The sequence below is a fragment of the Myxine glutinosa genome, chromosome 4, assembly GCF_964187855.1.
Source record: "Myxine glutinosa chromosome 4, kmMyxGlut1.1, whole genome shotgun sequence".
Lineage (NCBI taxonomy): Eukaryota > Metazoa > Chordata > Myxini > Myxiniformes > Myxinidae > Myxine > Myxine glutinosa.
In genome coordinates, this window is record NC_136264.1 from 82,817,680 (window position 1) to 82,889,768 (window position 72,089).

Consider the following 72,089-nt stretch of genomic DNA (forward strand, 5'->3'; position numbering starts at 1 on the left):
AAATGTAATGATGCAGTACTACTGAATATATTAGGTATGAATTGAATACCACTCAGGTAAAAGCAATAACCTCTCCCTCAAGGAGCGATGTGTGGCATCGATACACCCTCCCTCCGGCAGGGGGCGCTCTCAACAGCATGTTTTACCGAATGATACAAAACTGAATGAAATAAAAATTTCTTCATTCATTTTCTGCCCATGCTCACATCCTCAGTGAATAAACACGATGTGTTCACACGAGTGTCAAACGGATGGGAAGGACTTCTTTTTGTATGCAACACAACACTGCGGAGTAGGATCATCGACTGAGGACACGACTGTGCCGCTGATGCAGTGCCCCCTGCTGGTTCGGGCAGGAATTTGTTCAGGGTGCCGGCGAAAGCTCGCCTGCTCGTCGTGAAGGACACCGGGAGGATCTTTAACGTCGACCAACTAATGCCAGATGGGGGACGCCCAGTTTAACGTCCATCCGAGGGACAGAACACACAATCATGAATCACCTTACCAGTGAAACACCGGGATGGGATTCAAACCCAGGTGCAACTCAAACCCAAGTTATCTCTTGCATCAAGTTATCAAGGTATGCAAGTTATCAAGAGTTATCTCTTGCCCAACATCTCACTGATTTAAGAATAAAGCAGGTAGGAAATTCAGAAGTTTGCAAAGTATGATTAAACAAGTTCTGTGGATGACGCATCATGGAGTGATGGTGGTGGGCCCAGAACAGCCATAACAGTGTGAAAGTAAACAACTAAAACAGCTTACATTTCATCCATATTCACAAAATCTGCCATTAAATGGATCAATACATTCATTGTAATTTTTTCTATAAATATGCCTTGCCAAGATAATCGCAGTTTTGTGATTATAAGGAATATAAAAAGTTGGAGGCTTTTGAGATTTAGATGTGGATTAGGGGTTTGGGGGGGGGGGGGGCGGCATGTTGCGCAGACACCACAACCACCACCATCCTCAATCCACATCCATTCCGAAACATCTTGATAATCATCATCACATCTCTTCCTTCTCTCTCTCCCACACACACGCTTACCCCACAGTTGGCTTATTGCACAACCATGCTGTGTAATACTGAGCCAGTTGAGAAGAGTTTTGTTCTAATAAAAGTGTTACAAAATACAGAATGCCCACCAAGTGAAAGGAAAATTGCAGCAATTCCACTGCCCATCACTCTTTTTTTGCACACACCCTGCCTTTTGGGGCCAAGTTAGCAATATTTAACAAAAGTCCAGGGGGCGGGAAACACAAAAGCTGTCTGGACATGTCTGCTTAATAATTAGATAATTCCATCATTCCATCTAATCGCAGAACCTTTTGAACGGCCATCACACTTGTATCACCATCATCGTGCCATACTACAGAGCGGTGGTGCTGCCAAAACAGTCTCTAGGGTCTAGGCAATATTTTAGCTGCACTGAGATTCGAACCCAGGCTAGATATATTTTATAAATATTGGAGTATTTATCAAACGAGTGGTTCCGTTGATCCATTAGACCAAATTTTCATTGGTCGACATGGCCTTGTAGCATACCTGCCTGCTGTAGCGCTTGAGCATTAACTTACCTTTCACCAAGCCCAGATGTGCTTGGGCTAGGGTGGGGATTGATTCGTTATTATTATTGCCAAATGACACCAACATTATTATTGTTAATATTTAGTATTAACAGTTAACAGTTAATATTTAGTAATTTAGTGTTAATTTAATATATATGCTTTGTTACAATGTTGTCACGGTTTTTGTTATTTATTTTACAAAAATTGCAAAATAAATAACAAAAACCTTATTGGTTTTCAAAAAACCTTTCATTCTTTCAAAAACAAAAACCTTATTGGAATGCCATGCCATGACCTATTAAACTGCTCTATACACCTTAACATGGCACACGTCGAGAAACATGGGAATTCGTCTGGATTCATTGCAGTTACTTAGTCAAATCAACTCAGGTCATGACGATAATTTTAGTGCATCACATTCCAAATCAGAAAGCTCCAGTAGAACTCCACAAAAACATGCCTCACACACACACACACACAAAGCTCATCCATTTATAATAGGTCCATATGCCATAGCTGGGTGGTTTTCTTGTTACCTTCCCAGCAGCAAGTCTTGGAATTTGTTCAGCGTCGAGACAACTAACCGACACTTCACAAAAGACACCATGTGATCTTTAACATTCACTAGCAACCAATTCTGGCAGAAGAGTCACCCAGCTTAACACCCATTTGAGAGAGGGCATACACATTGATACAACGGGATAACCGTTTATAGTCAGGTTGAGATTCAAACCCAGACTGGAGAGCTCAAAGGCGAGTGTGCATGCATCTAGAATATCCTGCCAACCCCAGTGCTTGTATCCAGTTCCCATAATAAATGTTTTTAAGAACAGAATTGCATAAACAAATATTTCTTTCCCATGGATTAACTATGATCGTGAAAAAGTATATCTGTTAGACTTTAGCCAATTTGGCTCAAAATGTATCTTTCCAACTAATGCTATCTTTATAAAATAGATATCATTGTCCTAGTCAAAACATATTCAACATCATTCTTGGGCAAAAAAAGGATGCTCTTAGAAATAAATTTAAAAGGATGATTGGAGCTGTATCCCTGGTGCTTATGTAATTGATGAATATTATAGCTTTTGACATTTCAGAAACAAAGAAGCCACTCTGGAACCCTGCTCTCTGCAAAATATCATCACTGTCCCACAAATGAAAATTCTCCATTAATATTGAGGAAACAAGTGTATTTAAATCTGCAAACATACGTTAAAAAAATTCATCATTTAAAGAATAAATATAATGCAAAGTACCACGATGGCCTCAGCTTCATTTCATTCACTTCCCAGTTTGGGAAAAAAATACATAGGATTATAAATACCAGCCATGCTCTTGAAATGGAAGTCAATCCATTTCAGACACTAATGAGAACCAGTTTTACCATTATATAAATGTATCAAATGTTTGGAAAATGTTGCGATTCTATTAATCATTACAGATGACCACTGACCCACAATGTGCACGATCGTACTGATGTATTTGGAATTACATTTCCAGGAGCGATTGGAGATAATTTCATGTCGCCTCTTGCAATTGTATTCAAACTGTAAATAGTGTTAAGCCAGAAATCCTCTCCACGATTTATGTAAATTACGTTTCCACTATTGGCGTCAGGAAGGGCATCCGGCCATACAGGGAACCATGATTGTCATGGGGCCCGCAAGGCTAACCCCCGCTCTAGCGGGGAAAAATGGCCTTAAAACGATCATTCATTCATTCATTATGGCACGTCATGCGTGTTCACAATATTTTGCTATTTTAACAACCTCTGTTGCAGTTTGAATACAACTTTTGATGCAATAAATCTGATACTTGTTGTCAGTCGTTGGCTCGGCTGTTGAACAGTCGCTATCCAAACATGTTTTTGTTTATTTAAAACTTTGTTCAAAATTTATTTTTTGGTATCAAGTTTTTAATGTGTATCCAATGCAGGAATGGGATAATGATAATTATGCAGCACAAAGACAACAACAACAACAAAAAAATTATAATACAGTGAGCGAAGGTTGCACAAGATGGGATGACAATAATAGCTGCAGTTGAAGAAATTTACAAGTACAGTATTACACTTAGAAGATAGGAAACTACCTTTAAGTTTTCTTTATGAATTACAGTGTGGGAAAAAAAAAATTACAATAACCCATCTTGAGCCCCAACTTGGGCAACCTTCCCCTATTACTCACCATATAACAAGAAAACAGGCCTCTCTCACTCAGCGCCTCACCTACCGATCTATCACCAATCAAGTTTAGAAAAAAAAAAATACTTGGCAAAATAAAGTTTTTGGTAAGATTACAAATGTACAGTCCTTAAAGTCGCATACATCTGCTGTCACCCAAGACTGGTTCTTCAATTGTACGAATGATCTCAAAAATAATGTACGGACTTGTAGTGATCAAAAATCATTTTAGAAGGAAGGGAGCATTTTGTAATTATGGTACATTTCACCAAAGGCAAGCCAGGAGGGAACCTTGGGCCAGCATTAATAAGAACAATGACCAGAAAAAACAAAACTGCCAAATTCAACAAATAATAAACACTGTCCTAGAAATTGTTAAATGCACCGAATCCTGACATCATTTCGGCAGCTTGGGGCAAACAGTAAAGATGCGTGTGTATTGCGCACGTGTATGGTCAGCTTAAATGTACAAATCAAAATCCCAGGAAGAAAATACTGTAAAAATTAATTTACATTCGCAGACTCTTCTTGACAAAAAAAAAGAAGAAAAAAAAAAAAGATACGACTAAACTGAATTTTGCGTATATAAGTTTAAGGGTGGAGGGGCACGAAAATAACTAAAAAGAACAGAAAGTTGAAAGGTCACAACTGTGCATCAAAAAGGCAGGAAGAATTTACGAAGGCTGTATGTCTATTTTATGCAAATTTATTTCTTTGCTTTTTTTTCCATTCTTAAAAGAACATGGCACCAACACTGCCCATCTCGCTCTGCTCCTTGACAAAGATTTCAAAGTATTGGTAAATAATGGTAACAGCTAGCAGAATTCCGGTGCCCGAACCAATGGCACCCATGAAGTCTGCCATGACAGACAGTGCCCCAATGCACAGCCCACCAAAAGCTGCAGCCGTGGGAATGTACCTAAAGGAAAAGCACGGGAAGAGGCAGAAAGATAAAAGATTGAAGGTTGGTTGCCAAAATCTTGCACAGAGATACAAAAGCTGTTCATTGTTGAATGGCCAAGTGTTTGACTGTTCAGAAACAAAGCTGGGTTTGAAGAAAGAGCTCAGCACAACACTCAGTAACAAAATTCGCAAGTTGGATGGAACTCCAAACCAAGGAAACTAGTTACCTATTCAGCTCATGCACCATAGACTTCTCACGGTGACCTCGCATCACCATCTGTTGTTCCTTCAGCTGCTTAGCAACCTGACAGATACAATCCAAAGCATATCTAAAAAAAAAATTCATGGCAAATAAAAACATGATATTTCAAAACAAAAACAAACAAAGTAACAAGAAATATGTCGTGCATACTTGCGAAATCCCTAAAATAGGTTGTTGGCATATGATGACTTCAAAAAGAATTGGTGGTTGAATTCAGTGACCAGATATGCAAATCCTCTTCAAATTTCAAGTTAATTGGATGAAAATTGAGGATTTTAGAAATATGGCCTATGTTGACCTTTTGGCCTATGTTGACCTCAAAATACTGTGTGGTGGATTCACTGGCCAGATATGAAAATCCTCTTACAATTAAGTCAATCCGATGAAAATTGAGGATTTTAGAAATTTGACAAAGTTGGTGACCTTTGGACTCTGATGACCTATTGACCTTTTGACCCCAAAAACAATAGGCTTCTTGCTTATGGCAAACTCTACCATTTGGTGAAGTTTCATGAAGATCAGTTGAAAATTGTGACCTGTTGGTGACTGAGAGACAGACAGACAGACAAACAGAATAACGCACAGGGCCATCCAATATACTTGAAAAATCTTCGATTTTCGCAAGTAATGATAAATTTATTTGCTCGTTTAACTACAGCAAGCGATACCCGCACCATCTAGTGCCGGCTGAAGCAGTTTCCCGTAGTATTGGCACAAAAGTTACTCCTGCACTAATTTTGACAACAGGATGTGAAGCAAAAAAACAAACAAAAGCGCTGTACTTACATCTTTGGCAGATGATCCAGAAACCTCAATCCAGGTCTTGGAAAAGAAGGCGCAGGAGCTCAGCATGAAGGCTATGTAAACGACCACATGGAAAGGGTCATCAGCAATCGAGCCCAGAGACTCAGGGGGAGAGAGGTAGTAACAAAGCCCACCAACAGGGTAAGATCGTGCTGGGCCACCTCCCCCAACATCCTGAATCACAAGGAAGTTAAAAAAAAAAAAAAAAAATCTCAAATAGCCTATTCAGTCACTTTTCATTCCCTGGGTATAAAAGTTTCTTACTTCCAAAAATAAAATCTAGCATTTTGGTCTCGTAAATTACCATTGGGGCAGAATTTATACCAATTCAAACTTTATGATCATTGCCTAGAAAGGCAAAAGCTAACAAGCATTTTAGGCTGATAGTTACGTGACAGTTTAACAATTACAAAAAATATTATAGAGACCGACAAGGATAGACTTACTGCCCAGACGCCGAGGAAATTCACAAGGAAGTTTCCACTGAAGCGAATGGCGAGCATCTGCGAAATAATGTAAAGGTTGGACACGAGAGCCGACTGCAGTATGATGGGGATGTTGGACGTGTAGAAGAGCTTAATTGGGTAGGTGCTCTGCTGTCCACGGTAGCGTGCGGATTTGATAGGCAGGTCCACACGGAAGCCCTGTGCAACGGGTATTATGCTCGTGTTGGAAGAATGCAAATGGCAATTGGTGGCGTAGTTGGACAACAACCACCCAAGCTATGAAGAATACACAAACGTAATCATCAGCTAATGGTGGAGAACAGCAGCATAGGGTTCACCCACCTGGAAGTAAATAACAATGGCAAACACAAAGATGGTGGCTATGAGGTTCATGAGGTTGGGCAGGTTCTGCCTGTAAAAGGCTTCTCGCAGAGCACGCACTTTGTCCAACCGAGTTGCCAGCAAATGGAAGAGGGCGATTATCGCTCCTTCAAACTCCGTCCCTGTAGAATTGCATATGCCGTTACCAAACAGAACTCTCAAGCTGGCACAAATTCACATCTGGATGACTATTCATAAAAATCCGGCTGTTAAATACAAACGCTCCAGAATCATCAGGCATGAATTATTCCATCAAAAACAAGATAAAAGATCATAAAACAAAGCTTCAAGACAGCTGTTCATCACCATCACAGGACTTGCCGTTTATACAAGAAAATGCAGATCTATGCAGAAAAAGATCATTCTGTTCCTCTCGTCTGTGCTGTCTTTCCACAATCTGTCACCCCCATCCACAACCATGATATTTTATACCCCCATGAACCCTCTCCAAGCCCACCTCTTTCAGAGTTTCCAGTCTTTCCTTCCACTTCTGTGTTTGGAAGTTTGCGGCTGCATCAATCTTGTTCACCCGGTGTCTTCCCTTGGCCCTCATTCTTCCCAAAATCCATTGTTTTTTTCAATTCTCCCTCAACACTAATATGTCCCCCACTCCCCTCTTTCTACTGTTATTTTTGTTTAGCTATGTCCTGACCCGCTTGTGTAGAAGCTCCTCCACGAGCCTCGACACTGTATACAATTTTATTATTGATCAGTGGGGCAAAACGCTAACTAAATAGCTTCCTTTTAAGTCGAGAACAAATCACTTTTTTCTGATAATCAGCTTTTTAGAGACACTCTTGCTTGCCCTGTTTTCTCAGAATGAGGTTAAATTAATACGATATCTTCTGTACTTGGCGTTTTTGTCTCCTACTCATAGTGAGTGAAGAGTGTAGAGCGATGAGAATGGTTCAACAACCACAAAGTGTGGGGAAAATTTTGGGATGGTGGCAAGGAGTAGGACTACAGCATACAGCATAGTGGTGTATTCACAGCACAGACAGGTGCAGTAGAAGCGACTTTGTTCTGCATCTACATTTTCTTGTATAAAATCTGGCAAATTTGCACCAGGAACACGCTTAAGGTTTCTACCTCGACCAGTGTTGATCGTCGTTGGGCTGAAGGCTTTCCACACGATTGTCTCACAGATATTGGTAGCAATGAATAGCGAAATACCAGAGCCCAGACCATAGCCCTTTTGCAGGAGCTCGTCAAGGAGCAGGACAATAAGCCCTGCCACAAACAGCTGCAATTAGAGAACATGGAAAATATATATCAATTCGGATTTCAACTTTGCAGTGGTTCAGCAATTATAAATTACATCATTTTAATTGTGCCAGTCGCTCCGACGATTACCAGCACAGAATTTTCTTCAGTTTAAAAATTCACGGCAACTTTTAATTGCAGGTACCACAAATCCCCATGTACAAGGTGCACCTGTATACAAGAAACACGGTTGATGTCACTAACCCCAAAAAACTAAAAAATGTAGACCTCTATGTAAATCATATATACACAGTCACGTGAAAAAGTAAGTACACCCCATGTAAAGTTTTGACTTTTTCAACATACAGCTATTTAATCTTCATTTCAACAATATTGATAGATAAAGTTGATATAATATAACAAATATCATGAAACATTTACATTTTGTAGTCCATTGTATAATTTAAATAAACATAAATGCAAATTTCGCATGTGGAAAAAGTAAGTACACTTTTTGAAGCTCAACCGAAGGATCGACGCTCGAAGGATCGATAAAGGTGATATAATATAACCGCCCCGGGGATCGACGCTCACCTCCTAGTCGTAGGCGTGCCCCATCTTTCCTCGAGCGGCCGAAGTTGCTCGCTTCTTTTTTTTTTTGGACGATGCGATATACGCAGAAACGACGACGTAGAGGCAGGCATTTGCAAATCCATGCACATGTGCACATTGGCTCTAATAGGTGGTATTGCCCCCTTTGGCAGAAAGAACCTGAAGTAGGCGTTTCTTATAACTGTCTACCAGTCTCTGACATCGACTGGGATAAATTTTTGCCCACTCCTCCATGCAGAATTCTTTCAGCTGTGCAATGGTTGAGGCGTTTCTTGCATGCACAGCTCATTTCAAATCTCCCCACAATATCTCGATGGGATTTAGATCCGGGCTTTGACTTGGCCATTCCAGAACCCTCCATTTCTTTCTTTTCAGCCATTCCTTGGTGCATTTACTGGTATGTTTAGGGTCATTGTCATGTTGCAAGGTCCACCTTCGGTTGAGCTTCAACTTTCCGACACATGGCCTCACACTATCCTCAAGCACCCTCTGGTACAATGAAGAATTCATAGTGGATTATATGATGGTGAGCTGCCCAGGCCCTGATGCAGCAAAGTTGCCCCAAACCATAATATTTCCACCACCATGCTTTACAGTTGGTATCAGGTTCTTGTGGTCAAATGCTGTCTTTAGTTTTTGCCAAACATGTCTTCTGGTACTGTGGCCAAATAGCTCTACGTTTGACTCATCTGTCCAGAGCACATTGTTCCAGAAGTGCTGGTCCTTGCCGAGGTGTTCATTGGCAAACTTTAGTCTTGCCCTGATGTTCTTTCTGGACAGCAAAGGTTTCCTCCTGGCACACCTCCCATGTAGATCAAATTTGTGCAGCCTCTTTCTAATGGTAGACTCGTGCACTTTGACATCAACAGTGGCAAGAGCTACCTGTAGGTCCCGTGATGACATTCTGGGGTTCTTAGAGACTTCTTTCAGCATCTTGCGATCTGCTCTCGGGCTGAACTTGCTGGGGCGGCCTGGCCTGAACAAGTTGGCAGTTGTTTGGAATCTTCTCCACACTTGTAGATGATCTTCCGGACAGTCGAATGATTGATTTCAAATTGTTTGGAGATCTTTTTAAATCCCTTCCCAGACTCGTTGGCATCTATAACCTTCTTTCTGAAGGCTTCAGAGAGCTCTTTTGATCTTGGCATGGTGATGCCGCACACTTCAACAACAAAGAGCAAGCCAAACTAAATGTCTGAGGTTTAAATAAGACAGGTTCCTCCAAGATCCTCTCTAACGATGTTCTAATCATTTGCACCTGAGCTGGTGCACCTGATTGTAATTTCAGGTATTTGAAGTCGTGATAAATGTAGGGGTGTTCTTACTTTTTCCACATGCAAAATTTGCATTTATGTTTATTTAAATTATACAATGGACTACAAAATGTAAATGTTTCATGCTATTTGTTATATTATATCACCTTTATCTATCAATATTGTTGAAATGAAGATCAAATAGCTGTATGTTGAAATATGTTGAAAAAGTCAAAACTTTACATGGGGTGGACTTACTTTTTCAGGTGACTGTAGGTATTGTATATAGGTGGCATTAACTCAAGTTTCGATGTTTAATATACATGAGAAAATCTCGCACAAAAATTACAAAATAAATGCTATAATTTATGAACCATTAATTAATGCTTAAATTCCCAATTTTTCCTGTGTTGAAAAGTACAAATCTACAAAGGCTATTACAGAGAAAAGTACAAATCACAAATCTACAGAATCATTAATGCACATCTACAAAGGACATACGTAGACATAAAGTGCATTCCCAAACCTGTACCTGAGCATAAAGTGCACCCCCCAACATTTGCCGTCATTTTCCTGGAAATTTTTTTTTGCACCTTATACAGTAATACCCCGGCCTACGTCATTAATTGGTTCCATAAGCCGTGACGTAACTCGGTTTTTGACGTAAACCGGGCGTAATGCCTTAAAATAAAGACAAACACCGTAAAACTAGAGTAAATAACTGGAGGAGGCTGCGGCTTCGCCCTGAATCTTTGCCGCTCCCCGTCGGTAATCCCTCCGTTGTTTTCTATCGGTCGGGTCTTCTCCTCGAACAGGGTGACCGGCACGGACGTGTCAACCGTGAGCTGGCTTGTGTGCCGAGTGGCTCCGCGGCCCGCTTCACCACGGCGTGCTTTACCCAACATGTCCGAGCAGTTTCACCGGTGGTCGTGTCGTCTGTGACAAACGAACGAGCTCAGGGTTCCGTGAACCCGGCCGCCCCGGGGATCGACGCTCACCTCCTAGTAGTAGGCGTGCCCCATCTTTCCTCGAGTGGCCGAAGTTGCTCGCTTCTTTTTTTTTGGACGATGCGATATACGCAGAAACGACGACGTACAGGCAGGCATTTGCAAATCCATGCACATGTGCACATGAACGTCGATCGGTTCGTCGACGCCGGATGCCGGCGAGGTACCCGCCGAGGCACCCCGGCTCGAGGCATGACATGGTCACGGTCGTCCGAGCCGGCAGGGTCGTCATGTTTCGCCGTTGCCACGTTGCGTTGGTTGTTTTACACGGTAAAGGAATAATCACAAAAATAACAGCGAAAGGCAAAGCAAGCACGCGACCACAGCACAGGACAAAATGCATATGGCGTCGCCTTTGTTTTGAATGAGAACCAGCAGCTACGCGTACGTATACGTATATTTTTTTATATTTTAATGTGCTTTTTATTGTATTTAAAAAAACATTGTAGCTTCTTTTATTGTTAATTTTTATGTACTATTTTATTTATTTTAAATATATTTTTTTCACGTCGTCCTATTATGATGTTGGAGTGACGTAAAGTCACACATAATGATGTTCGCTGAACTGAAATTTACTCCAGAAGAGTGGCGTAAAACAGGATATTGTCGTACATGTGGATTTATGGTGCTTGAGCACTTCTGAAACTTTTAAACAAAAGTCATTGGGGTACTATACTTACTCAAATGGTTCTACCCTCTTCATTTGCAATTTCTCAGATGTCATAACATATCAAACAAAAAGGCTAAATTGAACCATAAGGCAGCAGGAAGAAGAATTTTAAAACCAACCACCAACCTCTAATGTGACGTTCCGCAACCTATGGGTCGCTACCCAATGATTGGGTCGCGAAGGATTTTCAATGGGTCGCACGATCGTTTCAGAAATCGCGAAGAAAAAAAAAAAAAAAAAAAAAAAAAAAAAAAAAAAAACTTTCTCGACGATTTACTTCTCCCAACTGAACAGAACAGAGATCAAACGAACGCTGACACAAACTTTATAGTGTGGACACTTCTACCGCGCTGTACCGATGTATCACGCGTGCATCCGGTCAGTCAGATCATACGTTTAGTTCCCGACACGCGAATGTCCATTGCTTTTCATTCGAAAGATTGAGCTGTGAGCGTAAGGTACTCGCCATGGCTAGAAAGTATCAGCCTGTGTTCCTGAACTATGGGTTCACCTTCACCTTCAATATCGATAAGCACAATGTTCATCGACCACAGTGTGTGATATGCCTTGATGTGTTGGCCAACGAGTCCCTCAGGCCCCAAAAGCTGAAACGGAACCTCGAGAAGAAACATGGAGATCATGTCAACAAGTCGCGGGAGTTTTTTTTCTCCGGAAAGAACGTGAGATGAACAACAGCAAGTCAGTAATGAGTTTGGCTGTTTTTCCGTCAAAGGGACTGACCAAAGCCAGCTAGCTGGTGGCTGAGAAGATAGCCAAAGAAAAGAAACCGTACACTATTGCGGGTAAGTTTTTTGTTTTCTTCCATAAAAGTATTTCACTGCATTGGCGGTTTGTAGGTTCATAAAGTAATACATGGAGCTGTAAGTATAGTTAAATTTAGTTTTTCATTTTGTCTTTAGAAAATTGATGTGTCGGGTTCTTGCTTACTATTACTCGTGCCATGTATACATTGGTATATCACAACTTCCTAAGTTTTATTGTTTGTTACAATACAGCCATTCTTAAACGTTGCCTCTTTTTAAAAAGTACGTACGGCAATCACATCGTACATATTAGATTTTTATAATGCATTGGAACAGCGGTTCTTAACCTGGGGGATGTGATGTATGCGCATACGCGAACAAAATACTGTGTGTGGTATGTACCTTTGTTAGGTTCCTAAAAATGGGCTCAAAAAATAGATATGTTATTTATGACCCCTTCATGACCCCCAGAAAACCCCAAACGACCCCCAGGCTGTCCGTCAATGCCTTGGAACAAAATCAAGATTAATCATAAAGTGAAAGAAATGTTCATGTGTTATTTTATTTATCTTGTATTGCAGAGCAACTCATCCTGCCATGCGCCAAGGCGATGTGCAGAGAAGTGCTTGGAGAGACGGCGGCTTCCAAAATAAGCACCAATTCCGCTTTTTGCCGACAGGATTCGCCGACGGATAGTAGACATGGGCGAAGACATCGAGCACCAGCTGTACGCAAACCTAGAGGCCAACAAGTTTGTCATCCAGTTGGACGAGTCAATGGACATCGCACAGAAGGCATTGACCCTCATCTTTGTTCGTTATCGGCATGGCGATGATTTATGGAGGATCTTCTGGCATGTGACGAGCTACAGACCAAGACCACAGCCGCAGAAATATTCACAGTCGTCAACAAACACATCGCATTGCATAGCCTCAGGTGGGAAGACTGTGTTGGCGTTTGTACCGATGGTGTGGCATCGATGACAGGTCGGCGCAGCGGTGTCATTAAGCTCATCCAAGATGTGGCACCACAGGCAAGCTGGACCCACTGCTTCCTCTACCGCGAGGCATTAGCGGCGAAAGATATGTCACCTGGACTTGCCGAAGTAATGGACATTGCAGTGAAAACAATCAACCATCTCAGGAAGAGCGCCCAAAATTCGAGGTTTGCAGAGCTGTGTAAGGAGCAAGATGCAGAACACATCACAGTGCTGTATTTTGCAGCTGTTCGCTGGCTCTACAGAGGAGATGCTTTGGCAAGATTGTATGAACTTTGCGACCAGGTCCTCACATTTTTGGAGGTGGCTAGGTCAGACCTGGCAGTCTACTACAAAAACAACAAATTCATCGCAACATTCATCGCATACATGGCCGACATCTTCAACTTGTTGAACAATCTGAACATATCGTTCCAGGGCAAAACGAACAAGCAGGCGAAATCTGTGTTCGTAATGTATGACAAGATAGCGTCGTTCAAGTCAAAGCTGAATCTATGGAAGAGAAGAGTACAGACCAATGATGAATTTGACATGTTCGAAAACCTGGATGATCTGCTCAGCAAGAGTGTTGAGGAACGTGTGGACATTAAGGATGTCATCGTCAAACATCTGGTGAACCTGCGCAAATGATTTGACGAATACTTTCCTGTTGATCCACACGTGGAGAAGAAGTGGATCCGAGACCCTTATTCAGTCAACGTTCAGCAGTGCTGCAACTTGTCCAACAGATTGAAAGAGGACTTGATCGACATCGTGGCCGACGGTACACTTGAGGCACTGTTCAGGAAGGACTCTTCAGTAAAGTTTTGGCTGACAGTGTCTCATGAGTACCCAGAGATTGTACATCTCGCGGTAAAGTTCCTGATGCCATTCACGACGACGTGGATGTGTGAGGCAGGTTTCTCAACGGTGACATATCTGAAGTCCAAGTATCGAAACAAACTGGAGACAGTGGCCCTGTGCGCCAACATGAGAATCGCATTGTCGCCACTTCAAAGCCGAATCGAAAGTCAACAAAGTCAACCATCGCACTGATGTGGATAATCCACATCTACAATCTTGCTAACGGAACATTTGAATTAGGCTTGTAAGTTTCACTTTCGGGTTTAATCAGTGAAAGTTGTTTATTTAATGTTGTTCATGATAACGGAACATTGAACCTGGATATAAGTTCAGATGCATATCGGTTTTTTTCAGTGAAAGTTATTCTTGTTTTGTTTATCAGTTCATGTTACATTTTAAGTTCATCATCTATTCACGATGAAGATTAAAATAAAGTTCAAACACCTTATCTTGGCGTGTCACTTTAATAATTAAAGTTTTATTCTATTTCACAAAAGATACACCGCCAATGAATGTTGTGAGATTCATCTTCATCATCATCTTCATTAAATCTTCATCCGGATTCATCGTAGGGGCGGATTCATCTCTTCCGAAGGTGCTAACAAGGCAGGGAGTTTACGCCTGATTGGCTGACAATAATATCAAGTGGGCGGTGTCTGTGATCGAAGTCGCTGCTCATTCTCAAGGGGGGCGTGGTCTCTCGCTCTCTCTCTCCTCATGGTCGTGGAGATCCGTACAAAATATCAAAACAAAATAAGGACAGTGTTCGGTATGATGATTGTCGTCACTTTGCTTTATTGTTCAATTACGAATTGTACTACTGTACAAAGATGATGAACCGAACCCTTACCAAGATATTAACGTCATGAGCAATCGATATTTCCATGACGGTTTGTGTGTGTGGAGGGGGGGGGGGGGGTTCGATGGGCCGCGACTGGATGCCTGGGTTTTTTTTATTGGGTCCTGGGCTAAAAAGGTTGTGGAACGCAGCTCTAATGAACCATTTGCTATTTTCATTGTTCTGGCAAATGTTACATTTTGTAATCGATAAATCAAACAAATGCACCATACTCTTGATATACCGTTTGTGCTGAAGCAGTTCCTGGGCAAGGGTTCTGCCAGATGATTTGCAGTTACCCTCCCAGTAATAAGGGTAGGAATTTGTAATTTGTTCAGGGTGCTGGCGATAACTCGCCTACTCCACAAAAGGCACCATGGGATAACTTAACATCCACCAACGACTGATGCTGGCCGAGGGTCCTTCAGCTAAATGTCCATCCAAGGGATGGCACACACAATGATGCCTCTTCCTGCCTGCGAAACACCGGGATGACGGTGTGTGTCGGAATCGAGATTCGGCCGCGGACTAGACAGCTCAGAGGTGAGTGTGTATACCTCTCAGAGGTGAGCTCAGAGGTGAGTCCAGCCAGCTATACATTTTGGAAAACAATTTCCAAAAACAAAGTTTGTACAGTACTAAGTCCAACATGTGCATGCCACCTTTCTAGCTTTATAAATAAAAATTGTTTAATCAGCTTTTAAAACTTCATTCGTTGGTTCTTCCATAATAAAGTGTCGTGTCAATAAATAATCCAGCAACAAAGAGCCAGAAATGATCAAATGAGCCGGCATATGAATACCTGAATGATGATAAGTAAACAGATGCCAGGGCCCATTTCTGCTGGCTCTCCATACATGCCAGTCATAACATACACAATGGCTTGGCCCACTGTAATAATCATTCCAAACACTGTCGAAGAAAAACAGGAATTGAGGACCATGTTGACATTCATTATAGCCAAAGTATTCAGGGATGTCATCGCGGATTGATTCAAATAAGAAACAGGAAGCACTTTTTCTTCATACGCACACAATCCCTAATAATGATAATTAAAACAAACAAAAAAGCTAGGCAAACCAACCACCGACTTCTATAATGAACCAAATTCGAAGCAAAAAAAAAAATGTTTAAGCAAGTCTATAAACTGGAAATAATCTGACATATCTAAACTAGCACAATAAAAAAACATTTACACAATGCAAGCTCGATAAACTCCTTCACAATTGATACAAGACTTATGTAAATGCGTACAGCAATTAATTTACAAAAAAAATCTTACTTATTTTATGGATAGGGCTGTGCATATAGAACATCCATCAACCATAACATGAATTAATTGCGTAAAATGAATTTAAAATGCAATTGTCTAAACCATTCTTCTTCTTTCGTATGCAGCACAAGGCTGCAGGATGGCATTATTGGCTGAGGGTACAGCTGTGCTGTTGATGCAACGCCCACTGCTGGTCAGGGCAGGAATTTGTAATTTGTACATAGTGCTGGCGATAGCGCACCTTGTCTTCGCGAAGGAGACCATAGGATCTTTAACGTCCACCAACGAATGCTGGCAGATGCGGCGTCCGGTTTAACGTCCCTCCGAAGGACGGCACACACATTAATGTCAAAAGCATTATAAACAAGAGAATATTTAAAAATGTTCCACAATCAAGTAATGCAGACACCATCATAAATGTCTTCAAAATGAATGAACTTCATTATTTTCAGGAGATAGGATATTCAAAATCACAACATCAGCACCAAGACCAAGACCAGAGACGGCCTTCTTAACGAAGTGTGCAAGTCACTCACATTTCTGTGCGCCATTGAAGAGCGCACGATCTTTTGGTGTGTCACCAACTTCAATGATCTTTGCACCAGCCAAAAGCTGCATGATCATGCCAGAGGTGACAATGGGGGAGATCCCGAGTTCCATTAACGTTCCTGAAATAATAACAGTGTCAAATCGCAAACTTAAATTCAGCACTATTCCAATTGTTTCAGTTACTAAAATGATCATCATATCATAATGCAGATCAAAATGCTCAAAGTTATCAATTTTTTTAGGGTGCTCCAGCTGAATTTTTCTTATTTTAAAAACTTATTATCAACTATTATCAACTACAGATGAAAGCGTAAAGGTTTGTTTCATATTCCATGATTTTGGAAAACATGGTGGACCACTCCTCAAGTGGTTCATTGATAGAGTTGGTCATAATACCACAGAGGGGGTAGTTAAGTACCTCATAGGCCCAAAACTGAAATCCATTCATCACTTAGTTCAGTAATTTGAGAACACAGGCAGTGCGTGTGTGGACTAACCACACATAGTTGCCAACAGACTGCACACCAATTAAACCATGCCGTAGGGTGATTGACAACCCCCCAAAGTAAATAATTGTTTAGTCCCTCAATGGGGATGGTAAGGCAACAACTTGGAGAATTAGGAAAAACTTTAATGGTTTTCTGTTAAAAAATAAAATGTCACCTTATGCTTCTTTTGTATACAGCACAAGGCTTTGGGGTAACATAATAGGCTGAGGGCACCGCATGTCCCACTGATGCAGTTCCCCCTGTATATCAGGGCAGGACTTTGTAATTTGTTTCGGGTGCCAGCAATAGCTCGCCTACTCTTCACGAAGGACAATGTGGGATCTTTAACATCCACCAGCTAATGTCGACAGATTTGACACCCAGTTTAACATTCATCCGGGGGACAGCACACACATAGATGAATCACCCTGCCTATGAAACACCAGGATAACAGTTTAAAGCTGGGTCGGAATTCAACCCAGGCTAGACAGCTTAGAGGCGAGTGTGCGTACCTCTAGGCCTAGGCCATCCTGTCAGCCCCACCTTATGCACTCCAATCAGAGACTAACAGCTGTTGGTTAACACAAAAACATCAATGAGAGTTTTGGCTTGGATGTTCTTTAATCATTGATGTATTATGATGAGGCCTCCATTTTACTGCAGATACAAGAAAGACAATTAGTTCTTCAGGACTTGAAAATTTGAATAACATCTATGAAATGCCACTTTATCTCCAGAAGGTGTTGGTCGAGTGCACCATCTCCATGCAGAGAGTGAAATATCCCTTCATTTTTGATGGCTATGTCAGTGGGAATGGCACCTTGGAAATGCTACACACTACACATTCTTCTTTGTGGAACTGTGACATCGACCTTTTTGGAAACGCCAAATATTTCAACAGGATGTAGCACACTTCCACACCAAAGCTAATGTTCCCGACTCAGTAGCAGGTTCATTGCAAACAGTTTCCCTACAACCCTTAAAAAAAAAATAGACTTGCACCAGTGGTTGCTTTGCTGTTTTACAAGTTTGAGCATCATGTTGCAGTATTTCCTTGTTGCCTTTTATTGAATATTGGGATACCCAGGGCTCGACATTAATAGGTGCTCGGGGCACCTAATTTTAGCACCGGGCACCCTCAAAATTGGATGATCATCATTAATATTGACCCCAAATTTCCGATCGCCATGATCAGGGAGACAAAGTTTTAGAAATCCACTTCATACAATGAAATATGGCCAAATTTAGAGGTACTATTAATAATTACCCTCGCCAGAGGAGAGGGTATTGCATTTGAGTCCATTTGTTTGTCTGTCTGTCCGCACAGAATAAATATGATTTTCTCTGCAACCGTTGGTCTGATTGACAGGAAATTTTCACCATAGGTGCAACTCCACCTGTATAATTTTTTTAATGAAAATTATGACGTCATAGGTCACGTCATAGGTCATATGGCGCCATCTTGGAAAAACAGAAAAAGTTTGCACCTCTATCTCCGAAAGTGCTGAATAGAAAAAATTGAGGCATGGCTCATTGCAAAGAACTCTCCATGGGGAATAAGATATGTTAATGATGATGTCATAGGTGCCTCCATTATGATGTCATATTTCAACAAGTACAAAACGTCATCCGATCAAGATGAAATCTGTTGAGCATCATCTAGGGATAAATTGGTGGAGAAAAAATAATGACGATGTCATAGGTCACGTGGTTCAGCCGCCATTTTGGAAAAGCCCCAAATAAATTGCACTTCTATCTCCAAAAGCACTACATAGAGAAAATTGAGAAATGGCTCATTGCAAAGAACTCTCCATGGGAAATAAAATATGTTAATGATGATGTCATAGGTGCCTCATTATGACGTCATAATTTGACAAGTACAAAACCTCATCCGATCAAGATTAAATTTATTCAGCGTCATCTAGGGATACCCTGGTGTTGGGCTAGCGGCTAGGGTGCCGGCTTAGGATCCAAGGATCCTGGGTTCGAATCCCGGTCGATTGCTGAATTAACGCCACGGGGGGTTGACTCAGCCTGTCATCCTTCCGAGGTCGGCTAATTGAGTACCAGTTCACTGGTAATTCCCTGTTTGTCGTTAAAGGCGGCAAAAAGGGTTGGCGTCAGGAAGGGCATCCGGCCGTAAAACATTGCTTCAAAAAGGGGACCGAAAAAACAACAACCACGGTTCCCGAAAAAGGCCAACCCCCGCATTGCGGGGAAAAAATGGCCTCTAAAGGTGTTTTTTTTTAAAATCTAGGGATAAATTGACCGTTTGACCGTTTGCCCTTCACGTGACTCGTGGTGGTCCCTCTCGGCTCTCCCCCTGTTGCTATTTTTGTGCACATAAGATTGTTCACGGTTCTGTTTAAATATTATTTAAATATGTATAACCTTTCCCCTTCAATGTTTTACTCAGTGGTATTTTACAACACGCTGTTTTTCTTCCTATTTAAAAGGCTTTTCTCAATTTCCTCTCCAACTCATTCCACCTCAAAAAAAAGAAATTCAATATCTTATACGTCTCCCTCACTACATGGTCTAAATTCACATTCATTCCATCCCTCCTCCATCATTCTGAACCGGATTGCTAACTTGAAAATCACAACAAACCCAATTTGTTTTCACTGTTCGTCTTTCATTAATCATCCACTTTCTAAACTCCCCTCTTGCCCCTCCCATCCAAATCCCTCCCCTTGCACCTACACTCCTAAACTCCCCCCTTGCCCCGCCACTCTTAAACTCCCCCCCTACCCCTCCACTCCTGAACTCCCCCCTTGCCCTTCCACTCCTGAACTCCCCCCTTGCCCTTCCCCTCCTAAACTCCCCCCTCACTCCTCCCCTTCAAAACTCCCCCCCAACCCCTCCCATTCAAATCTCCCCCCATACCATTCCTCTCCAATTCTCCCTCCTCCCCCCTCCTCCTCCTCAAAGCTGCCTCCTCCCCACTTCGTCTCCCTTCTATCTCATACCTCCACCCCCCCCCCCCAACCTTCTTCTTTCCTCTGCCCCCCCTCAAACAACCCCTCTCTGTGCCTCATCCCTTCACCTTCAAACCTTTCATCCTCCTCATCCTTCCCTTTCTTGGAACTCTTCTGCAATCGCTGACACACTAACAACTGCTCTCCCTACCTCCCCCTCTCATCCTTCATCTTACCCTACTCCTCCCCTCCCCTGTCCTGTACCCGATGCTCCCCCTCTCTCTTCATTAACGGTATGGACCTCAAACATCCGGGGCCTTCGCTCAAACCTGACTGATTTCTCCATACAGGTTGCTTCTGACAATCCAGACTTGATCTGCTTAACAGAGACTTTCCTCCTTCAAGATGTCTCTGATTCCTTAATATCTCTTCCTGGTTACTCCCTCCTCCGGTATGATAGACCTGAGCCTCGGCCTGGTGGTGGGGTGGCTATCTTTATCAAAAACTCTCTTCCTCACTCTCCTTGCACTGCCCTCTCTCCTCCTCACCCCCAGGAGTACCTCTGGCTACGGCTTCCTCTCCGCTCCCACCTTTTGTTCATATGTGTTCTGTACCGTCCCCCAAACAGTGATGACTCCATCTACATTTCACTGTCTGACAACATGGACCAACTTCTATCCACTCATCCCAACTCTCTCTCTTCCTCATATGTGGTGACTTCAATTGTCATCATGCCACCTGGTTGGGTGTGGGTTCCTCTCTCACCAGTCATGGCACCTCAGCAAAGGACTTCTGTGACTCACTGGGATTGACACAATCTGTCAATTTCCCGACCCGGATCTCAGCCCATGGAGTATCTTCTCTTCTAGACTTGGTTATGACTAACTTCCCTGCTAATGTCTGCTGCTCTTCTTCTGCTCCAATCGGTTCTTCTGATCATGTGCTTGTCAAAGTGGACATCTCTCTGGCCATTCTCAGAGAGCCTCCTCAGCGTCGACGAGTCTGGCATTTCACTCAGGCCGACTGGGACGGTCTTCAAGCAGCCATCAATCGTCTGGATTGGTCTCCCATCTCCACTGCCTCTGACATCAATTCTTCCTGGGAATTCTTCCAAAGCAAACTGATCTCTCTCATGCACAGATTTATCCCATCTCGCCTTCAGTTGTCTTACCCTTCCTCCCGTCCATGGTACACTGAATCTTGTGGTGAGGCAGTTGCCCTGAAACAACTTGCCTTTGCCTCTTGGAAGGCTAATCCAACTGAAGGAAATCTCAGTTCCTTCCACCAAGCTCGGAACAAGTGTGTGTCTACCCTCAGGAGTGCCAGGAAGCACTATCTCTCCTCACTCAAGAATGAACTCTCAAACCTGTCTCCTTCCTCCAAATCCTGGTGGCGTCTGGTCAAATCCGTTTCTGGTGTTTGTTCCCCCTCCATCCCCTCCCTTACCTCAAATGGCCACACAGTTGACATCGCACGTGACAAAGCCGAATGTCTCAACTCTGTGTTTGCCTCAAAATCCTTAGTCCCAAACCCATCTCTCTCTGTTCCCACCTTTCCCAGTCGAACCAAACTGCTCCTGGACTCTGTGACCTTCTCTCCTGACAAGGTGGAGGAGTTTTTGTCAAACCTCGACTCTGATTCTGCAACTGGACCAGATGGCATCAGCCCACGGGTCCTAAAATCCTGCTCTGTCACTCTATCTCACCCTCTCTCTGTTCTTTTCACCCTATCCTTTGCTCAAGGTCATCTGCCAGCATCCTGGAAATCAGCAAACATTACCGCTTTACACAAAAAAGGTGCAAAAACAGATCCTTGCAACTACAGACCAATCAGCCTGCTCCCAATTATCAGCAAAGTCATGGAATCCATCATTGCTTCGGATATGAAATCTTTCCTCTTCTCCAATGGCTTGATCTCTGATCATCAATTTGGTTTCAGACCAGGTCACTCTACTCTGGACATGCTGCTTCTGCTGTCTCAACAATGGATGGAGGTCCTCAATGCCAAACAGGAAATCAGAGCTGTCTCCCTTGACATATCACGTGCCTTCGATACGGTCTGGCACCCAGCTCTGCTCACCAAACTCTCCTCTTATGGTATCCATGGAAATCTCCATGCATGGCTTGCGGACTTCCTCTCTGGTCGTAGTCAACGTGTGGCCCTGAATGGATTTCTCTCATCTCCCCTTCCCGTTTAGGCTGGAGTTCCCCAAGGCAGTGTGCTGGGCCCTGTGCTTTTTCTGGTCTTTATCAATGATCTCTCCGACTCTCTGGAAAATCCTCTGTATCTCTTTGCTGATGACTCCACTCTCTACCGCTCCATTCCTCTTCCCTCAGATCGGCAGTCTGCAGCCTCCTCACTCTCTGAAGACCTGGACAAAATCACAGACTGGTCAAACGTGTGGAACATGTCTTTCAATCCTGACAAATCTCACACTCTTACTATGTCTCTCCAAAAAGATCGACTGGACAACCCTCCCATCTACTTTCTCAACAATCCTCTCCAAGAAGTTCTGTCGCTCAAGCTTTTGGGTCTCACCATCTGCCATGATCTTTCTTGGGAAAACCACATTTCCAAGCTGGCCTCCAAAGCCAGTCGCCGACTGGGCATCCTCCGTCGTGCGAAGTCCTTCCGAGGCACACCTGAGCTCCTCACCACATACAAGGCTTTCATCCACAGCTCAATGGAATACTGTTCTCCCCTATGGGCTTGTGCTCCTGCCTCACACCTGGCTCGGCTTCACGCTGTTGAATCCAAAGCTTTCAGAATCATTGGAATCTCCCGCGATGAAGCTATCTCTGAGGGCCTTTCACTCACTCACCGCAGGCAGGTAGGTGGTCTTTCTGTCTTCTACCGACTCCTCTCCGGCCTTGCTCCCCCAGCTCTCTCTGTGCTCTGTCCCCCAAATATTCCTACAGGTCGCACAAGATCTGCCAGCCACCCTCTGATGGTTAAACTGCCGAAATCTCGGCTCTCTGCTCACCTTCACTCTTTCATTCCTCTTTTCTCCCGCCTCTGGAACAAACTCCCACACTCACTTCAATCACACTCCTCCCTCCAGGTCTTCAAAACAGCTGTTCACCACCATCTCTTATCTTCCCCCATCCAAAACCTTGATCTTTTCTACCCCCACTAATTCACCCCAGATCCACCTTGTTTGAAATTCCAACTTCTTTCCTGGAAGTCTTGGCAGTGTCCATATGTTTTATACCTCTCCCACCACCCCCCCCCTTCCCATGCCTCCCCCCCCCCAAAGCCCTCTCCCTCCCACAGTTCTCTCGATGTCTCCATGTCTCTCGGTCCCTGCTCTCAAATGTTGTTTGTGTCCTTCCCCCTCTCTCCCCATCTTGTCTACCGCTCCCGATGTTATTTGTTTTGTGTGTCTGTTTGTCTTTCTGTGTGATTAATGTTCGCTCTTTCACGAGCCTCGATCTTGTATACAAAAAAAATAAAAAAATAAAAAAAAATTTGGGGAGAAAAAATGATGACGTCATCGGTCACGTGGTTTGGCCGCCATATTTGTTTCAACACAAAAGCCTGAAAAACCACTAAAAAACACGTCCTGGCGAGGGTCTGCAATCTCTGATTGCTCTTTCTAGTTCTCAAATGCACTACACTCTCATATGGTCTGTGGGAAGATGCAGCATACTTGCAAATACATGACCCAAGATGTGAAAAGGATTGGTCGATTACGATTCACGATTTGATTATCACATCCAAGTTGTATCTAAAAAAAACCGTACATTCTTACAATCACTATTGATGGCATTGGATTGGAAATATTTTATCAACAGGATGGTACATGAGGAGGCCTATATTAATCAGGGATAATGGCAATGCAGACTAGTCTGGAGAATGAGCCATATAACGTGCCTGGTAGTGGGACAGTCGGGTCGATGTCCTGAGCTATGTTCAGCAATGTAAACACAATCACAGGATCACATAGTTCTCTCATTTTGATCTTGAGCAGATTCCTGGTCAAATCTATGTACCGGTATTCAAAATATGCAAATGAAGAGCTTTTGGGGATATTCCATCTTCAACAGAGGTGAAAATGAAGCATATTAATAGAAGGCACCTGCAAATATTTATTGGTAATAAATTTTGAAAGACAATGTTAAACTTCATTTAATCATAACAGTGTAATTAACCTTTTCTGACGGTCAACTTTCAGTGATGTATTAAAAATACAGTTATGCCAATGAATACACATGACACCCCTGTAAGAGGAAAGTGCGCACAATTAGAGCGAGGCTAGATCAATTGAGATAATGTGGAATAAAAATGTGGAGAGTGGGGCAGCAAGTTGTGAGGAGAGTGTTCCTGATGGAGCAGGAGGACAGGTTGAGGGGATCGAGAGGAGAGTGTGCCCTCGTGTTCGGGCGGCACATCAGCGAGCTCGGCTAGTACCTCTGCCAATGACGTAACGGTTATGCGGTCCAATGGTAGGATGTGAATAGGCGCCACAGCATCATCCCAAGAAGACAAGGCTTATATCGATTCCTTCTAGCTATCGTTATATCGATATCGTTATCTAACGATCGTTATATATATCGATTATTTCCCGGTGTGTACCCTGGTTAGCATAGGTACACCGTATCCCTGCGTATCGTAAGAGGCGACAAAGAGGGTTGGCGTCAGGAAGGGCATCCGGCCATAAAAAAAAACATTGCCTCAAAAAGAGAACCATGACAATTACAACTACAGATGGGCAGGGTACAGCCCGAAGTGGAGATCGGTTTCTGAGGTGTTTGGGACATGGAATGTAGGGACAATGACAGGGAGATCAGGAGAAGTGGTGGAAGTATTGGTCAGAAGAAGAGTGGACATATGTTGTGTGCAAGAGACGAGATGGAAGGGAAGTGGTGTGAGAATGGTGAAGGGTAGGCAGGGACAGAAATACAAGTTTGTGTGGCAAGGGTGCCTGGAGGGCGTGAATGGTGTTGGTGTCCTGTTTTCTGAGGAGTTTGTAGATAGTGTGGTGAGTGTGACTAGAGTGAGTGATAGGTTGATGATGGTGAAAATGATGATTGGAAAGCTCTTGGTGAACGTCATCTCGGGTTATGCTCCGCAGGTTGGTCGAAGCGATGAAGAGAAGGACAAGTTCTGGTGTGCGATAGAGAAGCTGATGGGAAACGTAAAAGATGAGGAAGTTGTTGTGGTAGGAGGAGACCTAAATGGACATGTGGGAAGGAGTATGGACGGTTTTGAAGAAGTTCATTAGGGTTACGGATATGGTGTGAGAAATGGAGGAGGTGAAAGGATTTTGGAGTTTGCTGATGGAGCTGATTTGTTGATTTTAATACTCAGTTCCAGAAAGGGGATAATAAGCTTGTTACATACACGTCAGGTGGGTCGACGACAACCGTTGACTACCTGATGGTGCGTAGGCGAGATAGGGGGCACCTCCGGGACAAAGGTGATCCCGGGGGAGGAGGCTGTTTCACAGCACCACTTGGTTGTCTGCGACATAAGGGTGAAATGTGCGAGGAGAGCTCGGCGGGTGAAGTACCAACAGAGAATGAAGGTGTGGAGGTTGAAAGAGGTGACAGTAAGGGAGGCATTAAAAGAGAGGCTGAGTAGGGTAGAGGATGATGTGGTTTGAGCTTGAACGTGGTTGGATGTCAATGAAAGATCGTCTGTTGGGAGTCGTTGGTGAGGTATGTGGATGGACAAAAGGACCACCGAGGCACTCGGAAACATGGTGGTGGGATGATGGTTGGAAAGAAGATCGACGAGAAGAGGAAGAAGATCAAGGAGTGGCAGAAGGCGAAGGGTACGGGAGCAGAAAAAGCAGAGCATGAAAGTTATAAGGCAGCCAAGAAGGCTGCAAAGAAAGAGGCAGCAAAGGCGCAGGAGGCATGTAGGAAAATGTTCGGAGAACGCTTGGATTCGGAAGAGGGTCAGAGAGCGGTATTCAGGATTGCAAAGCAGATAGCGAAAGAGAGGTGTGATGTGATGGGGGTGTGTTGCTTGAAGGATGAAGTGGGACAAATCGTTGTGGACCCAGATGGAATTAAAGGTCTATGGAAAAGATATATGGAAATGCTGTTGAATACAGAGAATGAATGGGATGGCAACATAGAGAGTAACCCAGTTTTAGGACCGGCAGAGAAGATAACTGAGAAGGAAGTTGAGGAAGCGATAAAAGCAATGAAGACTAGAAAAGCGGGAGGGCCGACGGGAGTTGTGGGAGATATGTTGAAGGCAGCAGGAAGTTGGGGTGTGAAGAGAATGACAGAGATCTGTAATCTGGGGGTGAAAGAAGGCCGCATTCCAGTGGATTGGGAACCGAGTACCCTCATCCCTCTATACAAGGGGAAAGGTGACCCTCTGGAGTGTGGCTCGTACCGAGCGATAAAGTTATTGGAGCATGGAATGAAGGTATTGGAAAGGGTGTTGGAGAGGAGGATAAGGAAGAAGGTGAAGATCGACGAAATGCAGTTTGGATTTATGCCAGGAAGAGGAACGACAGACGCGCTTTTTATTGTGAGGCAGTTGCAGGAGAAGTACATGGAGAAGAGGAAGAAGTTTTTTCTTGGGTTTGTTGATCTGGAGAAAGCATTCGATAGGGTTCCACGCGAAGTATTGACATGGGCATTGAGGAAGTTAGAAGTGGAGGAATGGTTGATCAGAGTAGTGATGGCAATGTACAAAAGAGCGCGCACAGCTGTAAGGACGGGAACAGTGGTGAGTTTGAGGTGAAGGTGGGAGTGCATCAGGGGTCGGTACTAAGTCCACTACTATTTGTAGCTGTGATGGAGGTGCTGGCTCAGAACGTAAAGGAGGGTTTACTGTGGGAGTTGTTGTATGCAGATGATCTGGTGTTGATTGCGGAAAGTATGGATGGACTGAAGGAAAAGATGAACAAGTGGAAGGAATGTATAGAGACAAAAGGTCTGAAGGTGAATATAGGAAAGACGAAGGTGACGGCAAGTGGTAAAGCATGTGGTGAGGTGGAAAGAACTGGGAAGTGGCCATGTGCTGTGTGCAGGAAGGGTGTCGGAGTGAACTCCATTCAATGTACAATGTGCGCCGAGTGGGTTCATCAAAAATGTAGTGGTCTGAGAGGGTCATTAACCAGTGTGGCAGCTACATTAAAATGTAAGGTGTGCACAGAGGGAGGTGCAGATGGAGGAAATGCTGAGTTGGATCTTGGAGACGGCGTGAAGCTGGAAGGTGTGAAAAATTTTGCTACCTCGGAGACATGCTGAATGGAGAAGGTGGATCAGACTCGGCAACGGTTGCTAGAGCGAGATGTGTATGGAAGAAGTTTCGGGAACTGAGTGGCGTGCTGATGAGGAGGGGAGTGTCGTTGAAGCTGAAGGGAAAGGTGTATGCTGCATGTGTGAGAAGTGTTATGATTTATGGGAGCGAGACATGGGTCATGAATGTAGAGCAGCAACGAAGGCTGGAAAGGGTGGAAATGCGAATGGTTCGGTGGATGTGCGGAGTATCGTTGAGAGAGAGGAAGACAAATGATGAATTGCGAAAGATGATGGAAATAGAGCCTGTGATTGATGCTGTGAAGAGTACCAGGTTGAGATGGTTTGGTCATGTGTTGAGGAAGGATGAAAGTGACTGGTTGAGAAGAATGATGGAAATGAATGTAGAAGGAAGTAGAGGACGGGGAAGACCGAGAAAGACTTTTTTTTTTTGTATACAGAGTCGAGGCTCGTGAAAGAGCTAACATTGATCAAACAAACAAATCAAACAAACACGTAAACAAAGTATACGTACACGTATACTTTCCTACTTGGCTAAAGATGGTGGAAGAAGAAATGCGGGCAAGGGGGTTAACAAGGAGAGATGCAGAAAATAGGGCAAAATGGAGAAGATTGTCATGGGGACCGCAAGGCTAACCCCTGCTCTAGCAGGGAAAATGGCCTTAAAATGCATGTTGTGTTGTTGCTGTTGTATCGATTCCTTCTAACATGGTGATGATGAAGTTTAATGTGAACAAATATATTATTGTACTTTAAGTAACATTCTCTGTCTGTCTCTATTAAACAACGGCTGTTTCGGACTTTTCAATGATCAGCGCATGTATAAATATCCATTTTTTTCCCCAAACTTGAATATCATAGATAAGTTTTACAGTTTTCTTTTTATTTGCTTCTAATTTTTTTCGGGCACCCAAAAAAAAATATCAAAGTTACAAAGCGTGGGTGTAATTTGTTATCTCTATCGAAGTTATCTATTCAAGAGACTGGGCAATTTGTGATGTGTGCCCTCTGCACCGTCCTGGTGAATCCAAAGCTTTTTTTAGACACAGCAAAGCTTGTGTCTAAAAAAAAGAAAATTATTGTGGACCCCTGGGATACTTAATTGGAAAGCATGCCATTGGAAGATAAAAATAAAAATAATGACAAGTACAGATATTTTCAAAGTACACCGCCCCCATGCCAAATAAATAACATCCTCTAGCGCGGTATTATATGCCGGGGTGCCTTCGGTGCCCGGCGATACCACCGTGAAGCACATAGAGACGGTATTGAGAGGGAAAGGTGTACAATAATTGATTGATTTATTGCATAATTGAAATCAATAAATAATAATCATAAAATAATTTCTTAATCAATTGGCTCATAGCATACCTCAACTACCAGTGTTTCATCTGAAGCTGTAACTTTTTGAAAATTGATTAAACAAGTCATTCATCGAAAAAAATAAAATAATTCATTGATGAACTGGAGCCCCCAAATAGGCATATAGGGTCCGGTCTGGAGAGGACGCTGGCGTTACTTGTTCGCCGCTTCTCCGACTGGGCCATTGTACATAGTTTGCTTTTCTGGTGGTCGTGGCGGATTTTTGACCGTTGGGTCTGCCCTCTGCTCGGTCCCGGCTCTGCTCCTGGCTTCGCCTGCCCGGCTCCTCCACTGTTTCCTCAGGCCCGCTCCCGTTGTTTGTGGCCGTTGTTTGCGGCGGTGGCTGTTTGCCGCTGTGGTCTTGATTAGCGGCTGCAGTCGTTTGCCGCTGCGTTTGCCGCTGCGTTTGCCGCTTTGCCTCCTCGACCTTGGCCTCGTACTCGTCCCTTCGCTCCTGCCTGGCATGGCTCTGAGGTACTCCGCCGCAAGGCTTCTTCTGCTCAATACCCGCTCCACCCCATCATGCATCTCTGCCATCAAATCAAATGGACTCCTCCGACGACCCAGGTACATTCACCGTGGCTCCGGTCGTAAGTTTGTTTATTTGCAATCAGGTCACTCCATCCCCGTCCTCTGGTCGGCTCAGCGCACTCTCACTCTTCGTCCCAGCGCACCTGGTCACAGCAACCCACACGATCGCACCTCCTGCCTACGAACCCTGGCTAAATCACCTGAATTCATCCCTGCTGTTCAAAACAACATCAAGCTCACCCTGTTCAACACCCGGTCCCTCAACAACAAATGCCTCATCCTGAATGAATACATCCTGGATAACAAACTGGACTTTCTCTGTCTCACCGAAACCTGGCAACAACCTCTGGACTACTACACACTTAACCTCACCACACCCAATGGATATTCCTACGTCAATAAACCACGCTCGGAGGGCCGAGGTGGTGGAATTGCCGTTATCCACCGTCAAGACATCAAGACCAACCTCATCTCCATCTCATCTGCTCCATCATTTGAACACCTGGCTTTAAAACTCTCTGGTCACACGCAGTCAGTCATGGCTGTCGTCTACCGCCCTCCCAAACCACACCCATCATTCCTGTCTGACTTCTCCTACTTTCTGACCCAGCTATGTTCCCTCTCCCCCTCAATCCTCCTCCTTGGTGATTTCAATATCCACATGGACTCCACTGACTCCACAATAACCACTGACTTCACTGATTTACTCACCTGCTTTAACCTCACTCAACATGTCGACTTTCCTACCCATATCCGTGGTCACATTTTGGACCTTGTCTGCTCCACTGGATTAAATTTGCACCATCTCTATGGCTCCGACCTCACCCTCTCTGACCACTTAGCCATCACTCTGACCATCAACATCCCCGCCCCAACACCAAGGCATTATCGCACAATCAACTTCCGTAAGCTAAACGCTCTTTCACCTACCTCATTCTCATCCACCCTCTCTGAAAAAATGTCCACTTCTCCCTTCATTGACCTCCACACCCCTTCCGACCTCACTGACTACTACAACCACACTCTCTCCTCCTGCCTTGACCAGCTTGCACCTGTAAAAACCAAAACAGTTTCTTTCACCCATTCTGCTCCCTGGTTTACCCCTGAACTCCACCTGATGAAAACTCGTGCTCGCCAACTTGAAAGACTCCGCAATAAAACGGGTCTCACAGTTCACTCCCAAGCCTACAAGGACCACATACAACACTACAAAGATGCCCTCTCCCACGCCCGCTCTGCCTACTACTCTCAAATTATCCACTCTGGCTCCGGAAACCCAAAAGCACTCTTCTCGACAATAAACAAACTCCTCCGCCCCCTGAACACCACCACCCAGTCATTCACAGTAGACAACTGCATCTCCTTCCTCTCTTTCTTCCAACGCAAAATTGACAACATCTACAACAGCTTGACCACCGCCGCACCCGCTCCCCCTCCAACCACCTGCCCCCCCTTGTCCTGCCATCCCCTGTCTCGGTTCTCCCCAAACTCCCCTACTGACCTCTCTGAACTCCTCATAGGAATGAAAACTGCCACCTGCACTCTTGACCCCATCCCCTCCAGCTTTGTCAAAGCCTCCCTCCCTGCTCTCTCTCCACTTATCATTGCAACAATAAACTCCTCCCTGTCTACAGGCATCGTCCCACCTTCCCTCAAAATTGCTGCTGTTACCCCCATTCTAAAAAAACCTGGTCTAAACCCTGACACCCTAAACAACTTCAGACCCATCTCCAACCTACCCTTTCTGTCAAAAGTTTTGGAACGCGCTGTAGCCACTCAACTCAAACATCATCTCTCTGCCAATAACCTGTATGAAACATTCCAATCCGGATTCCGCTCCAACCACAGTACTGAAACTGCTCTCCTCAAAATCACCAACGACCTTCTCCTCTCCTCTGACGCTGGCAACCTCAACATTCTCGTCCTCCTCGACCTCAGCGCTGCCTTTGACACCATCGATCACACTATCCTCCTCACCCGACTTGAATCCACCTTTAACGTTACCGGCACTGCCCTCTCTTGGATTAAATCATACCTCTCTGACAGATGCCAGTTCATCTCCATCAATAACTGCAAATCCCCCACTGCTCCCCTCCCCCAAGGTGTCCCCCAAGGTTCAGTTCTTGGCCCCCTCCTCTTCATCCTTTACCTGTCCCCGCTCGGTCACTTAATCCGCCGTCATGGTCTCCAATTCCACTGCTTCGCCGATGACATCCAGCTTTTCATCTCCACCAAGTCCGTCTCCACCGACACCCACTCTATCCTGACAAACTGCATCACTGAAATAAAATCCTGGCTTCAAATCAACTTCCTCAAGCTTAACTGTGATAAATCTGAAATAATCATCATTGGCCCAAAAACGCTCACAAAATCCACCCATAACTTTGCCCTCAACATCGACGGTATCCCAGTATCCACCTCCCCTCACATCCGGAATCTTGGCGTCATCTTTGACCAAACCCTTTCCTTCGACAAATACACTAAACAGATCACAAAGTCAGCCTTCTTTCACCTGAAAAACATTGCCCGTCTCCGCCCATCCCTCTCCTCCACGGCTGCAGAAACCCTCATCCACGCCTTCATCACCTCCCGTCTGGACTACTGCAATAGCCTCCTCTATGGTTCACCCTCAAAAATCACCAATAAACTCCAATACATTCAGAACTCCGCTGCCCGTCTACTCACCCATTCCCGGACCCGTGACCACATCACCCCCATCCTTTACAAGCTTCACTGGCTCCCCATCCCCCAGAGAATCCAGTACAAAATCCTCCTCTTGACATACAAAGCCCTCCATAACCTGGCCCCATCCTACCTGGCTGACCTCCTCTCCAGACACACTCCCACCTGCAACCTCCGCTCTGCTGGTACCAACCTCCTGACCCCCTCCATCCGGACCAAATTCAGATCCTGGGGGGACAGGGCCTTCTCCATCGCTGCTCCCACCCTCTGGAACTCACTACCTCACACCATCAGAGACTCCTCCTCACTCACCACATTCAAAACATCACTAAAGACCCACCTGTTCAACACTGCATTCAACATTCAACCCACAGCATTTAACCCCTGACTATCTCTTCTCCTTCTCCCTCCTTTTGCTTTAAATATTTCCCTATTGATTCTTGTCTTTTTGCAATTGTTGTTTTCATGTATTGTTATGCATTATGTTTGCCACTCTGTCAAAGCGCCTTTGGGCTTCTGGAAAAGCGCTATACAAAATAAATGAATTATTATTATTATTATTATGAATTGATTATAGTGGGGCGGCTTGGCCCAAATATTCAAAAGAATTGTGCATTTTGTGAAACAAGCACCAAATTTGGCACAAATGTACATTAATATGTTGCGAACATTTTCAGATATTGGGCCACTTGAAATTCCGTAATTTTTTTTTTCAAATTTTTTCAAATTTCGTAATTTCAAATTTTTCGGGTGACACCGTCACAATTTCGGTCTTCGAGGCCGGCCGATAGGCAAAGTGTGACCGGAAGGGATGAGGTTCTCCTGACCACGTGGCCCTCGATCTGGGAAGCGAGAGGCGTTCCATTAGTGGACGCGCCCCTCACGCCCGACTTTTGGGCGGCCCCGGCAGGCCGTTTGTTTTGACGTTCCGTGACAGGCCCCGCACCCCCACCTCCGGGCCGACCGGAAGCTTGTGCTGAGTACATCATACCTGAACAACTCAGTGAGGCAGAACACAGCAGTGCACACCAGGGTGACCCCTTCAGTGCATAAACCAATTAACCTGTCCACTGCAGGGCATATAGAAATGAAGTTATTTTCTGCATATAATAATAATATAAGTTCAGTTCTATATAACAATTTCTGTTATCACCACTACCACTACAACTACCACTACTACAAGCTTTGTCTGGAATTTTGTGGACTAACAGACAAACAGACATACAGACAAGCTGGGATCAAAACATTACCTCCTTCCACCATTGAGTGTAGAGGTAAACATCATGGAAATTATATCATGCCCTAGATTTAATTCATGCTTACCCGTGTATTTGCTTCACTGGTTCACAAGGTCTTTTGCATACATGTAATTCAGACTCTCGTCTTCATTGCTGACCACACAATGTTCGCAACATATTAATGTACATTTGTGCCAAATTTGGTGCTTGTATCACAAAATGCACAATTCTTTTGAATATTTGGGCTAAGCCGCCCCATTATATCGGCCGGCCTCGAAGACCGAAATTGTGACGGTGTCACCCGAAAAATTTGAAATTACGAAATTTGAAAAAATTTGAAAAAAAAAATTACGGAATTTCAAGTGGCCCAATATCTGAAAATGTTCGCAACATATTAATGTACATTTGTGCCAAATTTGGTGCTTGTATCACAAAATGCACAACAGGTTTGCTATGCTGCTACACTATTAATCAATAAACCTAAAATATCCTTTATAGCCAGATCACTTGGTTATTGTCGTGTCCGAATATCAGCTTCCTCGCTCAAAAGGTTCCCGAGATATTTCCCAGATGAGAAAGGAAATAAATAAGTACTTAATTAATTGATAATATTTAAGTAACTCATCAATTAATTGATTAATCAAAAAACAAAAAAGAAAGTTTTGCCAAAGCACTTGCTCACTATTGTGCCAAAATTTCAGCTTCCTATCTCAAAGGATGGCTGAGATATTGCCGAGACAAATAAACAAACAAATAAACAAACAAGAAAGAAACCGGAGTTCAAACTGAGTACTCCCTTTCAGCGCACGTCATCGCCGGGCCCCCTTTGGTGCCCGGCGATGACGTCATGCAGAGTCTGGAGATGGAATGGGAAAAGAGTGGTGTACGAAACAGTATAAAATTACAAAAATGCATCCCAATGCAAGTTTCAGCAAAGTGACAAATGACAAACAAGTATTCCTGCCTTAACCTATAGAAGGCATTGCATCAGCAGCACAGCCTTGCCCTCAGGCAATGATGCTACCCCACAGCCTTGTGATACATACAAAAGAATGCGTACGTCTACCTTGGCAACTGCAAACTATAAAAGAACACGTCATCGGTTTTCAATCATGTACCTTGCAATACAACAAAACAACCAACAGCCGGCTATCAATTACTACCGAACAAAGTGCAAATAAAATAAATGAGTGTCATACCCCTGTTGGAGGCCATGATGACCCGCATCCAGTAAAAAGGATCTGCAGAATCTGACGACATTATTCCAAACAATGGAATCTGGAAAAAAAAAAGTGTTTCAAATAAAAACATTTGCCATCAATACCGCATAAAGAAGACATTATAAGTGCAACAATTTTTCCATAAATTGCATACAAATGTTTCTCACAGGGAAGGCTCATTTAGGAGTTTGCATTTTCCTTTCCACGGTTTATATCGGAAGCTCTTGGAAGACTTTTGCCTACGTCAATGGCCACAATGATTCCCTCATCTCATTGGGTCTGCCATTGAAAAGGTTGTGGCCGAACGCTTTTACGAACCAGCTGGACAGGCGTGACATTCGACCGGAGCCAATTTGTGTAGGAATCTGGAAAGAATTCAAGGTACCCACGACAAGTTGCCTACTCTTTGTGAAAGACGCTCGCTGTGAGATCTTTAACATCCAACAAATAATGCTAACAGCTGGGACACCCAGGTTTTTAAGTCGAGAGATGGTGTAATTTGTGATGCGTCCCCTCCAAACCATCCTGCTGAATCCAAAACTCATGGCAGAGATTGCACATATCGCACAAGCAGAACAAGGATGTTGGGAGATGTGTTGCATGATTTACAAGAACTGACAAAGAGAATGTCATTATTGACATGTTAATTACCTCACTTCTATGATATATACAGCGAATTTTATTACCTCCGCCACCAAAGGTGGATGGAGGTTATGTTTTCACCCCTGTCTGTCCGTATGTTTGTTTGTGAACAAAATATCTCAAAAAGTTGTAGACGGATTCGGACGAGATGATTAGATTTTGGTGAAGATCAGGATTCGGATCCGGCTACTAGAATTTTTAAAGTGATTCTTCACCATTGGAAGATAGGGCCAAAAACGATACATAGCAGGATATCTCAAAAAGTTGTGGATAGATTTGGACGAAACTTGTTGGACAGGTTGCGTGTGTGACAAGGAAGAATCGATTCAATTTTGGTGAAGATACGGATCCGGATCCAGCTAGTAGAAGTTTTTAAGTGATTCTTCACCATTGAGTGATATGGCCAACCAGGCGCCGGTGTGCTCTCTACCGAGTGCCGTTCTAGTTACGACTTTTGATACCGGCTTCCACCAGGAGGCGATGTACAATACACATTTACATAGAAAAAACTGGTGTCCTTGCCCCACCCTGAATCCTGTGGTCTATGATTTATTTTTGATTCATTTTTGCAAGTTGATCTTCACGATATTCATCATCTCTTGATATAAAGTTTGACAAGGCACTTCCCACTTCTGGGAGTTTGCTTTAAAATGCTTCTGTGCATCTATCTATAATTCCAGCAATCTCTGTGTGTCTGTGTGTCTGTGTGTCTGTGTGTCTGTGTGTCTGTGTGTCTGTGTGTCTGTGACCGCTGTTTCTCGACAACCACGGGTCCGATATACTTTAAACTTGCCAGGTATATTGCTGGGGACCCGAGGATGTGCCTTTTCAAGGTTTCATATTAATCGGACAATTACTTACCGAGCTATGTCCAAAAAACGCTTCAACCAATCAGAGAGCAGCGAGCTATCACGTGTGCCGAACGTGGCGATCAGACTCTGCCTCGGACGGCACATTTGACAGCGTATTCATTTATTTCACGTTGGAAAACTATGTTGCCGTTAAACTATGTTTTAAAACGAATTCAAACTGCGATTAAATTAAAACGATTCATCCTAACTGCGATTTGCGAACTTCCGGACAGTGACGACTTATCTTCCGGCAGCCAATCACAGAACGCTCTGTTGCGTAGGCGTGGCCGATGTGAGACGAGCGGAGCTGAGCGCGTTACGAGCTGACCGCCATTACGGTACGTAATTCGATTTCTTATGCGCATTATTTCTCCCAATTCAGTCAGAGCGAAGGGCGGAAGCGAAGAGCGTTGCTTTTTTTGTTTACGGGCGTACGGGCGGGGTAGAGCGTACGGGTAGCGTTTTTTTTTTTTTTTGGCCACGGAACGGGCACCCACGTACGGGCAATGCCCTAGTCTATCTATAATTCCAGTAATCTCTGTACGTCTGTACGTTTGTACGTCTGTTTGTCTGTGACCGCTGTTTCTCGACAACCACGGGTCCGATATACTTTTAACTTGCCAGGTATATTGCTGGGGACCCGAGGATGTGCCTTTTCAAGGTTTCATATTAATCGGACAATTACTTACCGAGCTATGTCCAAAAAACGATTCAACCAATCAGAGAGCAGCGAACGATCGCGTGTGCCGAACGTGGAGGACACACTCTGCCTCGGATGGCACATTTGAGAGCGTATTCATTTATTTCACGTTTGCAAACTATGTTGGCGTTAAACTATGTTTTAAAACTAATAAAACCGAATTTGCGATTCATTCGCTTTCCTGCGCGTTTGTGCACGCGATGGCGATTTCTTTACCAAACTCCGGAAGCCGTTCGCTTTGGACCAAACCATTGCATGTAAATAGAGGGGGGGGATTGTCACCGTACTCGCAAGCCGTTCGCTTTGGACCAAACCATTTCATGTAAATAGAGGGGGGGATATAATTTTAGATATAGATATAGTACGGGCAATGCCCTAGTAAATACAAAGAGAAAACAGGATTTTAGAAAGTTTTGCAAATTTATTAAAAAGAAAAAACTGAAATATCACATTTACATAAGTATTCAGACCCTTTTTTTTTTTCTTTCTTTTTTTGTATACAAGATCGAGGCTCGTGAAAGATCGAACATTAATCACACAGAAAGACAAACCGACACATAAAACATATAACATCGGGAGCAGTAGACAAGATGGGGAGAGAGGGGGAAGGACAAACACAACATTTGAGAGCAGGGACCGAGAGACGTGGAGACATCGAGAGATCTGTGAGAGGGAGAGGGCTTTGGAAGGGGGGGGGGGGGGGGGGCAAAAAACCCGTTGCTAATTTCGCTCAGGTTCACCCCCTCCCCCCTCCCCACCCCCACCCTCACCCCCATTTCTCTTGATCATCTTTGAGATGTTTCTACACCTTGATTGGAGTCCACCTGTAGTAAATTCAATTGATTGGACATGATTTGGAAAGGCACACACCTGTCTATATGAGGTCTCACAGCTGACAATGCATATCAGAGCAAAAACCAAGCCATGAGGTCGAAGGAACTGCCTGCAGAGCTCAGAGACAGGATTGTGTCGAGGCACAGATCTTGGGAAGCCTACAAAAAAAAATAATCTCTGCTGCATTGAAGGTTCCCAAGAGTATGGTGGCCTCCATAATTCTTAAACGGAAGAAGTTTGGAACAACCAGGACTCTTCCTAGAGCTGGCCGCCCGACCATACTGAGCAATCGGGGGAGAAGGGCCTTGGTAATAGAGGTGACCAAGAACCCGTTGGTCACTCTGGCTGAGCTCCAGAGATCCTGTGTGGAGATGGGAGAAACTTCCAGAAGGACAACCATCACTGCAACACTCCACCGATCTGGGCTTTATGGCAGAGTGACCAGACAGAAGCCTCTCCCCAGTGAAAGACACATGAAAGCCCGCTTGGAGTTTGCAAAAAAAGCACCTAAAGGACTCTAGGGCTGTGAGAAACAAGATTCTGTGGTCCAATGAAACCAAGATTGAACTGTTTGGCTTCTGTCTGGCCACTCTGCCATGAAGCCCAGCTTTGTGGAGTGTTGCAGTGATGGTTGTCCTTCTGGAAGTTTCTGCAATCTCCACACAGGATCTCTGGAGCTCAGCCAGAGTGACCATCGGGTTCTTGGTCACCTCTCTTACCAAGGCCCTTCTCCCCCGATTGCTGTTTGTCCGGGCGGCCATCTCTAGGAAGCGTCCTGGTTGTTCCAAACTTCTTCCATTTAAGAATTATGGAGGCCACTGTGCTCTTGGGAACCTTCAATGCAGCAGAATTTTTTTGTAGGCTTCCCCAGATCTGTGCCTCGACACAATCCTGTCTCTGAGCTCTGCAGCCAGTTCCTTTGCCATCATTCATGGCTTGGTTTTTGCTCTGATATGCATCGTCAGCTGTGAGACCTCATATAGACAGGTGTGTGCCTTTCCAAATCATGTCCAATCAATTGAATTTACTACAGGTGAACTCCAATCCAGGTGTAGAAACATGTCAAAGATGATCAAGAGAAATGGGAGGCACCTGAGCTAAATTTGAAGTGTCATAGCAAAGGGTCTGAATACTTATGTAAATGTGATATCAGTTTTTTCTTTGTAATAAATTTGCAAAACTTTCTAAAATCCTGTTTTCTCTTTGTATTTATGGGGTATTGAGTGTAGATTGATAAGGGGAAAAATGAATTTAAACGATTTCAGCATAAGGGTGCAACATAACAAAATGTGAAAAAAGTGAAGGGGTCTGAATACTTTCTGAATGCAATGTACATACAAGCAAAAAATAATAAGCACAAACAATGTTTTTTTGTTTTAATTATATATACCGTATTCTTTACAGAGCGTTGGCACTACCGGAGCAGTTTCTTGGCAAGGTTTATACGCGGTGGTTCGCCATTGCCTTCCCAGCGTTGTTTGTCCATTTAAATGCTGAGAATCAAGCAGGGAAGCAGGACGTGCCATTTTTAAAGTCCTCGGTACGACTCGGCCGGGGTTTGATCCACCGACCTCCCGGACACGGAGTGAACCATTGTGCAACCGAGTCGGGTTCTGGTATCGTATGATAATTCCAAAAGTGTCTGTGATACCTATAGTTTTCACGCAGAGAATCAAAATACCCCTCCCACCAGGCGGCGCTATACATTACACATTTACATCGAAATAATTGGTGCCCTCTCCCCAACCTGAAACCACGGGACTTTGACAGTCCAAAACCTTACCAGGGCAATGCACGCCCCCCCCCCCCTATCCACTGGGTTGTTGTTGTTGTTGTTGTTATTATCTAACCCTCGTAGTACAGAATCAACACACCAACTATAACTGTTGATAACAGAACAAAGCAGTAATAACACAAATCACAACATTAAAATAGAATGGCACTCAGTGGAGAGCGTACCTCCACCTGGTTGGCCATATCACTCAATGGTGAAGAGTAACTTTAAAAAATTCTACTAGCTGGATCCGGATCCGGATCTTCATCAAAATCGAATCGATTCTTCCTCGTCACCCACACAACCTGTCCAGCAAGTTTCGTCCAAATCCATCCATAACTTTTTGAGATATCCTGCTATGTATCGTTTTTGGCCCCATCTCCCAATGGTGAAGAATCACTTAAAAAAATTAAATAATTCTCATATCCAAATCCATATTCAGATCTTCACCAAAATTGAATCGGATCGTCCTCGTCAGACACCCAACCGGTCCACCAAGTTTCGTCCAAATCTGTCCGCAACTTTTTGAGATATCCTGCTATATATCGTTTTTGGCCCTATTTCCTAATGGTGAAGAACCACCTTTTAGAGGTAATTTTTCCCCGCAGAGCAGGGGTTGGCCTTTTTTTGGGCACCGTGGTCCCCTTTTTTGAAGCAATGGTTTATGGCCGGGTGCCCTTCCTGCCGCCAAACCTGTTAGTCGCCTCTTGCGACACACAGGGAATTACCAGTGAGCTGGTACTCAATTTGCCGACCTCGGAAGGATGACAGGCTGGGTCAACCCCCCCTGGCGTTAATTCAGCGATCGACCGGGATTCGAATCCAGGATCCTAGGATCCCAAGCCGGCACCCTAACCGCTAAGCCAACACCAGGGTTCATCTCCTAATGGTGAAGAATCACTTTAAAATTCTAGTAGCCAGATCCGAATCCGGATCTTCACCAAGCTCGAATCATTACGTCTTTATAACATATGCTACATCTCTGCCAAATTTGGTCCGAATCCATCCACAACTTTTGAGATATTTTGTTAACAAACGGACAGACAGACAGGGGTGAAAACATAACCTCCATCCGCCTTTGGTGGCGGAGGTACCAAGGCAATAAACTACAACTGTCAACTGTGCATCAAACGAGCAAATTGCTAAATATTTAACTAAAAGAACAAACAGCAGTCCTGAATCCTGATGGGACAAAATCCAGCTGTCCTTCCCCGTCCATATGTCAATTATCCCAGACATGCTATCCACATACACACCACAGGTGGTACACCCGAATATACACAGTAATAAGCTCCTAGTGAACGGGAAAACTTTTACTAAGACTCGATATAAGAGTTTAGACCTGGATACAGGATAGGACATACCTGACAACAAACGAGGAAGATGAAGAGGGTTATCGCCGTCCATAGCACCTTTTCCCTGAACTGAATCTACAGGCAGACAGCACAGGTAACAACGCAGGTTGTGTATCATTTGTCGCCAGTAATCCAAATCATGATGGAGGAGCTAGGCCATAGACATCAGTACAGTAGACAATGGGCAAACCCACTATGGTACATGGGATTTGAATCTCAACCTGGTCAAGCCATTGTTACCAACGTTTAAAGCATCTAGGTAGATGAAGGACTGAAGGTGTAACGAGCTGTACCTTTCTTTCCGGTTTCTGTACCTCGGGCAGTATGGCACAGAAAGGCTTGATCACTTCTAGAAATTTGACTGTTAAAAAGAAGAAAAAGAAGATACAAGGTTACAAGAATCACAAACACTCGTTCCACAGTCGAGATACTAAAGGTAAAAGCTTTGAACCAGAGCCCAATCCACCTACGAGTCGAAATTCGAGCGCCTCTGACTGAAAGTAGGCCCAAGCTTTCCGACCGACGGTATAAACTTACTCCCCATGACGCCGGGTTGACGGTGTCGGCGCCTCGTGAGAGCTCTGCCCGAAGGAAACCACGGGATGACAGACCGGAGAGCTCGTGGAAGCGAAGGAGCTCACGCCGCTTGAGCCGTCGACGCACCACGACCGCACTAATGGCGATGAGCCGGCGATCTGACGTCACTTCCGTCCACGTACTCACACGCATTGGAAACCCGCTAGAGTAGAACCCCTCGATGATGGTTTACACGTCAGCACTGCTGCTCATCGGATGAGATTAATCATTATTATCGGTATTCGTTGAAAAAGGATAGCGAGTCTCAATCGACTATGAAATCTTGGATGGATACTTTAATTGAAGGGGATCGACGTTTTCACCTCATTCTCTAAAGCTCTAAAGGAATATTCTGTAATGATATAAATCGTTTAAAAATAATTTCATAATATTAATAAAAACAATGAGAATTCAAAAGTAAAACATTGATGTCCATTAACTGGATAATATGCATATGAAGCGGATGCTGTAAAAAAAAAATTTTAAAAAATTATTGCACATCGATCTCTATAATATAACGTCTCCACAGGATGTTAATGAATACTTTACTGTTTACAATCATCGAAGACACAAAGTACATGGCTCAGGAAGACTTTAGCTATCGACATCCTTACACTCATGTCTCATGGCATTAATTAAGCTTAACTATCTATAATTATGCGGGTTTCGATAACAACGGGAGTGAGAAAAAATTTATAAAATAGAAATCATGATCTTCTTCTTCAACTAAAGTCCATCTTCTACTTCTTCTTCAACACTATACCCATTCTTATTCTTCCTTTCGACTCAATGTTTTCGTGTGCAGCGCAAGGCTGTGGGGAAGGAATCCTCATTGGTTGAGGCCGATGATGCAGCACTCCCAGCTGGTTAGGGCAGGAATTAGTCATTTGTTAATGGTGCCGGCGATAGCTCGCCTACTCTTCCCTAAGTATAGACCGATCCGATAAGGACGATCGGGCCCCCTCGCCGATAGGCGGCGCTCTTGCGTCCGCCATTACTGGGAGGCGTCCCGATCCAGCTGGCTGCACCAGCACAACTATCATCGCGATCGTACATGAAAAGTTTCCGTGATAATCGTTCTCAAGTGTTTCTCTATACGTGTGGAGCGGTCGTGGACACCTGGCACCTGGAGGCACACGATACAAACCCCGTTTTCGGCGATATCGCCGGGCGCCCTGAAGGCACCTGGCACCTGGGGGTACACGGTTTCCACTTCCACCTGCACCAAACCTATTTTGTTTGCAATCGCGTACCCTATGCTACGCCATGCCGAGCCCCCTTCCGAGCCCCCTTCGAAAAATTAGCAGAAGAACATATGATCATCTATCTATAATTCCAGTAATGTCTGTGTGTCTGTGTGTCTGTGTGTCTGTGTGTCTGTGTGTCTGTGTGTCTGTGTGTCTGTGTGTCTGTGACCGCTGTTTCTCGACAACCACGGGTCCGATATACTTTAAACTTGCCAGGTATATTGCTGGGGACCCGAGGATGTGCCTTTTCAAGGTTTCATATTAATCGGACAATTACTTACCGAGCTATGTCCAAAAAACGATTCAACCAATCAGAGAGCAGCGAGCTATCACGTGTGCCGAACGTGGCGATCAGACTCTGCCTCGGACGGCACATTTGACAGCGTATTCATTTATTTCACGTTGGAAAACTATGTTGCCGTTAAACTATGTTTTAAAACGAATTCAAACTGCGATTAAATTAAAACGATTCATCGTAACTGCGATTTGCGAACTTCCGGACAGTGAAGACTGTCCGGCAGCACGCTTTCCGGCATCCAATCACAGAACGCTTTGTTGCGTAGGCGTGGCCGATGTGAGACGAGCGGAGCTGAGCGCGTTACGAGCTGACCGCCATTACGGTACGTAATTCGATTTCTTATGCGCATTATTTCTCCCAATTCAGTCAGAGCGAAGGGCGGAAGCGAAGAGCGTTGTTTTTTTTGTTTACGGGCGTACGGGCGGGGTAGAGCGTACGGGTAGCGTTTTTTTTTTTTTTTGGCAAGGAACGGGCACCCACGTACGGGCAATGCCCTAGTCTATCTATAATTCCAGCAATCTCTGTGTGTCTGTGTGTCTGTGTGTCTGTGTGTCTGTGTGTCTGTGTGTCTGTGTGTCTGTGACCGCTGTTTCTCGACAACCACGGGTCCGATATACTTGAAACTTGCCAGGTATATTGCTGGGGACCCGAGGATGTGCCTTTTCAAGGTTTGTAATTAATCGGACAAGTACTTACCGAGCTATGTCCAAAAAACGCTTCAACCAATCAGAGAGCAGCGAGCTATCACGTGTGCCGAACGTGGCGATCAGACTCTGCCTCGGACGGCACATTTGACAGCGTATTCATTTATTTCACGTTGGAAAACTATGTTGCCGTTAAACTATGTTTTAAAACGAATTCAAACTGCGATTAAATTAAAACGATTCATCGTAACTGCGATTTGCGAACTTCCGGACAGTGACGACTTCACTTCCGGCAGCCAATCACAGAACGCTTTGTTGCGTAGGCGTGGCCGATGTGAGACGAGCGGAGCTGAGCGCGTTACGAGCTGACCGCCATTACGGTACGTAATTCGATTTCTTATGCGCATTATTTCTCCCAATTCAGTCAGAGCGAAGGGCGGAAGCGAAGAGCGTTGTTTTTTTTGTTTACGGGCGTACGGGCGGGGTAGAGCGTACGGGTAGCGTTTTTTTTTTTTTTTGGCAAGGAACGGGCACCCACGTACGGGCAATGCCCTAGTGAAGGAGAAACTTGACATGTACTCAAAGCATGATCAGGAAATTGAGGCATGGCTCTCTAAAGCAGCTTTACATTTGCGGAATGAAATAAAGGAAGCCAAAAATGAACAGCCTTGGCCACCTTGCCCAAATGAACTAGATGACAAATACAGACTTGGCATTTAATATGGAATATTTTTTTTGTGGGGGTGAACTTACTTTTCAAGATGACTTAGAACCAAAAGTTCATTGGAATTATGTTGAAATTATTCTAGATTTTGTTAATGTGACCTTTAAAAGAAACAAAAACCACATTTGACATTTTAAAGCAAATAAATTGATCCTTGAAAGTGATGTAAACTGATATCAAACTCAATTCACAGACAGTACTGTGTTAAACTTCTGTGCGTTTTCCAGAAGTATCTCTTTATTTTGCACATTAGGCAAAAATTTTTTTAACAAAAACAAAAGTTTAATTACGACTGGGATTACGGACAGTAAAATTACAGTTCAGTACTTCGTGTAACCCCCACGAGCATTCAGGAGAGCACATACACGTTGAGGCATGCTGTTCACAAGTTTTGCCAAGATTTGGACAGGAATCACTTGCCATGCAGTTACAATAGCCTGCTGCAATTCACGCACAGAGGCAGCCTGCTGGTCCAAGTGGTCGATTTGATGCGTTAATTCTGCCCACAAGTTCTCCATCAGATTCATATCCGGGGACATGGCAGGCCACTCCATATACTCTACACCACGGACAGCAAGAAAGTGTTGGATCATGCGAGCACGATGAGGCCGTGCATTGTCATCTTGGAAGACAAAGTTTCCTCGAAAGGTTGCACGAGCAAATGGAAGCAATGTTTCTTCCAGAATGGCCCTGTACTTGAACTGGTTCAGGTTTCCATTCAGAACAACCAGGTCAGTTTTGCCCCCTGCATGAAAAGCAGCCCAAACGTTCACCCCACCACCTCCAGCTTGGACTCTTGGCACTACACAATCTTCGTTGTAGGCTTCATGCACTTGTCTGTGCACTCGGACGCGGCCATCTTGACGATAGACCAGAAATCTAGACTCGTCACTGAAGATCACGTGATTCCAGTGTCCTGGCTGCCATTGACTGTGCTCTCTGGCCCACTGCAATCGGCGCTGGCGGTGTTGTCTGGTCAGACGTGGCTTTCTCAGGGGACGCCTGGCACGATAGCCTGCTTGAACCAGTCGTTGGTTGACTAGCCTTCTGGATACAGGCACATTTGTCAGTTGCTGCCACGCAGCCCAAAGCCGATTAGCTGACTTGGTATGGCCATTGCGGACTAACCGGTGCAGCTGGCGATCATCCCTCCTTGTGGTTCTGCGGGGACGTCCTGGCCTCGGTATTGGAGTAGGAACACCCCTCTGAGCATTTCGTTTCAGGATATTTGACACCTGACCTTGAGTGATGCCGTCCTGCCAAGCAATAGCACGCTGTTTCATGCCGGAATTTCGTAAAGCCACCACTAAATGACAAACAGCATTGTCGAGTTGACGGACCATCTCCAGGGGAAGCAGCAATAACTTTTGTAGACGTGCAGCAGTTGTTTTCCACTAATACAGAACGCAACAACCCTTATATACCCGATTGTGAAGCCAATCGTCAAATGTACCTGTCCGTACATTTTGTCACGCCACCTGTGATATAATCCTGTTATTGACTTCTTGCTGCGACAGACAATCAGTGACATGGTTCTTTTAACAAAGAAATCACCGAAGCGTAAAAGAAACTCACCAGATTGATATACCGAGTTCAGAAATTAAACCCAAGTCAAGAAAAAAAAAAACATTCCATATTAAATGCTAAGTCTGTATGTGGACATCCCATCATCACTCAAAGCGTTTCTAACAAAATTGTTAACTGGTGAAACAAAGAGCTCAAGTAGCACAACTCGTGTCCAGAGATTGGTGTGGTCATTTGCTCAAGATCTCATATATAGAACAACTTCAGGCAAAGTAAAGACATCAAAGCATATATTTATTGCCTTGGACTGTAAAATCACTGACTGGTAATGTCGAGATCATAAAGATTCTGAACCGTCTAGGTCATGGGATATCATATTCTACATTGTTGGAAATAGACACAGCTTTGTGTCTGCAGAAATTGCAAACACAACCAGAAAATGATGTTGTGCTGCCATCAAATATCTATCCTGGGGTTCCTACTGTGTTAGCATACGACAACATCGACAGGCAGGAGGAAACCCTCAGTGGAGGAGGGACATCACATCGAGTTAATGGGATTGTTGTACAACCGCAAGTATTAACAGCCCATCTCCCCACAAACAGAGAAGCAATGCAGAAGGACAGAAGACGCTCTATTCCTCCTAAACCCTTTGTGTCACCCAATTACAACTGTGGCGACAGAAGAAGTCCTCCAGCAATCGCACCACTTCAGCCTGACGAGGCACAAATGGCAGAAGTCAAAACTGCTAAGCATAAAAACATCGCTATAAAAAGATAAAAACTTTTTTTTTTAAACACCACCCTGTGAAGACTGCCTTCACCAACATGCCTTGAGAGCCAACTATCAAAGTGCCATATGGCAACGTAGCCTGGTAGCAGATCCAGATGTACCAGATCCCCAGGACAACCATGGATGGGACTGCAAGAGAGGATGGCACACTTGATGTTCTGTGGATGACTGGCTCTCCTGCACCTCAGGTCATCATGGAATTCATATCCTGTACATGCCGGCGTGTTTGACAGCTACCAAACTGCCAGTGTCTGTCTAATAGACTAAAGTGCACAATTGAGTGCAAACTTCAAGACTGCACCAACATGATGGATGCTGATGAAGATGATTCAGACCAGAATATCAGTGATGCTGAAGATCTTGATGATGATGAGGATGTTGACTAAAGATCAAACATACACACTGTACAAGTATATTCGAATGCCTTGTGAACATACATGGACAAGTGTAACTTGGCCACTCAAACAATTAAGATTTTTAATGTAGATGATCATGTACATGTACAGGTACGATGTTTACAAGTCAGCTTTCTGTTTGACATGTGAAACTGTGGATTTTCTTGTTTACGTGGATTTATGATGCTTAATTGTGTAATAAATACATGAATTTGTGACTTGTAAAGTTATGTTTTGTGTCCTATTTGAGATATTAGAGTGTGTTATCAAGCGCACATCTCCAAGCGGTTGCTTTCAAATCTTGATTCACAGTATGTCTGTTTGACAGCAATTTGCCAAAAAAAGCTACAAGCTATAGTGGTCCAGCAAAGTTACTTGAAAAGGACAGATAATAAGCTTTAATAAAAGTATATTTTTATCTGGTACCTCTGGTTGGTACCGATTGGCTATAATCTGGGGTCCAGCCCATGGACTAGAAGCCGAATGAAGCGGGCGCCCCCCAGCTATGGCGGCGTCTATAGAGGGCGCCCGCCCATTGAACCCTCCGTCGGATCGGTCTATACCGTGGGATCTTTAATTAACGTTCACCAACGAATGCTGGTGGACGGGACACGTGTGAGTTGAGACTTCAGGTGTGGAAAGATACCTTTACCCCTCTCTTCCTCTTCCCGCTTCTCCTCCCTCCCCTCCGCTTTGTCATAGTTCCCTTTCTCTTGTGTCCTTATTACCTCCGCTACTGATGGTGGATGGAGGTTATGTTTTTTTTCTGGTGAGGATGGCAAGTTTTCCTCCATTTTTCGGTACAGGATCATTATTCATGAACCAGATTGTGAAACTTCATTCTCATACCTTCATTCCAAGGGCTCTTTTTCGAATCCTCACTGACCCTCTGACAGCCTCCACTTGTACCTCGTTTGTAGTGATATTCCCCTGAATGATTTTTAAATACTCAGCAAAGGTTTTCTTGATCATCCCTGTTGCTCCCACTACCACTGGTACAATTTCAACTTCTTCAATTTCCAAGACCTCGACCTCATTTTTAGCTCACCTGGAACGTAGTTCCAGGGAGCGTATCGGATGGTGCGGCGTCCATCCGTCCGTCCGTAAATCTGTCAACACTTGCAATTTCTCCAAAACTGCTGATGGGATTGTGACAAAACTTGGCTAAAACACGTTCAGATACATTCAAAGTACACCACCCCCATGCCAAATAAATAAATATCCTCCAGCGCAGCTTTCGTGCCCGGCAATACGGCCACGCAGCTCACAGAGACTGTATTGGGAGGGAGAGGTGGACAATAAATTGATTGATTAATTGCATAATTAAAATCAATAAATAGTAATCATAAAATATTTTCTTAATCAATTGGCTAATAGCATACCTAAACCAGCAGTGTTTCATCCGAAGCTGTGACTTTTTGAAAATTAATTAAAGAACCCATTAATCGAAAAAATGGAATAATTAATGGATAAATAAATAAATAATTAATCGATTAATTGATTAATCAATAAATTAAAAATTTCGTTTAGAGTCACATCACTTGGTCAATGTCGTGTCCAAATATCAGCTTCCTAGCTCTAAAGGTGCCTGAGATATTGCCCAGATGAGAATGAAAACAAATAAATGATTAATAATGAAAATAAATAAATAATAATCATAAAATAATTAAATAATTAATCAATTGCCTATTATAATATTTAAACCATCACCGTTTCATCTGAACCTGTAACTTAAAAAAATGAATTAAGTCATTAATCAAATTATTTAATAATTAATCAATTAATTGATTCATCAATAAATCAAAAATAACCTTTACAGCCAAATCACTTGGTTATTGTCATGTCCAAATATCAGCTTCCTAGCTCAAAACATGTCTGAGATATTGCCCAGATGAGAAAGAAAATAAATAAATGATTAATAATGAAAATAAATAAATAATAATCATAAATTTAAAAAAAGTTCATCAATTGGCTAATAGAATACATAAACCACCACCATTTCATCTGAATCTGTAACTTAAAAGAAAATTAATGATTCATTAATCGAATAATTAAATAATTAATTGATTAATTGATTAATCAATAAATCAAAACAGCCTTTACAGCCAAATCACTTGGTCATTGTCATGTCCAAATATCAGCTTCGTAACTCAAAAAGTGCCTGAGATAATGGTCAGAAAAGAAAGGAAATGTATAAGTACTTAATTAATCGATAATAATTAAGTAACTAATCAATTAATTGTTTAATCAAAAAAAAAAAATACCGTTTTTGACAAAGTACTTACCCACTATTGTGCCCAAATTTCAGCTTCCTAGCTCAAAGGATGGCTGAGATATTGCCTGGACAAACAAACAAACAAACAAGAAATCAAGAAAACAAGCACACATACATTCAAAGTACACCGCCCCATGCCAAATAATTAAATATGCTGCAGCGCGGCATTGCCAGGGCGCCTCCGGCGCCCGGCAATACCGCAGTGCAGCTCATTGAGGCTGCATTGGGAGGGAGAGGTGTGCACTAATTGATTGATTAATTGTATAATTAAAATCAATAAAAGATTATCACAAAATATTTTCATAATAAATTGGCTAATCGCATAACTAAACCACTAGTGCTTCATCCGAAGATGTATCTTTTAGAAATTTTATTAAATAAGTCATTTATAAAAAATTAAATAATTAATTGATTACTCAATAAATAATTAATCGATTAATCAATAAATAATTAATAGATGAAATGATTAATCAATAAATCAAAAATATCCTTGATAGCCACATCACTTGGTCGCTCATGTCCAAATATTAGCTTCCCAGCTCAAAAGGTGCCTGAGATATTGGCCAAATGAGAAAGAAAATAAAGAAATGATTAATAATGAAAATAAATAAATAATAATCATAAAAAAATTAAATTCTTAATCAATTTGGTCAGAGAACACATAAACTACCACTATTTCATCAGAATCTGTAACTAAAAAAAAAAAATTTTTTTCTCATTAATCGAATAATTAAATAATTACTCGATTAATTGATTAATTAATAAATCTAAAATATCCTTTGCAGCCAAATCACCTGGTCATTGGCATGTCCAAATATCAGCTTCCTAACTCAAAAGGTGCCTGAGTTAATGGTCAGAAGAGAAAGGAAATTTGATTAATTAAATAAGTACTTAATTAATCGCTAATAATTAAATAACTCCTCAATTTATTGATTAATCAAAAAAAAAATACCGTTTTTGAGAAAGGACGTGCTCACTCTTGTGCCGAAATTTCAGCTTCCTAGCTCAAAGGATGGCTGAGATATCGTCCGGACAAACAAACAAGAAAGAAAACAAACAAGAAAACAAACAAGAAACCAGAGTGAAAACTGAGTACTCTCTTTCAGCGTGCGTCACTGCCGAGCCCCCTTTGGTGCCCGGCAATGACGATTTGCAATGCCTGGAGATGGCATAGGAAAGGAGCGGTGTACAACAAACAACCGGAGTGAAAACTGAGTACTCCCTTTCAGCGTGCGTCATTGCCGAGCCCCCCTTCGGTGCCCGGCAATGACGTTATGCAGCGTCTGGAGATGGCATAGGAAAAGTGCGGTGTACAATTATATTTGGTATGTTGCAACTCAAGTTTGTTCAAGGCATTAACAATATCTGGGTCTATGTGGGTCTATGGGGGGTCAAAGTGGGTCCAGGTTTGACACCCGCCCCTCCCCCCTCCCAAAATAGGTATTCGCTCTCTTATCCAAAACTACACACACAATTTTGATGGTATTTCATCACAACCTTCATTGGCCTTGATGTACCAAAGTTTGTTCACGTCCTAAAAAATGGGGGTTTAGGGAGGTCTGTTGGGGGGTTTGACCCCCTAAAATAGGTATTTGCTCTCTTCGCCAAAACTACACACAATTTTGATGAAACTTGATCACAACCTTCATTACCCATGATGTACCAAAGTTTGTTCACGGTATTAGAAAAATCGAGATCTAAGGGGATCTACGAGTGGGAGTATTGTTGCTCCCCAAAATAGGTAATTCTTTTTTAGTTTTAAGTCTTGTAATTACGATAGTTTGATTGTACATGCTGCCCTGTCTCCTAGCAACCATTGCAATTGGTTTAAAATACCACAATACTGTTTAAAATACCTTTAGTCAGTGTAGTATATTGCTTTATTCGACCAGGTGAGTGGCCAGGGGTATTGCCCCTATTTTTAGCTCATGGTGTTTGATCATTTTCCTGGTTTCTGCAGCATTTGGTCCAAAGTCATTCCCTGTCCGTCTGTCTGTTTGTTACTTGCAAAATTGAAGTTTTGTGAAGACCAATTATATTGGTCGGTCGACTTTCTGTCTGTTTGTCTGTCTATTTGTCACTCGCCTACAGGTCACAATTCTAAACCGATCGTCATGAAACTTTACCAAGTTGAATAGGTAGTCACAACTGAGAAGCCTATTGATTTTGAGGTCAAAGGTCATCTTGAAGTGAAATTTCTAAAATCGTCATTTTTCATCTGATTGACTTGAAAGTTGAACAGCATTTGCATATTCAGTGAGTGAATTGGGAAACCAACTATTTTGAGGTCAAAGGTGAACTCAAGGTCAAACTTCAAAAATCATCAATTTTCATCTGAAAAAGAATCAATTTTAATCCGATTGATCCGAGCTTTGATTAAGATCGTCAATATTAATCTTAATTAAATGGACAATATGATGTCTCAATGGCAACCTTTTTGTGGCGGATGGATTTTACAAGTGTCTTTCTTGTTTGTCTGTTTGTGAACAGGATTATCTCAAGAAGTTGTGAAAGGAAGTTGTGAATGGATTTGGACGAAATTTTATGACCAGGTTAGGTATGTGACATTGGCAAAATGACTAGATTTTGGTGAAGATCCGTGGGTCTGGATCGAAATTTTTTAAAAGTGATTCTTCACCATTGGGAGAGAGGGCAAAAAACGGTATACAGTATTGCAACAACAACTTGTGGATGGATTAGGCTGAAACTTGGTGGACAGGTCAGGTGTGTGACAAGGAAGAATTGATTCAATTTTTAGAATCCGGATCCAGATCAGAGAACATTTTAAAGTGCGTCTTCACCATTGAGTGGTAGGGCCAAAAACGATATATTAATTATTTTGTAACAAATCCTAAAAACAAACAATTCCACTTTGACATTATGGGTTATTATATTGTTATGTATGTGGGGGTAGGTAATGAGGCTAATGACATACCTTAGTCAAGGTAGAATTGTGTTGGTTGAGCGTGCTCCATATACCGTGAAGCCACCTCAATGTATCTAAGTTAGGGCCTGATGTCCGTGTAAGCGTTTATGTGTCTCCATGTGAGGGGTGGAGCTATGCTAATTAGATAGGGCATGAGGATAAATTCCCAGTGTGTAAATACCTCTGTGATTTTTCGCTTTGTTCTTAAAAAACATTTACTCAGCCTGCCATGCACTTGGCATGTAATTACAAACAACATAATCGCCGATGGGACCCAGACACTACTACCCCGTCCAGCCGAATCTTCTTGATGGGCATCAAGAATGGCCGTGAGGCCACGCCCCGAAGGTTGTGTGGTTGAGGAACGATGGAGCGATGTGACGGTGCTGCACGATTGGTTAGAGTGTGATGTCATCATCGAACATTCTATTGCTATAGGAAAAAGGCGAAGCGACCTCCATTTTGCTCTCTCTCTGTCGTGGGTTCATGGAAGGCGGATGTATCTCTCTCTCTCTCCTCCTGTGCCCTCGATGGAGGCGGCTGCGCTTGGAGTGGTCACGCTTTGATTCTCTCTCTCGCTTCTTCTGGCTGGGAAAAAGGATGGGGGTGCTTTGTGCCATGTGCACCTGAGAAGTATCGGAGCTTTGTTGAGCATGGAACGATCGAAGGCTGAGAGAGGGGGACGTTTTGCCGCCGCTTCGCGGTTCGTTGTGCTCGCTTGGTGACTCGGCACAATCTCGTTCGTGCCGACGCGCGGTCATTTTGCCGACCGACCAGAGCCATTCAACCATCCCAAGTGTCTTCATTGAACTCAAAACTGAGTATCGGCCAACTCACACAACCTTTTCTTTATTTCGTTTATTTCTCCCTGTGTCATGTAATTGTGTCTGAGTAGGGGGTGCCACAATTAGGAATTATATTTTTACCTTACCTTTTATTTATGTTATCCTGGCATTATTTTCATTAAATTCATTATTTGTTGCATTTTCAATCCCTTGTGTTTTGTCTTGTTTATCCATGGTGGGTTCGAGGACGCCCAGTGAACTCCGTCCAGGTAAGCCCTTGCTACCCTCCACCGCCAGCATGTGCTAAAGAAATAACACCGCCAGTGATTCGGCTTAGATGCCTCGGAGTTAAAGCTCAGTCGGCCATCCATCACCCAAGGGTCTTAACCATGGGGACATGACAATATGTAGATCAGTGATGAAAAAATCACAAGGTAATCCATTTTCAATTCAGGCTGTAACACAACAAAATGTAAAAAAGGTCAAAGGGTGTAAATACTTTCTGAAGGCACTGTATGCATTCTGCTGAATGCCGTTTTAGTTGTACACCGCTCCTTTCCTATGCCATCTCCAGGCATTGCAAATCGTCATTGCCGGGCACCAAAGGGGGCTCGGCAGTGACGCACGCTGAAAGAGAGTACTCAGTTTTCACTCTGGTTTCTTGTTTGTTTGTTTTCTTGGTTGTCCGGGCGATATCTCAGCCATCCTTTGAGCTAGGAAGCTGAAATTTCGGCACAGTAGTGAGCAAGTCCTTTGTCAAATACGGTATTTTTTTGTTTTTTGAATAATCAATTAATTGAGGAGTTATTTAATTATTAGCGTTTAATTAAGTACTTATTTAATTAATTAAATTTCATTTCTCTTCTGACCATTATTAACTCAGGCACCTTTTGAGTTAGGAAGCTGATATTTGGACATGCCAATGACCAGGTGATTTGGCTGCAAAGGATATTTTTGATTTATTAATTAATCAATTAATCGATTAATTATTTAATTATTCGATTAATGACAAAAAATTTTTTTTTTTAAAGTTACAGATTCTGATGAAATAGTGGTAGTTTATGTGTTCTCTGACCAAATTGATTAATAATTTAATTTTTTTATGATTATTATTTATTTATTTTCATTATTAATCATTTATTTATTTTCTTTCTCATTTGGCCAATATCTCAGGCACCTTTTGAGCTGGGAAGCTAATATTTGGACATGAGTGACCAAGTGATGTGGCTATCAAGGATATTTTTGATTTATTGATTAATCATTTCATCTATTAAGTATTTATTGATTAATCGATTAATTATTTATTGAGTAATCAATTAATTATTTAATTTTTTATAAATGACTTCTTTAATTAAATTTCTAAAAGATACATCTTCGGATGAAGCACTTACTGGTTTAGTTATGCGATTAGCCAATTGATTATGAAAATATTTTGTGATAATCTTTTATTGATTTTAATTATACAATTAATCAATCAATTAGTGTACACCTCTCCCTCCCAATGGAGCCTCAATGAGCTGTACTGCGGTATTGCCGGGCGCCAGAGGCGCCCCGGCAATGCCGCGCTGCAGCATATTTAATTATTTGGCATGGGGCGGTGTACTTTGAATGTATGTGTACTTGTTTGCAATTGTTTTATAACAATAATATGACATTAAAGTTCAATATCCATTTGATTCTAATTTTGATAACATTAAAAGGCAGAAAATAGAAAATGTTGGTCACATTTGCAGCGATTATATGTATAGAGGCAGATCAAACAAATTACATGTCTCGATTACAACTGTTTTATATTCCTGCCTCACTTGTTTCCCTCTGGTGAGGGAATTACATAGCATTTGACATACACAGGAAGGGCGTTTTTATGATTTGGATGGCCATTGAATCAGGCGGTCATTAAGTAAATTTCAGGATTTCTTCAGATCTCTCTGCCATGTCTCATTGGAAATTTATTTCAATCAAGAGCTCGTCAGCTGGCACTAATAGGAATAACCTCACACATGCAGAAGGTCCACAACGGACATTCTGAATTAATTCAAGATTTTGAAAATGGATTGTTTGCTGCAGAGAGTGCAGAGGTCACAGGTGGCGCCTTAAGCTCACTGTACAGGAGGAATGGGCGCGTGAGCAGTTTGTAAATAATTCTGGACCTCATCTTATGAAAGGGACAAGATTGCAAAGGATAGAAGGTTCAGGAAACTGGTAGATCTATTTAAGTGAGCAAGGAGCTCTGACATTTTATTTAAAGCATGAATCGGAATGGATGTATGGTATAGAGATACTGTGTCGATGAGTCCTCTGCCAATGTTTCGGGATTTTGACATAACATATGGAATACCATGTATTGCATATACAGTTGTGGCCAAAAATATTGGCACCCTTGCACTTTTTTCAAATGATGCACCATTTCTTCCAAAAATTGTTGAAATTAAAAAATCTTTTGGTATCCACATATGTATTTATTTGGTTTGCAGTGGAACAAAACCAAAAATCTGAAAAAATTACGAAATCTTAGCTTATTCCACACAGAAATCCTAAAATGGCCTGGATAATATCCGTGGCACCTTTTAGAAGTTGTTAGAAATAATTAGATTTCAAGCAGGTGATTCTCCTTTACTTTGGAATTGAACTCTCCTGTGGTGAGCTGCAGGTGCCTGCAATATAAAAATCACTCATTCAACAAGATTGAATAGAGAAAAGGAGTCATTCTGCTGTTTTGTGTCACTGTGTATACCGCAATGAGCATGAAGAAAAGAAAGAAAATCAGAGAATTGTCTGAGGAGGTCAGAATCAAGATTGTAGCCTAGCATGGACAATCTCAAGGCTACAAGTCCATCTCCAAAGACCTTGATGTTCATGTGTCCACCGTACGCAATGTTATCAGGAAGTTTAAGGCCCATGGCACTGTAGCCAACCTCCTTGGACATGGCCACAAGAGAAAACCTGATCAAAGATTGCAGCGAAGGATTGTACGAATGGTGGAGAAAGCACCTAAATCAACTGCCAAATAGATTCCAGCTTACCTTCAGACACAAGGTACGACAGTTTCAACTTGCACCATCCGTCACCAACTTAATGAAAGTGGGTTCTATGGTAGGAGACCTAGGATGACCCCACTGCTGAGAAAGAGACATAAGAAAGCCCTTTGACACAGCCCGATTGGAGTTTGCCAAAACACACCTGAACAAGCCAAAATCCTTCTGGGAGAATGTCCTGTGGACAGAAGAGACCAAATTAGAGGTTTTTGGTAAAGCACATCATCTCTATGTTTACAGAAAATAAAATAAAGCTTTCAAAGAAAAGAACACCTTACAGTCAAACATGGAGGAGGTTCAGTGATGTTTTGGGGTCACTGTGCTGCATCTGGCACTGGGTGCCTTGAATGTGTGCATGGAATCATGAAACCAAGAGATTACCAAGGCATTTTTGAGCGCAATATTCAACCCAGTGTCAGAAAGCTGTGTCTCCGTCGAAGGGCTTGGGTCTTGCAGCAGGACAATGACCCCAAACACATTTCAAAAAGCACCCAGGAATGGTTCAAGACATAATGCTGGACTGTTCTGAAATGTCCAGCAATGAGTCCAGAATTAAATCCCATTGAACACCTGTGGGGAGATCTGAAAACAGCATTTGGGAGAAGGCACCCTTCAAACCTGGGAGAACTGGAGCAGTTTGCACAAGAAAAGTGGGCCAAACTGCCAGTAGAGAGGTGTAGGAAGCTTATTCATGGCCATAGGAAGTGTCAGTTTGTCTGTCTAGGGCATAATGCTTTTTACCATTTGAGATTTTGTTACCTGGGATTCTTATCAGACATATCAGGTGCTCAGACATCACCATTTGTCTTAGCATAATTCACATTAATTCCTGAACAACGCAATAGAAGGCTGTGCGCTAATCTATAAAACGGAGATACAACTTCTTTTGCTATGCCCTTGCTTTTCCGTGATCCACCTCAAATTTGCTATTTCGTCTTTAGTAGATCTTCCTCTTCTGGCTTGCTCAAGGGGCATTTTCTCGCAATAAAGTCTTCTATTCTGCATTGAATAGATTGAATAGACCACTCCTTTTGAATCTTCAATTGCATAGGGCTGCCCAAGTAGTTTCCGAGGCAAGTGGGCACAATCCTGGACAGGTTTCCACTCAAAGTCCTCTCTCAAGGAGGTTGGTGGCAGGATTTGCACTCCGGCCACCGTAAAAAACACCTCATTCCTTAGCACATACAGTGGTGTGTGTCAAGATGGTGCTGAGGTGAGGAGTTGTCCAAGGACACAGCGACGTGCTGATCCAGCATATGCTCCCCTATATATATAATTATATGTATTTAATTTACATATGTATATATATATTATATATATATATATATATATATATATATATATATATATATATATATATATATATATATATATATATATATTGTCATGTGACTAGCCGACCAAACAAGCTTTAAACTCCAACGTGTTCAGTTCAATGGTGGAGTTAATATGCGTGGGGGGGGGAGGAGGCTGCCAAGCGTAACTTCCCGATCCCACCGGCAGTCCTCAAACCTGCAATAAATCAACTCAAATGACGCAGGATTTAAAATGTACAAATAAATGCCGGCTTTATTAAGAAATGCCGGTAACCAAATGAAACACGATAACACTAAATTCCAAAATTGAGGGACCCTCCACACAGACTTGTAGACAGACAAAAGGGAGAAATAACTGAAAATAACTATGTGTTATTTATGGCACTTATCTCCAATCACTGGTGTATCTCATCAACAAATGTCAAAGATCATCTGAGGCCTTGGCGGGAAAATGTGCTCATTAGTGTGGGCTAGGCCTCACCGCACGTCCGCTCACTCCTAGCCTCGTCGCGCTGCAGCAAGCAGGCAGCGCCTGTCCACTCGTCGTTCTTGCTTGGAAAACCGCAGCCTTTCCTCCTCATGACCACCAGCAAGATGCCGGAACATGGCCGCCCGCGATGAAGCCTCCCCGCGTAAGAGAGCAAAGCGCAACCGTCCACTATGGATCCAGGATCAGCAGTCCAGGCAAGAGAGAGAAAATGTTTGCCGGCACGTTTCTTTATTGTCCAGGCTCTGACGCCATCTGTCCTGCTTCACCAATCAGTGAGTCCTTTATTACCAGTCCTTTCTGTCAGTCAAACCCCGGACAAATCACTGCTCTTCGGGGCGTGGCTCTCGGCCTGTCTGTTCTGTGTGCTCACCAAGTCGGGGTTGTCAGCGGTAGTGCTTGATGCATGGTTTCCAGTGGTGTTTATTAATTAGTGTGCTTAATAGGCGATTTCTGGCTCGGTGTCTAGTGCGGTGTCAAAAGGAACAAGGTCATCTTCCATCTGCTTGGAAATCTGCCAACATCACCGCTTTGCACAAAAAAGGTGTAAAAACAGATCCCAGCAACGACAGACCAATCAGCCTTCTCCCAATTATCAGCAAAGTCATGGAATCCATCATTGCTTCAGATATGAAATCTTTCCTCTTCTCCAATGGCTTGATCTCTGATCATCAATTTGGTTTCAGACCTGGACAATCTACTCTGGACATGCTGCTTCTGCTTTCTCAACAATGGATGGAGGTCCTCAATGCCAAACAGGAAATTAGAGCAGTCTCCCTTGACATATCACGTGCCTTCGATACGGTCTGGCACCCTGCTCTGCTCACCAAACTCTCCTCTTTTGGTATCCATGGAAATCTCCATGCATGGCTGGCGGACTTCCTCTCTAGTCATAGTCAACGTGTGGCCCTGAATGGGTTTCTCTCATCTCCTCTTCCTGTTCAGGCTGTAGTTCCACAAGGCAGCGTTCTGGGCCCTGTGCTTTTTCTGGTCTTCATCAATGATCTCTCTGACTGTCTTGAAAATCCTCTGTATCTCTTTGCTGATGACTCTACTCTCTGTCGCTCCATTCTTCATCCCTCAGATCGGCAGTCTGCAGCCTCCTCACTCTCTGCAGACCTGGACAAAATCACAGACTGGGCAAACAAGTGGAACATGTCTTTCAATCCTGACAAATCTCACACTCTTACGATGTCTCTCCGAAAAGACCGACTGGACAACCCTCCCATCCACTTTCTGAATAATCCTCTCCAAGAAGTTCTGTCACTCAAGCTTTTGGGTCTCACTATCTGCCATGATCTTTCCTGGGAAAACCACATTTCAAATCTGGCCTCCAAAGCCAGTCGCCGACTGGGCATCCTCCGTCGTGCGAAGTCCTTCTTTGGCACACCTGAGCTCCTCACCACATACAAGGCTTTCATCCGCAGCTCAATGGAATACTGCTCTCCCCTCTGGGCTGGTGCTCCTGCCTCACACCTAGCTTGTCTTCACGCTGTTGAAACCAAAGCATTCAGAATCATTGGAATCTCCCGCGATGAAGCTAACTCCAAGGGCCTCTCACTCACTCACCGCAGGCAGGATGGTGGTCTTTCCGTATTCTACCGACTCCTCTCTGGCCTTGCCCCCCCCCCCCCCAGCTCTCTCTGGGCTCTGTCCCCCAAATATTCCTACAGGTCGCACAAGATCTGCCTGCAACCCTCTTATGGTCAAACTGCCAAAATCAAAACTCTCTGCTCACCTTCACTCCTTCATTCCTCTTTTCTCCCGCCTCTGGAACAAACTCCCTCACTCTCTTCAATCCCACTCCACCCTCCAGGTCTTTAAAACAGCTGTTCACCACCATCTCTTATCTTCCCCCATCCAAAACCTTGATCTTTTCTACCCCCGCTAATTTCACCCCAATTCCACTTTTTTGAAATACCAACTTCTGTCTTGGAAGTCCTTGGTGTCCTTGTGTTTTATACTTCTCCCTCCCCCCCCCCCCCCTCCTTCCCACGCCTCCTCCCCCCAAGCCCTCTCCCTTCCACACATCTCCCTGCTCTCAAATGTTGTGTTTGTGTGCTTCCCCTTCTCTCCCCATCTTGTTTTCCGCTCCCTCTTTTTATATATTTTGTTTGTCTGGTTGATTTGTTTGTGAAGTAAATGTTAGCTCTTTCACGAGCCTCGATTCAGTATACAAAAAAAAACAAAACAAAAAAAACAAAGGAATAGATTCCAGAGGCAACAACACACAGAGGATTAATTTACCCATAATCCCTCGCTTATTAACAAGCCACACCCCTAGTGATGGGGACGACGATACAAGCTTACCCACGACACACAGTCTACCGGATCCCCATTTATGGTAAATCGAGGTGGTTCTTCTTCTTCATGACAGTCAGAGCACTTTAATCTATACACTCTACCTGAACTAAGGTATCCCTATTGCAGTATTGCAGGCGCTACCATCACAGTCTTAACACTTACCGACTCACACTTAATTAGCCAATGAAAGAAATCAGGAGGGCTGTGGGAAGCGAGCCGTAGCTACTTACCTGTTCTTCTACGTAGCTACTCTTACCTAGCTGCTTACCGTAGCTGCTTATCTAACGTTCTACCCCATTAAACAAAAATTTATATTTCAAATATTTACAAAACTTGAGGTCCTTGTTCCTAACTCCTGGGGCAGGAAGAAAACCAACATAGCACACAAAAACCTACCTTCACCACAAAACGTATCCATCAATTGAAAAAATTCAAAAAAAACAAAAAACTTTATACAACGCCTTCCTACAGACCACGTCCCCCGGTGGATGCCACAATACCCAACATTACCTGCAGGGCCATTCCAATGTACCCCAAATTTCCGCGGGCCCTGTCCTGGTGTTACAGGTGAGTGACATGGCTCGGTGGATTTTGCCCCCATCCATTCACACAAATCCCATAACCATTCACACACATTTCAAAAATCAACAAAGCACTTATTTCACCCCCCCCGGCAGGACCATGACATAGATGTCATTACACATGTATGTGTGTTTCTACTAGGCAGCGGGGAGGTACCGTACAAGCAAGATGGTGGGGGCGCTTCAGGCTCTAGTGTCCGCAGTCCAAAAACAAGTCGCCCGACTTATGACTTCTTCACCCCTCCCCCCCCCCCCCCCCCATTAACTCTTGGCCCAGTGGCAGCCAAACAGCTCCTTACGCTTCCCACCGGTGAGGTCTCACACCAGGGTCACACAGCCTCACAGGTCGCCGAGGGTCTCCATACCGCAGGACGCCCAAACAGCCCCCCCCCCCCCACCCCCCGCCAACGGGCTAACAATTTCCAGACACCACTATATATATATATATATATATATTATATATATATATATATATATATATATATATATATATATATATATATATATATATATATATATATATATATATATATATTGTTGCGGATATGAGGATTGTGTTTTTTTTATTGTGTTGTATTGTATAGTAAATTGTGGTGAAATATTGCTTTATTCTGGACCCTCCTTACTCCAGTTATGTATAAAGGTCAAAGGGCGTCCCATAATTAGGTCATAAACAATCACGTCAGCCAATCATAGATTTCCCCCTGGTTGATAGTTATATCTTTATTATGTGTATTAGGGTAAGGCCTTGTCTTCCATTAAGATGACACTCCATTGCACCAAGTGAAATAGAGTAGATTCCTTTCATTCCCCATTCCCACTCCCAAAAACTTTCATTGCAAAGCCTCGATTGCCAATTACATCCCCTCCAAGCCTCCATTGCCAACTGCACGGGGCACAGGTTTGTTACAGCGGTGGGTTGCTGATTTCACCCCAATAGCCGCCATTAAGCATGTGCTCAGCTCGGGGTCAGAGGGCCTGTGCCCACCAATCAGGGCCAAGGCGAGCTGACCGATGGGCGTGTCCTAAAGGCTGGCGGCTTGATCGCCGGAGGCGCTATAAAAGCGCGTGCGCAAGGTACTGCCGAAGGATATCCAGGGAAGCACAAAGCCTGCTATTCGTAGCCTTGCTCGCCAAAGTTGGACCAAAAAAAGGAGTTAACAGCAAGAAGCCTGGAGGAGTTGGACAGGGAGACGTGCGTTGTTGTTGAGTTGAGTGGTTGGACCAGACGAGTCAGACGAGTTCTGGAGAAAGCACGCAACGTCCACGCAGCAACACAGCAGCTTCAACAACAGCAGCTTCAGTAAACGCAGCTTGGGGCCTGGACGGCAGTTTTGAGCGGGGCCGCGAAGGAACGGCGGCTGCCAAACGCGCCGATCGTGCTGCAGCATCCTTGGACCTTCCTTTCCCTCCAGCCATCCACCTCCTGCCTTTCCATCCTTCTTGTGTACGTGAGTTTGCTTTGTTTGTTCTGTCCTTGGGTTAATTAAGACTGTAAGTAAGCTAGGAATTTGCACTGTGTCTCTGATTCTTCTGTAAATTATTTTATTATCTTTTCTTCTTCCTTGGTTACTTTGAGCGTGTGTATAATAGGAATAAATTTAGTAGTATTGCCAACCTTTTCGTCTTCTTCTTCTTCTTCTTCACATCCATGTCGCTTTTGTCTTTTCCATATTGAATATCTGTGGCGCGATCCGGCCAACGTTCAGGAATAGGGTTAGTCGGGGTAACTGTTAGGGCCGCGGGGCTTCCGCTCGGCAAAACCAACATCTTATCCGCGGTCCGTAACAATTGGTGTCGGGAGCGGGGTCGGACCCGAAGCGCGCTTAACGCGCTCAAAATTACGAGCTGCCGAAATTTGTTTTGTTTTACAAAACCCGAATTTTGAAATCGTGCCATGGCTGGTCAAGGCGACGGGATGCCGGTGGGAGAGATAGACGGGGTGGAATCGACCCAGGACCTCGGGGAAATGTATGTGGAGGAAAGGGAGGAGGAGAAAAATGGCAATGTGGTTGAGGAGGTTTCAAGCACGCAAATGGCGCTCTCGCGCACGTGGTTACGGCGGCACCAAATTTAGCGGCGCCCGTGACCGTAGCAGCACCAAATTGCGCTGCACACGTAGCCGCGGCTGCCGAGCCCATGGCGCCGATAGACATGAACCTCTTTCTGATTCAACTCGCGAGAAGCTAAATGATAAGATGGAGGCTCAGGGTGAGCGAATGAGGGACGAAGCGAGGGGTACAAGTGAGCAATTAAGAGCCGGGTTAAACAATATGGGAAATAAATTTGAGGGTTTAGACAATAAATTTGAGAGTAAATTTGAGGGGTTAGACAATAATTTTAAGGGGTTAGACAAGAAATTTGAGGGGTTAGACAATGGGATAGAAGGGGTGAAACATGGGTTAAGGGGGTTAGAAAACACAATGGACGACAAATTGCGGGAAGTAGGGGAGCAATCCGCCCGGGAAATCAAATGGATGGGGAACCAGATAGAGGAGGTGAAAATCGGGTTAGAAGGTAAATTGGATGCTCAGAGGGATGAATTGGGACAGATGAGGGTGGCATCTACTAAGGAGATGGAGGAGATGAAGGAGGCGATACGACGAGGTGTAAGCGAGGAGGTCTCGGGGGTACGCGAGGAGGTAAAGCGAGGTGAAAAGCGTATGGAGAAAGAGGTGAGGAATAATACGGCTAGGTTACAGGGGGGAATAGAGGGTCTGACGAGGGAGGTGGAACAGCTGACGGTGGGACAGACGGAGTTAGTGGAGCAGGTACAAAAGAACACTGCGGTACTAGGAGGTTTAAAAGCGACACAGAAAGACATTAAAAATGAATTAATAGCGACACAGAGGGAATGTCAGATGGTACGTGAGGGACTGACAACGAGGTTGGACAAGGTGACAGAAGTAATGGAGACGAAGGACCGGGAGGTGAGGACGCACATAGAAACGGTCAAGGTAGCCTTAGAGGACGAAATTGAGGAGACGCACCGGGAAATAAAAGAGGTGAAGCAAAAATTAGAGAAGGTGGAAGAAGGGGTGAGTGAAATTAAGAAGAGACGGACGGAAACTAAGAGAGAAATACAGGAGGAGGTGATGGAATATGTACAAGGTCGGTGCTCAAATCGTGATGGTGTGCTCGCTAACCAAATAAAGAGTTTGCAGGTGGCGAAGGAGGTGCGGAGACGAGGTGCCAAGGTGAGTGGCGATATACGAGGAAATGTATATGATGTGAGGGGAGCTTCAGTCGGCTTGGGGGTTGATTTGGATCCGGGTGTTTGTGAGAGGCCGTTGGTGAAGTGTGCGACAGGTACGGTGTGCGAAGGAGGAGGTGTGCGAGAATGTCCGACTCTGGGGTGTGTGAGGAAAAAGTGCGCGCCGAGGAGTGAGTGTGCCGTCGAGAGTGAGTTGGTTGTTGCACGTGTGCGAGGGGGCACATGGAAGCGCGGAGTGGGGAGTGTTACAGAGGATGTAACGAAAGAGTGCACACCTGTGGTGAGTGTTACGGAGGGTGTAACGGGAGAGTGTGCGCGAGAAAGGTGTGTAACGGATGGGGGCATAAGGAAAGAGTGCGCTGGGGAGAGAGAGGGTGAATGCGCGACCGAGTGTGGTGGTAAAAGTAGTAAGAGTGACACGGAGCGTAAGTTGGTTGTGGCAGGTGAGAGAGGATGTACACCTGGAATGGAAGGATGCACACCTGGAATGGTAGAGCGCGTATGGGAATGCACGCTGGATTTGGTGGTGAGGCACGTGGTTGGGTGTGCAAGTGAGAGCACACCTGTTGTTGTCACAGAGGAGGTGACCGAGAAGGGGGCGCGAAGAGGTGTGTTGGTGAGGTGTGCGAACGACGAGTGTGTGCAAAGGTGTGCGGTGGTCAGGTGTGTGACCAAGTCTGTGAGCAAAAGAACGAGTGCAATAACGAAGTACGCAGGGTGTCCGGGCGGCGTTGGAGCACCGAGATCGGTGAAGGTGAAAGGGGTAGCGTATGCGTGTGAGCATGCAGGTGAAGCATCGACGGTAACCGGGTTAGCGGTTCGAGCGATGTATAGCCGAATCGGGCCCTCGGTGCGCGCCGGGCAGCTTCGCGTGCCGCGAGGACCAGCGGGGATACGAACCACGGCGGTTTCGAAAGAACCGCCGTGCGAGATCCACGCCGGGCCGCGCTTTGAACGGTCGCGTCCGTGCTCCACTAAGCGGAGCGGGCGGCCCTGCAGGAAGGGTCGTCATGGCGACCCCTTTTTGTTGAGGCGTTCCGGCAGGTCGAGATCGGGCCATTGGACGGCTCTGTGCCGAGATGGTGCGTGGGATCTCGGCCCGGGTAAGCGTCCTTCCCTTCACCGAGTGTCGGACGCATCCAGCCGCCGGCACCAAGCAACCCGCATTCATTGCTCGGCTTTACGAAGCCGAGCTCTGGAGATGAATTGGCGCACCGAGAGGCACTAGTGAGTAGACGTGTGATGATGAGGATAGTGTTTTGGCCCCGAAATTAGAAAAACAAAATTTGAGGATTGGCAAAGGATTGGCAGAGTGATGATTGGCAGATTGGTAGTGATTGGCAAATTTTTGATTTGTTGAATTTGGAATTTGATGTGCAAAATTTATAGTGAAAGATACCCGATGTGATGGGATGGCAAATCCACCATCCCTCACAGGTGGGGGGCAAATGCGCAATAGTTTATGGGGTGTATGGCAGTGAAAACTAGCCCGGGAGGGTTAGGATATAATGATAGGGATCTAGAGAAGATGACCTTAGGTAACGTTAAGGTTAGGTAGTGACTGATACCTGTAGTGGGGACGCAGGTAGATTAGAGTGGATGATAATGACGTGGTATGTGCTTAGTTTAAAGGGAAGACGGGGAGCACTAAGTTAGCAGGGCACCAGGTAGATTAGATGATGCCGTGTGTATGGTGAACAGGTGTGATTGCACAGGTGTGCAACTGAACAGGTGTATGGAGCAGTGTTTGAGTGAGTGATGGCGATGAGTATTGTGCTGACCAAATGGTCCAGGAAGGAAGGAGGGTGCAGGTGGCACCAGGTAAGATTGCACAGGTGTGCAACGACAGCTGAATGAAGAATGGTTGTGTGAAATACATGGAGTGTGGAATATATGGAGTATTGGAATGGATGGTCATGGAGTGAGTATGGTGGAAACTATGGAGTGGAGTGGATGGTGCGAAGGTGTGAATGGGGGAAGGATGGACCCCCATCACGAATACCCAGGGAGGGTAGTGTAAGTGTTAGGTAGAGGGGTAGAGGTAGATTTCGCTCTTTCACGAGCCTCGATCTTGTATACAAAAAAAAGAAAAAAAAAAAAAAAAAAAAAAGGGTATAGGTAAATTGTGGTTGGATATTGGCATCTGTGGTGCGGGTGAAAGAATGGTATTTGAATGGGTGCATTAGTGTTGTGGAAATGGCTGGGCGTGTAGCCTGTTAGTGTGTGTAGTTGGTTTGGGCACTCCACCACTGTGAGGATGTCGGCCAGGTGAGGCCGCAGGTGGGCTCTGGGAGCCGGTAGTTGTTGTGGATGGGGCCCGAGGATCCGGAGGACGGACCCGGGTAGCCCAGTGCCAGAGGGCACCGAGTGGGGTGACAGAGCCAGGAGGGGCCTTCCCAAGGTAGATAGGTTAGGGTAAGGAGCAGGTAAGCTCGGAGGCAACTATGGTGGTGGAGGTGTGCAGGTGGGTAGACCTGCTGGGAGAGCTGCACGACCCAGCCTGGAAATTGTGCAAGGGCACCGGGAGATGAATCGGGGGAGTGAGACCCCAAATTGATGAAGCACCATGGTTTGGTCAATGGGAATTTGGTTCTTAAAACCCATAGAGTAAGTTGGCCAATGGCTTGGCAGGGAAAGACCCCGGGTAGTGTAAAGTGTGTTAATGTCATTTAGAAAGTAGTTAGGATGAAAATCTCCTTGAACCATCTACATCCACTCACCTGGGATGACGTACCTCCACACCATGCCAGGTTGTTTTAATTATTTTTGATGCAAATGTTTGGATTGTGAGACGCATCATGACGTGGGTGTGACATTGTGCTGATGTTCCATCTCTGCCTCCTTATGAGGATTGATGATGAATTGGGTGATGGCAAATTTTGGCTAGAGGGATTGTGGTGACGAATTTGGAATAGGGGAAATATGGGGAAGACGTGACATTAGCGACGAATTTGTAAATGTGTAGATGTTGTAAATATGGGGTAAGGGCAAGGGTAGAGTAGGTGACAGGGGGGGGGGGGGGTGGGGTGACGTACGGTAGGGACGAGCTTTTCTCACTTCGCTCTCCGTACGCACTTCGCCTTGCATTGCCTTGCATTGCCTTGATTGATGTGTACCCTTGTGACCTTACCCCTCGCTCATCTGTCTTTCCCCCCCTTTGTCTCCCACATGAGTACCTGTGCGCCACTGGGCACCGAGGGGAGCGTGCGTGAGTCCGCCATTGTGCGCCCGGAACTCCCAGAACCAGCTGTCTGCTTCGATGCACCACATTATGGACCACATGTCTGTGGCCGAGCACCACTTATGGACCCCGTGGGTTGGGGCATGGCCCCTCTGCTGGCACCAGCCATGAAGGCCCGAGATCTTGCTGGCGGACCTTGATCACAGGGCACCGATGCCCCACAGGTGAACCACACTAGTCGGCCCTGTGGGCCATAAATAAAATAAAAATGGACACGTTTTGTGCGAGTTGTAATACAAATAGGCCGCCAGCAAAAGAAAATGACAACATCTGGAAGAAAGCAAATAGCCAGCAGAGGGAGCCGAAGAGCAAGAGACCACCTGCAGGGTTAGGGGTTGTTGTTTTTATTTTGATGAACAGTGATGACTGTGCACCGATTGGTGCTTGAGGGTGTTTTGGTGCGTTTATGGGTGCTTTCATGGTGCATTGATGCAGAGCAGACTGTCTCTCCCCCCCAAAAGAACAATCACAGGTCCTGGGTTAGTTTTGTAAATATAAGCAGAGCCATTGTAAATAATGCTCCCCACCGTCAGTGTATAGTTTGAAGACCATTCCGCAATTAGGTTAGCTGTGGGTGTGAGTCTGTTAGGTAGGGTGCAATGGAGCAGCGGGACATATTTATTTATGTTTTAAGACTGTCGCACTCAGGGTCAGGTTAAAAGTAGAGGGAACTACACCTACGTGTCACACTAAGTTAAAGTTATAGGCCCGGGCCGTGCCTAAGAGGAGGAGGGTGCAGTGTTGCGGATATGAGGATTGTGTTTTTTTTATTGTGTTGTATTGTATAGTAAATTGTGGTGAAATATTGCTTTATTCTGGACCCTCCTTACTCCAGTTATGTATCAAGGTCAAAGGGCGTCCCATAATTAGGTCATAAACAATCACGTCAGCCAATCATACATTTCCCCCTGGTTGATAGTTATATCTTTATTATGTGTATTAGGGTAAGGCCTTGTCTTCCATTAAGATGACACTCCATTGCACCAAGTGAAATAGAGTAGATTCCTTTCATTCCCCATTCCCACTCCCAAAAACTTTCATTGCCAAGCCTCGATTGCCAATTACATCCCCTCCAAGCCTCCATTGCCAACTGCATGGGGCACAGGTTTGTTACAGCGGTGGGTTGCTGATTTCACCCCAATAGCCGCCATTAAGCATGTGCTCATCTCGGGGTCAGAGGGCCTGTGCCCACCAATCAGGGCCGAGGCGAGCTGACCGATGGGCGTGTCCTAAAGGCCGGCGGCTTGATCGCCGGAGGCGCTATAAAAGCGTGCGCGCAAGGTACTGCCGAAGGATATCCAGGGAAGCACAAAGCCTGCTATTCGTCGCCTTGCTCGCCAAAGTTGGACCAAAAAAAGGAGTTAACAGCATGAAGCCTGGAGGAGTTGGACAGGGAGACGTGCGTTGTTGTTGAGTTGAGTGGTTGGACCAGACGAGTCAGACGAGTCCTGGAGAAAGCACGTGACGTCCACGCAGCAACACAGCAGCTTCAACAACAGCAGCTTCAGTAACCGCAGCTTGGGGCCTGGACGGCAGTTTTGAGCGGGGCCGCGAAGGAACGGCGGCTGCCAAACGCGCCGATCGTGCTGCAGCATCCTTGGACCTTCCTTTCCCTCCAGCCATCCACCTCCTGCCTTTCCATCCTTCTTGTGTACGTGAGTTTGTTTTGTTTGTTCTGTCATCGGGTTAATTAAGACTGTAAGCAAGCTAGGAATTTGCACTGTGTCTCTGATTCTTCTGTAAATTATTTTATTATCTTTCCTTCTTCCTTGGTTACTTTGAGCATGTATATAATAGGAATAAATTTAGTAGCATTGCCAACCTTTTCGTCTTCTTCTTCTTCTTCACATCCGTGTCGCTTTTGTCTTTTCCATATTGAATATCTGTGGCGCGATCCGGCCAACGTTCGGGAATCGGGGTAGTCGGGATAACTGTTAGGGCCGCGGGGCCTCCGCTCGGCAAAACCAACATCTTATCCGCGGTCTGTAACTATATATATATATATATATATATATATATATATATATATATATATATATATATATATATATATATATATATATATATATATATATATATATATATATATATATATATATATATATATATATATATATATATATATATATATATATATATATATATATATATTGTTACGGATTCGGGGGTCGGCGCTCCCCTTGTCAAGGGGGGGGGGGGTTAATCCCCTTGTCCTTTAAGCTGGCTGTCCCGAGTCCTGGAGCTATGAGATCACTTCCGGTCAGCGCTGAATAGGGTGGTAGGCCAAAATTGTTCCTATTACCTAATTACCAGCGCCTTCCGGGAAGTGAGGAAATGAGCCCCGCCAGAGTCGCGGCTCGCTTCGCTCGGCGTGTCCACTAACGCCGCGGCTCGGGCGGGGAACAATGACTAACCCGATTCTTAGCGGTTGGTAATCGTGCCACATGTACTCAATGGAAAGAAAGGACGGATGCAATCGGATTAGGGAAAAACCAAGAAAGAACAAGGTGATTTATTTACAACCAAAAAGAAGAGGAAAGGAAAGAATGTACAAGAAGAAGAAGAAGAAGGAGAAGGACACAGGGCAGGCTTAACTACACAATCTTAACTTACAACCCTGGACAAACATACACACTCACATGGGATTGCAGCTGGTAGGGTGGAAGGTCCAGGTAGATGGTCCAGGCGATGGGGTCCAGACTCCAGGTGAGGCTCCGGTTCCGTGGGCGAAAACCCGGCAGGCAGCTTCGCACATATCGTTCAACGCGAGCGGACTTTACATATGGCGGGGGGGAGGGCTCGTGTCCTTTAGCGTATGTCACAGATGGCCGGTCGTGCTAAACGCTCCCTCTCTCTCTCCAATTCTCATTCAGCGCCAGCGAGTGAGTCCCCCCTTTTCCAATGTGCGCTCCGTATCAAAAGCAGTTCCTCACAATAGGCGCACCTCCAACAAGTCCTTTACAACCAGCCATCTCCACGCAGTCCTCGCAAGGAAGTCCTTCGCGCAAGCGGTCCCCGAAAGATGTCCGTCAAAGGCTTTGCGCTCGCGCTTATATATCGCGCTTCAAAATCACTACGCGCTTCATCAAGCAACACCCGTCGGTGATCTTACATCAGTCCTGGTTGGCTGGTGGGGGCTTACCGGCCACGCCTTTGATTGTGAGTTGACGTGGCCACACCTAGTTCCTGGCGCTCCGCCCCCTTCTTCCTCGAGCCGACCGCATGGTCAATGGTGGCGCCTGAGCGAACGCTAACCAAGGCGTGTAACAGAATTTGGAGAGAGGTTGCAAAATGAACAAAAGGGCCTACTCCTTATTTGATTGATGTAACGCAGATTCAACTATTGGAAACACAGCCTTAACTAACACATAATAAGGAAATAACTGGAATTTCTAAGGTGGCCTACGTGTTGCTGTGGCCTAACTAAGGGTGCTACCTTTAACCTTTAGTGTCATATTTACAAGAGTTATTTATTTACAAAAGTGTGGGTTCTAAAACCGCAACGTCGGCCTCTCCCCTTATCAAGGGGGGGATTAATCCCCATGTCTTTTTGCGAGCCGATGTGATCCGGGGCTATGACGTTCCTTCCGGTCAGCGTTGGGTAGGGTCATAGGCCGAATTCCTAATACCTAATTACCAACGCCTTCCGGGAAGCAAGGAAATAACCCGCCCAAACCACAGTTTTAATGGAAACGCCGAGCGATAGCGAGCCGTGATCCGGGCCGTTAACAGGTACTAAACTCGATCCGAGCGGTTCCGAATTGTGCCACGCTTACCCAATGGAGGAAAAGACTGGATACGGTCGGATTAGGAAGAACAGGAAGAACAGATTGGTTTATTAATAATTTGTACAGGAAGGAGGAGAAGTACACACAGTGAAGCTTATACAGTCTTAACTTATCCCAGGACAAACGGGCCCGCACACACAGACACTCATACGGGGATGTAGATGGTCAGGGTTGATGGTCCAGGGATGATGGCGTCCAGGCAGCTCACTCCGGTCCTCGACTCGTACCGTGGTGTAGATGGTCAGGCAGTAGCGGCCAGGAACTCTCCTCATGTCGTTTGCGCGGAGCGGAAAATTACAGGGTGGAATGCGGGCGAAAGGTAGGCTGGCTTGGCGGTTACACTCGCGGCTCAACCGCGTACGTAATAATCGGCAGCTCGAACGCGCTTCTTCATGCGTTTCTCCTCACGAGTCCTTTTTATGCACAGTCACATCGCATAAGCCGTTTGGTAGCAAGCGCGATTCCTTCAGTCCTCTTATACAGTTCTCCCACAAGGGCAGTCCTCAAGTCCTCTTTCATGCAGGAATCGTGCCAGTCCTCAATAATCCAACCTTCCAACGAGTCCTCATATATTCCTTCTGGCCAGTCCTGGAAAGTCCTGTGGAAGGGCTTTGTGTGCGTGTTTATATAGCGCCGCCCAGCGAACCCTCTGGAATTTTCCAGCCACGCACTTACCACACCCCTTAAGCCATGCCCATCGAGCCCTGGTTGGTTGTTGGCTCTTACCGGCTCCGCCCTTGACGTGCTGCTTGACGTGGCCACACCCCGACCTCGCCCCTTTTCCAGGCCTACCTCGTGGCCACCCGACTAGTTTGAGCGAGCAACTGGCAGCTAACGCTGCCGGCCAACGAGGTGGATTAACCGAATCAGGGCGCGGGATGGATGCTGCGCAACGAGGTCGATTAGGAGGGTGGGCCGCAAAATGAATGGGACCTAAGCTTATTTATTTCTTTACACAACGGAGGTATCACGATTGGAAATGGCCTTATTCTCACATATACTATGACATAACTAAATTTCTAAGGTGGCCTACGTGTTGCATGTGGACTAACTATGGGGGCAAACCTTTAACCTTTATTGATGTTATATGTACATTTGATGTACATATATTGATGTTATATGTACAGAGCACACAACATTTGGCTAACCCCCGCTCTAGTAGGGAAAATGGCCTTTAAAATGCATGTTGTTGTTGTTGTTGGTGTTATATGTACATTCTCAGAACCGCAACACTGCACCCCTCCTTCGCCAGGCTCGTCCCCGAGCTGAACCCACACACGTGAGCATGACCGGTTCTGATGCAAGGGTCAGGACTACTTTTTAACTTAGTGTGACACTTAGGTGTGGTTACCCTCTACATTTAACCTAACACCCTGTGTGCGACAGTTTTAAACACTAGATATGTCCCGCCTACTGCATTGTGTACTAACCAAAAGACTCACACCCACAATGAACCGAATTATGGAAAGAATTTGCAAACTATACATAAAGCCGGTGGGGAGCATGTTATTTACAAGACTACTAATTATTTACAATACTAGAACCCAGGACCTG

General features: G+C 44.4%; 1 protein-coding gene across 1 annotated transcript; it reads right to left on the reverse strand.

Annotated features, from left to right (window-relative positions):
• Positions 1 to 3,468: 3,468 nt before the first annotated feature.
• SEC61A2 (SEC61 translocon subunit alpha 2) lies at positions 3,469 to 41,106 on the reverse strand. Its single transcript, XM_068112838.2, has 12 exons — positions 40,921 to 41,106; positions 40,677 to 40,744; positions 40,393 to 40,458; positions 34,207 to 34,285; positions 16,550 to 16,681; positions 15,543 to 15,652; positions 7,643 to 7,796; positions 6,515 to 6,675; positions 6,173 to 6,370; positions 5,709 to 5,900; positions 4,888 to 4,964; positions 3,469 to 4,676 (listed from the first exon to the last, which is right to left on the reverse strand). Exons 1-12 carry the CDS (start codon positions 40,925 to 40,927, stop codon positions 4,490 to 4,492), a joined length of 1,431 nt encoding a protein of 476 aa, XP_067968939.1. The 5' UTR covers positions 40,928 to 41,106; the 3' UTR covers positions 3,469 to 4,489.
• Between the last annotated feature and the right edge of the window lie 30,983 nt (positions 41,107 to 72,089).

Bases quoted from the DNA above. Each gene is read 5' to 3' on its own strand.
- SEC61A2 (XM_068112838.2), bottom strand. The intron at 5,901-6,172 runs GTAAGTCTATCC...CTTGTGATTCAG, and splicing joins ATTTCCTCGGCGTCTGGGCA to GATGTTGGGGGAGGTGGCCC. The intron at 4,677-4,887 runs GTAACTAGTTTC...CTTTTCCTTTAG, and splicing joins ATGGTGCATGAGCTGAATAG to GTACATTCCCACGGCTGCAG.